This window comes from Chelonoidis abingdonii, chromosome 3 (assembly GCF_003597395.2).
Source record: "Chelonoidis abingdonii isolate Lonesome George chromosome 3, CheloAbing_2.0, whole genome shotgun sequence".
Classification (NCBI taxonomy): Eukaryota; Metazoa; Chordata; order Testudines; family Testudinidae; genus Chelonoidis; species Chelonoidis abingdonii.
In genome coordinates, this window is record NC_133771.1 from 14324816 (window position 1) to 14396904 (window position 72089).

General features: G+C 43.9%; 1 protein-coding gene across 1 annotated transcript; it reads left to right on the top strand.

Moving 5' to 3' along the window:
• Nucleotides 1-1751: 1751 nt before the first annotated feature.
• Nucleotides 1752-47083, top strand: CDC5L (cell division cycle 5 like). The gene is made up of 16 exons (XM_032802090.2): nt 1752-2007; nt 5861-5964; nt 6890-7051; nt 7752-7879; nt 8814-8913; nt 9633-9851; nt 11255-11399; nt 11888-12076; nt 13679-13827; nt 15556-15718; nt 17236-17400; nt 21369-21449; nt 21873-22118; nt 26408-26605; nt 43203-43415; nt 46576-47083. Exons 1-16 carry the CDS (start codon nt 1963-1965, stop codon nt 46678-46680), a joined length of 2412 nt encoding a protein of 803 aa, XP_032657981.1. The 5' UTR covers nt 1752-1962; the 3' UTR covers nt 46681-47083.
• The last annotated feature ends 25006 nt before the right edge of the window (nt 47084-72089 follow it).

Genomic DNA, 72089 nt, shown 5'->3' on the forward strand with positions numbered 1-72089 from the left:
CCTGGTTCAGCTGGCTGTTTTTCTCTACTGCTACTGGCTGAGTTGTGAAAAACAATTCTAGGTGTAGCCGCCTTAGCGATTCACCACTGTAATACATATAGCTGTGTGTTGTGATGAAAGGGCCAAGTTAATTTTTTAAGGAGCGAGGAGAAGGTTTTAGGAAAAAGTCCAGATGTTTAAAATGTAAAAATCTAAGTATACCTTAAAACTGTCTTCAGGTGAACCTGGATGTTACTATATCACATTAACGCTACAATACACCTGTACTGTCAATTTAAAGAGGCACAATCAACTTAAAAATAGGGCTACCAAGTGATTAAAAAAATTAATTGCGATTAATTACACTGTTAATAATAGAATACACCTTTACCTCGATATAACTATGTCCTCAGGAGCCAAAAAATCTTACCGCATTATATCGAACTTGCTTTGATCCACCAGAGTGCGCAGCCCCACCCCCTGGGGCACTGCTTTACCGCATTATATCCAAATTCACATTATATCGGGTCGTGTTATATTGAGGTAGAAGAGTACCGCTTTTTTAAATTTTTTCAATGTTTTCTACATTTTCAAATATATTTCAATTAGACCACACAATACAAAGTGTGCAGTGCTAAGTTTATTTTTATTACAAATATTTGCACTGTAGAAAACCACAGAAATAGTATTTTTCAATTCACTTAATACAAGTACTGTAGTGCAATCTCTATCATGAAAGTTGAACTTATAAATGTAGAATTATGTACAAAAAATAACTGCATTCAAAAACAAAATAATGTAAAACTTTAGGGCCTACAAGTCCACTCAGTCCTACTTTTTGTTCAGCCAATTGCTCAGACAAACAAGTTTATTTACATTTGCAGGAATTAATGCTGCCCGCTTCTTGTTTATGATGTCACCTGAAAGTGATAACAGGCGTTCGCATAGCACTGCTGTAGCTGATGTTGCAAGATATTTACATGCTAGATGCACTGAAGATTCATATATCCCTTCATGCTTCGACCGACATTCCAGAGAACATGCATCCATGTTGATGACAGGTTCTGCTCGATAAAAATCCAAAGCGGTGCAGACCAACACATGTTCATTTTCATCATCTGAGTCAGATGCCACCAGCAGAAAGTTGATTTTCCTTTTTGGTGGTTTGGGTTCTGTGGTTTCCACATCAGAGTGTTGCTCTTTTAAGACTTCTGAAAAAGCATGCTCACACCTCATCCCTCCCAGATTGTGGAAGGCACTTCAGATTCTTACACCCATCCCAAAGCACTGCCTTACCTTCACAGACAGCTCCCCACCACGCCTTCCCAAAATACACCCAACTGCACAGACAACTCCCCACAGCCATCTCAAGAGAGACACAACTGCATGCACAGCTCCCCGCCACCCCATCTCAAGAGACGCTCCCCTGCACAGCCAGCTCCCTCCAAGCAGGCCCACTTTGGTTACAGACACACACGCACCCCGCCCTCCGGCGCTCCCCCCATCATACGGGGCTGTCTCACCTTCAGGGTCAGACCCAGACCCCGCTCCCTCCTCCCGCAGCCTCGCTCGCACTGGATCAGGTCCCGCAGCTGCATCCAGCCGGCGGGGTTCTGTGCCCGCAGCACCACCGGGCGCCAGATGGCGCTATGACAATGCTTCCCAGCCATGCCGGCTGTCCCTGAGCGGCCCTGCACATCGGCCCAGCTCGAATCTTCCCCTCGCCCCGCCTTCAGAGCTGCGCACGCGCAGCTTCTGTAATCTCCCAAACAGGAGACTGTTCTCTCTCAGTGCGCACGCGTGCACCTACGACTCACAGTCTAACGGTGCGTCGGCTCGGAATTTTGACACATTCCCCGCGCCCTTGTCCCAACGGCGCCTGCGCAGAATCTCAACCGCCCGTAGCACGGAAATACTAGTGGTGTCTCTCCTACGTCGCCATCGTCTCTTTTCTCCCGCAGCCCGCTCGCCTTCGCTGCCAAGATGCCGCGGATTATGATCAAAGGGGGCGTGTGGCGAAACACCGAGGTAGGGGCCGCTTCCACTCCTGGGGCCAGCCGCAGGGTCGCGCGCTGAGCCTCCGCTCCGCAGCGAGAAGGGGTAGCAAAGCGCATGCGCTGAAGGGGGGGGGGGCGTCTTGCGCACGCGCACAGGGTGGTCTTCACAGTTGGGGCTGAGATATTTTCTGTGCCTCGGGTTCTCCCCCACCGTTTTCCCCGCCCCCGCCGGCTTAATATGAGGGTCCAATGTGCAGCGGGGGAGGGCCCAGATCATCCTGGGCCCGGTGTGCTGAGTGCTGCCCCTTGCAGGCTGGGGTCCTTGTGTGTCGTGGGCAGGGAGCCCAGCATCCGCCCGGGCCCTGTGTGTGGGATCTGTCCGCTCTGCGTCGGGGTCCCCAGCCCTTGTTGTAGCGTGGGCAGGGAGCCCAGATCCGCCCGGCCCTGTGTGCGGATCTGTCCATCTGCAGTCTGGGGTCCCTTGTGTGTAGCATGGGCGGGAGCCCATATCTGCATGGCCTCCTGTGCTGGGAGCGTTCCCTCTGCAGGCCTGAATACCTAGTGTGTAGCGTGGGCAGGGAGCCCAGATCCGCCCGGGCCCTGTGTGCTGGGATCTGTCCCCTCTGCAGTCTGGGGTCCCTTGTGTGTAGCGTGGGCAGGGAGCCCAGATCCGCCCGGACCCTGTGTGCTGGGAGCTCGCTCTGCTGCAGGCTGGGGATCTCAGTGTGCAGCATAGCCGGGGGTCTCAGAACCCCGTGAACACCCGTGTGCTGGCAGTGGTCCCCAGTGTGCAGAAATGGGCAGGGGCCCCTTCTGCACTGAGCGCTGGTTCCTCTGCAGGCTTGGGTCCCCGGTGTGCAATATGAGCAGGGGACTAATATCCACGTGAACCCTGTGTTCTGGGAGCTGTTCTATGTGCTGGGTTCAGAGAGTGTTGCATGGGCAGGGGGTCAGTGCTGCATTGGTCACTGTGTGCTGGAAAGTGTTCTTTCTGCAGGATGCTTTATCTCTCTCTATGAGGAAGGGTGAGATTAAGTATAGACTGCTCTCCTATGGTAAGAAGCATTTCTGACAAAGCAATTATGTGGTCCTTCAGTTAGCTAAAGTTTGGTCATATCCTGACATAACAACCACAAGCATTTCCCTCCATCTGGCAAGGCCTGTGTTCTCCTACCTTCTCAGACTTTCAGAGAGATTCTCTCCCCGTCGTCCTTATCCTCTCAAAGGATGATGATCTCAAGAATGCATCTTCTCTGAGGGCTCTACAGAGGCTAGAATCCTACCAAGATGACACCAAAGCAAGTGTTTGTATTTGGTACTGTACTGTAGTGATTGGTTCACAATAAACATATGAGTAACTAAATGATGGTCATGCAAAAAAATACCAGTGATTATTTGTACATCTTATCAATGGTATTACTGTGGTGCTAACTTGTAGCAAATGAAATCTTGCAACAAGAGATGGAAGTATGATATATAGAGAGAAGATTTTTTCATTTCAATTTATATATATATATATATATATATATATTCCCCTGTAGTATCCCAAACCAAAACTCAGCAGCCTACGGTTAAAGCCAGATACACTCTGAAGGCTTGTGTACATGAGGAAAAATGACTTTGTGCAGTTGAACTGGCACTGAACATAGTTTAACTGCAAATTTCTATTGTTGGCAATGGATACTCTTCTTGTATAGACTAGGCCAGGGGTAGGCAACCTTTGGCACGCGAGCTGATTTTCAGTGGCACTCACACTGCCCAGGTCCTGGCCATTGGTCGGGGGGCGGGGGGGGGCTCTGCATTTTAATTTAATTTTAAATATAGCTTCTTAAACATTTTAAAAACCTTATTTACTTGACATACAATAATAGTTTAGTTATTATATTATAGACTCATAGAAAGAGACCTTCTAAAAATATTAAAATGTATTACTGGCATGTGAAACCTTAAATCAGCGTGAATGAATGAAGACTCGGCACACCACTTCTGAAAGGTTGCAGACCCCTGGACTAGGCTATAATGAGCATTTGTGGAGCACATAGTAGATCACTTATTTGATTATTTTGTATGCTTTTTTCTATACAAAACAAGTCTTCTGTTTTCAGCTCAGTTAGGGTGAAAAGAACACCCCCATGAGCAACATAAGTTACATAGACTTAAAGCGATGTCTACGCTGCGCTATGTCGGAGGGAGACGCTCTCCTGCTGATATAGCTTCCAGCTCTCACGGAGGTGGAGTAATTATGCTGATGGGAGAGCGCTCTCCTGTCACCATCACACATCTTCACCAGATGCGCTACAGGGGCGCAGCTGTGCCAGTGTAGTGCGGTAGTGTAGACTTTCCCTTAGGAAAAGGTGCCATCTGATCCCAGGAAAACTTCGAAGGGTAACTGAGCTTTTCAGCTTTTGTTCACATCTCTGGCCACAGTTCCAGTGCGTGCACTTTATGGTTTCCATGCTAGAATAGTCTGCAACAGGTCCATAACTTTCTTCCATAATCTCCTAAATTTTGGGGTTCTGACTTCCTATAAAAGAAGTGAAAATTTTGGCTTCTGTAGAAGAGGCCAAGTTTGGGCTTGGGGACATGAAGCTCTTTCTCTTTCATGGGACTGATGCTTCTATAACTTTGTCTTCTGAGACAAAACTGTTCTATCTCAACCCAGGTTTGAATTCCAGTGTCTTGAAGTTATCTTCACTATGTCACTTGCCATCAAGAGGTCATGGTTCACACCTTCTCTTGTGACATAGTGTCAGTCGTGACGTAGTGTCAGTCGTGACGTAGTGGCAGCCCTAATGGATACTTTATTGTGAGATAAACCTGTGAAAATTGGAGCTGATGTTTGCTGAATTCATGTAGTGAAGATTTCATGACACTTGAAGATCGTATCCTCTTTTCTTTGTTTGAAGTCTTCTCAGGGTCTGCAGCTGTTTCAGTTGAAACATCTGCAAATGAGAGATTTCATAAATAGATTTCATATGCCATTGGTTGTTCAGGTTTGGTACAATAACTTTTCCCACTCCCAAGTAATGTATTGCCATTAAACTGTAAAATTAAGTGTGTCTACGGTTACCTTGTCACAAAACAAGTGTTCCTAACAACACTTTGTTCATACTACACGTATATCATCATGTCCGCTATCTCCAAACAAAGCTGACAATAGGAAATGGCTGTTAATCTGCCGTGTATTGTATTAAATGAACTATACAAGAACAGAAACGTACTTAGGTTTAGGATGCAAATATCAAAAAATAAACAGTTCTAACTATGACTGGATCTGCAACCAAGTGCTTGTCTTGATATTGACTTCTTCTTTTTAGGATCTTCAAAGCTTGCTGGGTTTTAGGCAGTTGGCTCAATTTCCATTGCAGACTTGAAACTTCCAATTAAAGGGACATTACCAACTTGAAATCTACTCAATTTAAAAAAAGTTGAAAGTGGTTTTAGGTGCCACACGTGCCCCAGTTTCCATGCTTTTACTATGTCCTATTGTTATAAATATTTTCTCACCATCCTTGTTGTGTGAAGGATCCACACAACCCTGGAAACTTACTGTACAGGAGAAACAATGAAACTGGCCATTCACCAAGGGCTGTCAAATACCCAAATTAAATGGGAATAATTTTCTTTTGCTAACCTCTTTCAGCTATAGTAATTTTAAATATTAGCGGTAAGATTAATGGCATTGGTAAAACAGCCCTACATTTTCACTCATCTTCGATGAGAGCAATGTTTTGGGAAGAAGAGGGTTCCTTTGCCCTTCCCACCAGGCCACTATCCTTGTCAAACCCTCTCCTCCATCTCACCTCACAGAGCTCAAAGCAAGCATTCATCTCTGATGAAGTTTTCTAATGACCCATCGTAATAAGAATTCTTTTTGTTTTAAGGATGAAATTCTTAAAGCAGCTGTGATGAAATATGGCAAAAACCAGTGGTCTCGTATTGCTTCCTTGTTGCACAGAAAATCAGCAAAACAATGCAAAGCCAGATGGTAAGTAGAGGACATAGTAATGGGAAAATGAGAGCCATAGTTCATGTGAATTTAAAAGTTACTATAGAGTTTGTCAGTGGGTCAGGTCCAGGGGAGGGAGGTAGAGCTTTGTGATTCTTACTTGATTTCATCTTCTGCAGCTATCATAAACTCATATTCCTTGAAAGCATCATGAGCAAAAATAGAAATCCGCTCACTTTACAGATGACATCAGTGGCATCACATAAACTGAAGTTATAGGATCATTATGAAAATTTAGTTCAAAATAACCACTTTAGTCTCATTTACATATTTTAACGAGATGTTTGTCAGAAAGAAAATTCACTTTAAGCTCTTTGTATTAATATAAAGAGGCTTTCAGACCATTCAGTTTAGCCTCCCTTTTTTTATTTTCCAGTACTATATTTGAAAAAAAAACCCAGCCCTTAAAATTAACACACATGTACTAACAAATCCATATGAGAATTAGGACCCAGTCCTGCAGACACGGAAGTGCACATGCTAATCTTAATGGAAGCATAATCTAACAGAACTACTTGCACACTTAGTTAAGTGTGTGCTTAAGTATTTACAGTATCAGGGCCTTAATTGTTCTCCACCATTTCTTTTAACCATTTGAAAATGGTATGTAAAACCACATGACTAGTAAAGACTAGTTTTGTGAATCCTGTCTTTTGGCAAAAAATGTGAGGATGAGGAGAGATGGGAAGATCTGTATGACAAATGAGAACAAAACATAAAGCTTTATATGTATAAAAGTGCTACGTATAATACACATTTTATATAGCCATAGATCATATATATCCAGGATGAGATTCTGAAATCCCATTGTAATGGTGTGTGGAAGCAATATGATTTGCTCACAATTGAATTGGCATAAACTATTCCAGAAATGTCCTCTTTTAATTTTACCACTGTGTAACAGGTACGAGTGGTTGGACCCAAGTATCAAAAAGACAGAATGGTCACGGGAAGAAGAGGAGAAACTATTACACTTGGCCAAGCTAATGCCAACCCAGTGGAGGACCATTGCTCCAATCATTGGAAGAACAGCTGCGCAGTGCTTGGAACACTATGAATTTCTTTTGTAAGTGACTCTGTTTTGCTAAAGATAAATAGCATGAAAATGTTTGTAGTTTGTTACATAGACATCAGGAGGTTGCTGGCTGTGTTGGAGGTATTCTCTTCTTCCTCCTGGGTGCTGCAGCTGGAGGGGTTTCCAATGGCTTGGGCCTTCTTTAGGCTGCTAGGTTGGGCTACCTAGCTTGATGGGAAAGGCTTCTGGTCCCTGGTGGCCTGGAGGGAGGCAGAGAGAGAAATGACTGGCCCATTTCCTATGCTGGCAAGGGTTTCTAGCAGGCCCAGTTCTTCCCTCTCCTTCAAGCTTCTGTTAGGGCTGTTGGTGGTTAGAAGCAACAAGTGAGATGTTTGTCTTGCAGCAGTTCTCTATTTTCAGTATCTTCCATGTACAGCTGTTTACCACAAAAGGTGAGTTCTCTTCTGTCATCCTCATTAGTGCTGACTTGTCCGCTTTGCATGTTTCATTGTCTCTCTTTCAGTTGTTTTTATTAATTTGTGATGCTTTTGTTTTAGTGGCTTAAATATTAGTGTTCAATTATTCATAATTCTTTTCTGCAGTTAGTAAGTGTCTGTAATGTTTACTGTGAACTACTGGCTTATATTTCTTAGGCAGTTTTGGGGGTTGAGATTTCAGGAGATAGTTACACATTTTCCCCAATTTCATAAAGTGGGTCATGTCACCTGAATGTGCTGGTACATCTTTACAGGGATAAAGCTGCTCAGAGAGACAATGAGGAAGAAACTGCAGATGATCCTCGAAAACTGAAACCAGGTGAAATTGATCCAAATCCAGAAACGAAACCGGCCCGTCCCGATCCTATTGATATGGATGAAGGTAAATTAAAAATGTGTTACATGTATCAGCATTTTTTAACAATTCAGTCTCTTGCAGTTTCTTTGACCTTTGTTTGCTTCATCCTATCTCTTCTGTTTTCTCTGTGTTTTCAGGCTCCTATCTCTGTTCCTCCTACAGTTTTGATCTTGTATTCTGCCTCAGGTCCTCTGTTTCACTCTTGTCTTTCAGGTTTCCTTTGTCTATTCTTCAGTTTCATATGGTCCCCTTCCTACTCTGGATCTGCTCCCCTCCTTCTCTTCTGTCTCTTTATCACCTCTGTTTTCTTGGATGGCTGTTTTTTTTCATTTCACTGCCTGGCTTTTTGCAATTTACTGCCCTTCCACTGGCAGTTCTCCTCTCTGTGTCTTCCCACCAGCTAATATCTCCTAGATGAATCATTACTGAAATGTAACAGGACAAATTCTTCTGTACGTTACACCAATGATGTTTGAGACAGGAGGGGTAGGAGTCCATGAAAGTGCCCAGGCTGAAGATTGAATAACGACTGTTCTCAAGTGTCATGTTCCTGTCATAATAATAATAGGTCACTCATCATTATTGTGTAGGCCTAAATATAAACGAAATTGTTTTCTTTGATTATGCTAGGTCTCCCTTTCACTAGGAATATTCTGATTTCAGTTTAAACAGCCTTGTGCATCAGGGAAATATTGCCAACATTATGAATGTTTTTGTGATCTGTTTGGTTCATCTGGTTGGTGGCTTGATATTTTGTGTTCATCTGGTTGTTTGTGTTCATTGTAAAGAGAGAATGTAGAGGGCATGGGGAATCCATGCGTAGAGGGCATGGGGAATCCATACTGACACACCAGTCCTGGCATCTTTTTAAAGGTTTTCTTCTGATCTTAATATTAACTCCCAGCTCCCCAATATAATGTGAAAAATTGGTAACCTTCCATCTCTATACTTTTTGCAGATGAACTTGAAATGCTATCTGAAGCTAGAGCGCGTCTGGCTAATACTCAGGGAAAGAAGGCCAAGAGAAAAGCAAGAGAGAAGCAGCTTGAAGAAGCTAGGTAGACACAACCATCCCTTCCACTTGTCTGCTCTGTTGTCTCTTGAGTTTTTAGTTTCTCCCTCTGTCCCTTTCACGTGGAATCCCGTCCCCGAACTGATCTGTGAAGCTTCAGCTCTCTCTCTTTCAGTTTCTCTTCAAGACCCACTTCTTCTGAGATGTCAAAAAGAAATGATCAAGTTGATGATGTTTGAAAGAAAGATGGGATTAGTTGCTACTTTGCTTTATCTAGTCAGAATGATTAAAAAAACAAATGTGCAAATGTGTCTATAACAACATTATATGGTGTACCCCCTCCTGTCCTTCATATGCTGCTCATCTTCTTGGGCCCCACTCCTGTAAAGACTTGTTTGTGCTTACACTGATGCAATAGAATTACTCACATTGACTTCACTGGGACTACATGCAATGTACAAAGTAAAGCACATACTTAAGTCTTTGCAGGATCAGGGCTTTAGACTGTAAACTTTTCAGGGCAACAGGGGCTGTGTCATCGTATCTTTGGATGTGTTTGCATAGCACCTAGCACAATGGGTCTGCAGCCTGACTGGGGCATCTGGGTGCTCCTGGAATATGAACATTTAATAATGTCAGTGCTATTATGGTCCATCACATTTTGTAAATAATATCTCATCCCTAAGTACTATCTGATGTTAGCAGATGACTATTGTACAGGAGGCATTAGCTTTGAATTAAGTAGCATTTACTGTGTTTCTTCAGACGTCTTGCTGCTCTCCAGAAGAGGAGGGAACTTAGAGCTGCAGGGATAGAGATCCAGAAGAAAAGGAAAAAGAAGAGAGGTGTGGATTACAATGCAGAAATCCCATTTGAAAAGAAGCCTGCTCCTGGCTTTTACGATACATTGGAGGAAAACTACCAGGCACTGGATGCGGACTTCCGGAAACTACGTCAACAAGACCTGGATGGAGAATTAAGATCGTAAGTTTGTTTTAAGTTTTTTATGAGTGAACTTTTAGTGCTCATGTAACATAGGCCTGGTCTGGGAAAGTGTGTTCCTCACGGGATATATGCCAGTGCACCTTGATTCTGATTTGCAGGCCCTTTCTCTTATGATTGCTTGTCTTGGTAAATTTTGTCAGTTTAATAATGTGGAAAAATGTCGACTGGACACAAGAATGAGGCTCCCAAACTCTTTTTTTTTTTTTTTTATTCCTTGGAACCTAAGAATTTAAAGGCTTTAAAGAATTTAAACCATTGCATCACCTCGCTCTGTCATATTTTTACATCAGTAAGATAATTGCATTTTAGTTTTCATCAGAGAAATGACTGACTTTTCTTCCTACAAAACATGGCTTTATTAAATTGCTTGTAAGAGCAGCTTTGACATGTCATAGCAATACTTTGTTAGTTTGTTTTATTGCCATTGTGCCACATGTAATTATATTATTATTATTATTATTATTATTATTATTATTAGAATCTGCTCAAGTACTTTTTCTTTATTTGGCAAAATTGTCTCTGCAAATGTGCGCTTGAGAAGTGACATGCATGTTGTCAAATGGAGCAGCAGAGCTAGCCAGCATGCTGTTATTTGTACTTCCACAATTCACTTCCAGTTACTTCTGCCAGCTGTTCTCTGTTGAGTGGGCAGATCCAACAATCCATCCAACTTGATTTACTAGCTCTAATCTACTTAATTTTTCTTTCAATAATTCCTAGTTGAGACAATCCATTGTATACAGTAGAAATAGTAGACAGCTGTGAATTACGGAGCTGAGGTTCCAGCAAGAGGGTTGTGTGATTTTGAACGATGACAAGGAAGCTCGAGTGGCTTCACCAGAAATGCTTGTTGGAATTTATAGCTCCTAATTCAAATAAAAAAGTGTGTGTAATGTACAGATGGAAACCTGGCTGCAGGCCCTACTAACTCTTCCCCCAACCTCCCATGCAAGATTTCATGTGCTGCTTCTCTTACTGTCCTCCAAGGGCAGAGACTTGTTTTCCCTAGCTTCCTCCTACCACTTGTGGAAGGAAGGGCAGATCCTGCTTGCTTAAACTTGGGGCTTCTTGGTATTTTTCAGTGCTCCTCCCTCTCCCTGCAGTCACTGGTGTGCTATCTAACACCAATGGATGTCCACTAACTGTTTCCTAAATGCTGTTATTTACAGATGTGACATTCCTTTGCATGGTTTTCAATCCATATATTATCAATTGACTTCTGATCCACACGGCTGCTACCTCTTCCTGAAATATGATTAGTTACAGCATATCCCACCTTCACCAGCTAGAGCAAAGGATTTTCTGTCTCTCTCTGAAATGCCAGTTTTGCTTTCCTGACCAGTTCTGAGTATTTTAAATGACCTTCTTGTCCACTGTGACAGGGAGAAGGAAGGAAGAGAGCGCAAAAAAGACAAACAGCATATGAAACGGAAGAAAGAATCTGACTTGCCTTCAGCTATTCTTCAGACCAGTGGGGTGTCAGAGTTTACTAAAAAAAGAAGCAAACTAGTGCTTCCAGCTCCTCAGGTAAATTGTCGCTCAGATGCAAACTGTTACCAGCTGTCGGATATTTGGTGGCCTGTGTGAAATGAGTGTAATGGTCACAGTTCTGTACCCAGTGCACCACAGTTGTCACAGAGACCGAGGTTCAAACAGGCATAGACGGAACTGTTGTCTCATCCGTAGAGGTGCTTTTCCGTGGTTAGAACTGACATATGTTGGCAGGGCAGGGAAGCTTGCTCTGCCGTTGCATGTACCGTACCTTTTGACCTCTCAATGTCGCACCTTTTTATGATCATACATGTCAGACAGGTTCTTTGTTTTTTTTTCATGCATTTGAATAAGCAGCTAGCCAGTGCGTTAAGTAGGAGTAGAGTATCTGCTTGAGCTGGGTGAGAGGAGAGTATTCTTAGAGTACTACCTTTTTCCTTTGGTATGTAATTCTTGATACCTGCCAGTAAGAACTTTATTCTTCCAAATGTAACTCACTGTTTGATATTGGTTTCCTTTGAAAGATTTCAGATACAGAGCTCGAGGAAGTAGTGAAAGTAGGCCAGGCGAGCGAGATTGCACGTCAAACAGCTGAAGAGTCTGGAATTACGAACTCTGCTTCCAGCACCCTTTTGTCTGAATACAATGTCACCAACAACAGCATCGCCCTTAGAACGCCCAAAACTCCAGCGGCACAGGACAGGATCCTGCAGGTAAAATATAATTGTACAGAGCAAGCTCTGTGCTATACTAGAGCGAGGGTACTCAGACTTTGTCCTAGCAAGCCTCCCTAAGCGAAGGAAAAGAAGTTATGCCACTCCATAGTTTAGTAAGCACAAAGAGGTGAAAATCCTATAGTTTATAAGAACACAAGTAGTGAAGTAGAAGGGCTTTGATCAATATAGTTATAACAAGAGTCTGAGTATCAAAAGTAGTAATTTGATTTCCTAGAGCACCTTTCTTGTTATCTCACAGTTCTGCTCAAAAAGAGTATAAATAATAGCAGATAAAATAAAACTTGCAAACATTTGAAGGAATTGTAACACCCATTGACACTGCAACACCCCCCACCACAACCTGAGAGGCCCTGGAATGAAGAGAGCAGGGCTCATAAGTGCTAGGATCGCAGGCAAGGAGAATGGGTACCTCTTTTAGTGCGGGCGAGGCAGCGTGGACTGCGGGTATGGGGGCAGAGCTTGGCACTCCCAGGTTCACCAGTACCATGAGCACTGTAGAGATATGCTGCTGCAGGAAGTCGGGGGTGCTGAGCCAGTAGCTGGGACTGAGGCCGGGGGCCAAGGTGGTGCTGCTGTCAGCTGGGACCAGCAGGTTACTCTCCAGCTGCACCAGTGCTATTTGGGAAGCAGTATGTCAACCGAGGCAGGAACCTTGTGGGCCCCTGCTTCTCGCAGGAACTGACCCGACCAGCCATCCATTCCTGCAGCATCTTCCCACCAAGTGGTTAGGTACTTTAGGGTTGGGGGGAAGTGCCATCTGCCTCAAACTTCAAATCTAAGCCACTTTTGGAGCAGGATACTAGAACAGAAGGCTCATCATTGTGTTGTACAGTTACAGTTCTTGTGTGAATCTGTTTAATCCACTGTGTTCACCTTTAGGGTTGTCAAAAGGATAAAATCTTTGTTTGAAGAAAATGTTCTTGACTTATTTCAGGCGTATACCAAGATTTTCAAAAGTGACTAAGGCCTGGTCTACCATACAAAGTTAAGTCGAACTAACTACAACACAGATTTCACCCCTGTGCGACATAATTAGGCTGAACTAATCGCTGGTGTAGACACTTCTAAGTCAATGGGAGAATTCTTCCTTCAACATAGCTACTGCCTCTTGGAGAAGTGTATTTATTACGTCTAGATATGGCCTTATGATCTTGATGGCTTTTGGATGAATGTAAGACACCTTAAAGGGCCCTGATTTTCAGAGGGTGGGAGAACAGCACTTTCTGAAAATCAGTGCCTTTAAAGTGTCTTTAATTGCATGTCGAAATCACTGATCACTTTTGAAAATCTTAGCTGCGGTATCTACCCAGATTGAAGAAAACTGAAATATTAAGCAACTCCCTCATTGTAGCAACTAAGGAAGATTAAAATACTCAGCTGTGTTGTAAGACATGTAAGTAGCCAGTGTATTCTTCTTAAAATTAGGAAATTTTTAGCAATTTCAACAAAATACTTTGACATTTAAATGACTATTCAGCATTCATACCTATTTTTTCACTCTAGGTCTATTAAACTTGCACAGCAGAGTTTGATTTTGGAAATCCTGGTAATGTGCTCTGTATGTTGTCTGTTACACAGGAAGCCCAGAACTTGATGGCTCTGACGAACGTAGACACCCCCCTGAAAGGTGGTCTTAATACCCCCCTCCATGAGAGTGACTTCTCTGGAGTGACACCTCAGAGACAAGTTGTTCAGACTCCAAATACAGTGCTTTCCACACCCTTCAGGTAAAGCAAACTATTCAGAGATGATGGGATGGGTGGAAGTTCTTAAAATATTTTGAATTACAGGATTTGATTATTGGTCCTACAAGAAATGCTAGCTTGATTTATTTTATTTTTTTTTAAGCCCTCATTATACTACTTTCTTTTTCTTCTTATCATCTTTGTCAAGTTGAGAGCCTCACATCTTTTAGTACAGTGTCTAGCACAATGGGGTACTGGTCCATGACTAGGATTCCTGGCTGCTATAGCAATACAAACATGGTATATTTAAAATGGACAGTGGCATTCTCTGTAACATTTGATCCTAAAATTTCCAAAGTATCGCATCTGAGTTTCAGCTGTCGAGAGACACTTGATTAAAACTTCTGTGAACCTTTGAAAAGCTGAGGTGAATATTTTATAGGCCGCGTTGATGTGTATATAGAATATATATAATTCTTGTACAGCCAATCCAAACATTATGGAATTGTTCGTTTGACTCTTACAGTAGGTCCTGAGTAAATATATCCCACAAATGCCATATTCCATAGAACTGGAAAATTCCATAGACTCGGTATATTTTGTGGCTGAAGTTTTTCAACTCAAGTTTTAATTTTACATCTGTTTATTGTACTTGAGGAAGCAGAGGCAAATGAAGTAAATAGGTATTCTTGTGGCAACTTTTCAAAAATAACCTCAGTCTGTTCCCTAAAAATGTTTATTCAGATGCTGCAATTGTATCCACTCAAGCAGGTCTTTATTTTATGCAGAGTTCTTCTGAGATCAGTGCAGCTTAACACAAGTGCAAAGGTCAGCCTGTGCTGATCCAATTGCTGACGTGTGTGTGTGCGCGTAATCCGATTTTGCATTCAAGTTTTTCATTCACTAAAGATTAGATTTGCACATGCAAATAGGGTTGTTTTCTAGACACCTAACTTTCATGCATTGTGAGTGTTCACTTCCAAAATCTTGAATGGAAAAATGTGTGCTTGTTATGTTAGAAACAGTATTATACAATGTCTCTTTTATTTAAAGGAAGCAGTATAACAAAGCAGAACCTTCATGTTAACAGTTTTAAGATGGATTAGATGTTTTTATTATTTATTCTCTCAAGTTTAAACATCTAAGAGCCCTTTTAACTGAAATGTTTCCTGTACTTAAGTATTACTCTGTGGCAATCTGAAATTTGTAACATTTTGCTGTGACTAACCTATGCAGAATACATGGGGACTTTAGTTGTAACAATACTTCAGAAAAATCTAAGTTAAAAAATATGTTACTTTAATAAATTCAAGCCTGTAGTAATTTTTTTGGCACCCGTGGAAAACTGTGTTTTTCATCTGTGCAACCAGAACAAAGCTTTCTCAGGGCTAAATAAAATCAATGGGCTTTGCCATTCTGACATGTGAAGTGTTTTAAGAAGTCTCCATCCTTTCAAGCTAAAGAGAACTGGAGTATTTTTCTAAATACATTTATGCAAGGCTATAGCATTTTTAACTTCGCATCTTAAATACTGTGCTTTGAATCAGTAATAGATTCTCTTTGTGTGTGCGCTTGTGTTCTCCATTATTGTTTCTTCTATGAAAGAAACCACTTCTATTAAGCTATCATCACAGATTGCGATGTCTTACAAAAAGTTCCGAAAATTGGATCAATTTAAGTGTATCTTACTATATAAAAAAGCATTTGAACACTTTCAGAGCTGATGCCCTTTGATTAAATGGTCAAATGTGCCTTTTCCTAACACTGTAGGACTCCATCTCATGGAGCAGAAGGTTTGACCCCTCGTGGTGGAATAACTCCTAAACCAGTGGTTGGAGCAACTCCAGGTAGGACTCCCCTGCGAGATAAATTGAACATCAACCCAGAAGAGGGAATGGCAGATTATAGTGATCCGTCTTATGCAAAACAACTGGTAAGTAGTACATGTGAGGAAGAGAAGAATGTTCTAGTAACTTCCTGGGGTTTGAAATTCATTTTGATCTCCTGTACAGAACTTGTATTACCAGTTGCATATAAATATTCATTCACGACCTACTAAAATTACATTTTTGCATTTTCATCACATCAAGAATACACTTTAAAAGCAAAAATCTCACCACAATGAAAAAGAAAAACAGCTTTGAGTATGCCCAGTCAAAGAGCTCCAGCACTCTTCACCACATAAAGACATTTGGCTATAACTAGGCCTCAGTCCCACTTGTGTCTTTGAAGTGGAACAGGAAATACTTAGTCCCAAGAAAAGATTCATTTATCCTGTAATCCCATTCCACCCTCAAATCCCTCATATGTTGGCCGCCAATTCTAGATACAGGACTTACTCATCAGTGTACCCTGTTGACAAAATTGAAGTAGAGTGGTATTCAGGTTTGCCCATTAGGAGCTCTAGCCCTTGAAATGCCCATTAATGTAGCAGTCTGGTCCAGATTCTTTCATCACCTTTGTCAACACACGTTTCCATTCCTGGATATTCTGCCAGATGAATCTCGCCAAATAGATGTGGTATAAGAGGGCACAGAACTGTATAGAAATTGCCTTGGGAGCTCCTTTTATGTGGCAAATTCTGCAGCCTGTACTGTGGTTTTGGATATCTCCCACCAGAGGCATCAGTGTTTCTCTTTGGGCTAGCAAAGGATTTCCAGTCCAAAGTGCTTGGCATGTTCTTTTGAAGGAAATAGCTCTTTTAATCCAGAATCTGAAGTTTTCTCTTAACTTAAAGAAGCTTTCTCTAAGTCTGTTTGGAGGTCCTTGCAAGTGTCTCAGTGCCATCTCATCGTTTTCAAGGGTAAGCTTGGCTCTTGACTTTGGAAGTTCAACAAGAGACTTCAGCTTTCTGACGGTTTCCAGAGATGCTTGTGCTATTGCCATTACGCTACTGGCATAATTGCCAGATCTGTGAGCCACTGCATTGAAATTTTAGAGTAGCGATATCTGAAGAGAAATGTTCCAGTTAGACAACTCTCCACAAATAGCCCTATATCATTCTATATGAATAACTTCATAAAGTGCATGTCATCTTGAACTTCTAGTGTCATGTTGAAACTGACAGTGAGAAAAGAGGAGCCACTCCTGTGCTATACTCCTACATTAAAATAGCTGTTTCTCTGGATGCCTTTCCTTGCACCTTTTACAAGCTGTTTTCAGGGAAGCTGCACATCTTCCTCCCACAGGCCTCAGGAGACTGTATTCATAGAGCATGAATTCTGGAGGCATTGTCTTTTGTATAATGTGGATTAATAACGTTCATCTTTCACTCGTTAAACTTCTTTAAGTTTTTACTTACATTTTCTGTTAACTGCATAGCTAAAATCACCAGGTGGCATCTGTACTTTTTCCTCTGTATTTACTGGTAACTTAGGACAACGGAAATCTACTATGTAATATAAACCTCTGTGCATTCAGAATGATTAAAACTTGATTAACTTTCAACAGGAAAGAGAGTCTCGTGAGCATCTGCGTCTAGGGCTTATGGGCCTTCCTGCCCCCAAGAATGACTTTGAGATTGTTTTACCGGAAAATGCGGAGAAGGAACTTGAGGAACATGAAACCGATGATACCTATATAGAAGATGCTGCTGATGTGGATGCTCGCAAACAGGTGGGAGTACATTGTGAAATTAGTAAAAGTTCTCTACTCTGTATGTTATTTCCTGTAGCTCAAGATACATACTTAATGAATGCAATAGGTTGTATGAGGAAAATTAGTAAAACTTATATATTACCTGTCTTAGGGTAATATTAGAATATTTAAAGGAACACACTCAAGTTAAAAATCACACTTCTGTTGAAATATTTTTTTTAATTTACTAGTATCATAAATCACACCTAATCTTAACACAAGGAAAGAGATGGTAAATATAAATTTTTCTGAAATATTATTTTTTTCCCTTAGTCACAGTTTTTGGTCCCGATTCTGTAACGGCTTAAACGTGCTTAACTTTATGCACATGAATTAAATTAAAAACTGTCTGTTCAGGTTTTCTTTCCGAATCTAATATGGCAACCACAAAATATTACATGTGAAATATAGTAAGGATGTGCGCCATTTATCAGGCACCTTGTTTTTATTTGTTGCTTTTTCTAAGTTCTTTGGGGCATTAATTTTGGGAACATAATTAGAAATTTTCTTCCAGTGCATACCTTTAAAACAATATTTTAATAATTCTCTTTACCCTTCGCTATATGTTGGCAAGTGAACTAAAGATGGAAACGAAACCTGAATCTTTATTCATGTATGACAAACATTTTCCATGTTTTGTTAATACTAGGCTGTCCCATTGAAAGCAAGCGTATATGGAATAGAATATTAATTGTAAGGTCCTATAGCCTATTAATATTACATGCGCTGTATTCCTCGGTAATGTAGAAATGATCACAAGGAAATGAGGATCGCTATTCAAAATATAGTTGGGTGCAAAATTCCAACTTGCCTACTACTTTACAACTGCAAAGAGCTACACAAATAACAGTCACAACTCTCTGTGGGAAGCAGGTGTTCACATACAGCAGTGGTGAATGTGGTGTAAATGCCGGGATAAATAGTACTATGTTGATTTTGTAGGTGAGGAAAACAAGGTGCAGAGTCAGGCACCGTGTTTTCCTCAGCTGGAGGCACTGTGCTTTTAAGAAACAATACTTCTATTGGCACTGAAGAGAAGGGGCTCGGAGGAGGCAGCTCTTATGCTTTTGGAAAGGTGTAGCTAACACTCCTCACCTGCATGCATGCACACCTCTCCTTTGGCTAGTGTTTGGAGGAGAAGGGGACATTATTATTTAATAATAATGAATAAATGGCCATTGGTCCCTAAGGCAGCAGGCAAGGCCTGCTATCCTCCTCAACCTTTCCAGTATCCTGCAACCTCCTGTGCAAGTACATTGGGCAAAGTCACTTTGTTGTCTTTTTCTTCTCTTGCACACCCATGCGGGGCCAGCTGGTGTCCCATTTTAAGAGGCAATGTAGTGGCAGAGCTAGGATTAAAATTTAGGAGATCCTGGCTACACTCCTGAGCTTTCAGACAGTGCTGCCTCTCCATTTTTTTTGTACCCTGAGTGTTGGAAAGTGTGAGAATCCTCCTATTATTTCCTTAAACTTCCATTATTGTAATTGTGGTGGAGGCTTAGTAGTCCCCTGATTTCATAGAAGGGAGAAGTGGGGGCCTGCCAGCCGAATGAAAGGAAGTAGTAAGGAACCTAGGCTGGATGAGCCAGCTCCACATGGGATTGTGGAGCAGATGTCTCATGAGGTTGAAGCCAAAGGACAGGAGGAATTTCTTAAGAACAAAGACTATGGTAAAAGATGACCCCATGGGAGAATATTACGATTGGGTGAAGGTTCATTAGGGGTATCTTCTCTAAGGGTATGTCTACACTACGAAATTAGGTCAATTTCATAAAGTCGATTTTATACAGTCTATTGCATATGTCCACACTAAGTGCATTAAGTCGGTGGAGTGCGTCCCCACTACCGCGGCTGGCATCGAGTTACAGAGCGGTGCACTGTGGGTAGCTATCCCACAGTTCCCACAGTCTCTGCTGCCCATTGGAATTCTAGGTTAAGCTCCCAGTGCCTGATGGGGCAAAAACTTTGTCACAGGTGGTTTTGGGTACATGTCGTCAGGCCCCCTCCCTCCCTCCTTCCATGAAAGCAACAGCAGACAATTGTTTCGTGCCTTTTTTCTGGGGTCCTGTCCACCAGGCCCATTCAGCCTGCTGCCTGCCTGCATGTTTGGAACCCCAGGCAGGCAGCAGCCTGAGTGAGGCTGACGGACGGAGACCCAGACCAGTAGCTGGCTGAGCCACTCAGCCCATTGCTGGTCTGGGGCTCCATCTGCCAGCTCCTGCCAGCCAGGGTGCCGCTAAGCTCCACTCAGCTGGCAGACCTCAGCGAGGTCGATCAGGGGTGCCTGGACAGACATGGCTATCCTCCTCTTAGAGCACCAAATGGGAGTGATTCCAGGTCATTCTCTTCTTTAAGTTTCATCTCATGGAGATTCTGGCCTGCTTGGAATATCATGCGAGCTGGAGACTTCTGTCTCAGGCTGCTCTCCCAGCTGGCATTACCATGCGATCGCACCTATCCCAGCCTGCCCCTTACTCCCATGGCTCATGAAGCCTGGACAGTAGTAAGGAGCAGTTCAACTTGTGGAATGACAAATCCAGAAGGAAGGATTGCACCCTGTGGGCCACATTAAGATTATTTCAGAGACCTAGATAGCATTTAGTCCCTATAAAAGTCTTCATGAAAATTTTCCCCCACCCTTAACAAAAACGTTAATTTATCAGAGCAGCTGAAAGGGTAAGGAACCCGGGACTATAACTTAGAGAGAGCTTCCATATTATTTAACTCATAATTGATATAATTCAAAGTAAAATTTCAGCCTGGTCTATTCTAAGACAAAAAATGCAGGAGGGGAGTCAGAAAAAGAAACAGTGACCTGTTTCCGCCCAGTTTCAAACTGGGGACGTTTCGCGTGTTAGGTTAGTGTGATTACCACTACAGGGCCTTTTTTTGCCACAGACTTTGTCAAATCCACAGGAATGTTTTCTCTAGTTACAGAAGCTACCTATGCAATGTCTATATCTATGGCCTTCATGGTCACAAAGCGGTCATGCCCCTGCCCAAGGCTGACACAGCGCAGAGTGCATGTGACATAGTGACCTGGCTTGGGCAGGATCACTAGCGAGGCATGATACTTTTGCCGTTAAGCAAACATAGCAGTTCTTTCCTGGCCTCTGCCACTGAATTTCTCCATGCATTACGCTGTGCCCTATCAGTGCGGGAGGACTGCATGAGCTCGGAAAACATGTCATCACGAGTCCATTTTTTTCCACCTTCTAATCTGCGATAACCTCGGGGACGGAGATGAGAGCAGGAGCATAGAAACATTCTGGAAGGGACTGCATGGTCACCTGTGCTGCTGAGTTCACCGCGCTGGCCAAACAGGATATTAAATTCAAAAGTTCCCGGGCTTTTTCCTGTGTACCTGGCTAGTGCATCTGAGTTGAAAGTGCTGTCCAGAGCAGTCACAATGGAGCTCTCTGGGATAGCTCCTGGAGGCCAATACCGTCAGATTGCATCCACACTATCCCAAATTCGACCCAGTGATGTTGATGTCAGCGCTAATCCTGTCCTCGGGGAGGAGTACAGAAATCAATTTTAAGAGCCCTTTAAGTCAACAAAAATGGCTTTGTCGTGTGCACGGGTGCAGGGTTAAATCGATCTAACGCTGCTAAATTTGACCTAAACTCGTAGTGTAGACCAGGGCTAAGCGCACGATCCAAAGTCCAGGAAAGCCAATGAAAGTCTTTCCATTGAATTCTGAGCTTTGGCCGAGGCCCTAAGTTCTGTCTAGTACAGTGGATGGGAGGTAAGCTGTCAGTTGGTCATCATACGCTCTCCCCCATTCTCTTATGGTCTCCTGTGTAGCCTTTCTTCTTACCAAAAAAACCCCAAATAATAATAATATCACCTCTACTGCAGTAGTCTAGTGGCATTCATCTTTCTTGTATTACTGGGAATCAGACTGTATTGCGGTGGTTGGACTAACATTTGAAATATCTATTTAGGCTATTCGAGATGCAGAGCGTGTAAAGGAGCTAAAACGGATGCACAAAGCTGTTCAGAAGGATCTGCCAAGGCCCACAGAGGTAAGTAACAGAAGCTTCTTCATGATAGTGTAAGAGCAAAATGCTGTTTAAAGGAAAAAGAGGAATAAAGGAGACATTGAGAATAGTTGTTTGGTTCTCTTTTAAACAATAGCCACTGTAAAGCATAATACAACTAAACTGGATCATGAAAGAATATAATCATTCCTTCAGTATGCTAATTTCATCATCTTGTGGCCAATTTTTGCCTTCATATGGATATAATCAGTGGGTGTTGCATACATATAACTGAAAACAAAATTTGTTTTTTAGATTATTGTGCTGGTACAAAGTTCTTTAATCATCTGTTACATACAGCTCAGTTTTAAATACCAGTATTCTAGTGTGTGCATTGCAGAAGTATATTTTGGCTGACATGACATTAATAATGCATAATGTTTTGAAACATATGTTCTTTCTGGCTAGGTAAATGAAACGATTCTGAGACCTTTGAATGTAGAGCCTCCTCTAACAGACTTGCAGAAAAGTGAAGAGCTGATAAAGAAAGAGATGATCACCATGCTTCATTTTGATCTTCTGCATCACCCGTATGGAGAGCAGCCTGGGAGTAAAAAGGGGAAAGGCCCAGGATTTGGAACGAACAGTGCGGAGCATATTACATACCTCGAACAAAATTCTTATGAGAAGCACTCCAAAGAGGAACTCAAGAAGGTAAGACTGATGTGTCACAGGATTACTGACATATGGGCTCCAGGTACTATGATCCTGTCATCTTGCAAGGAAAACAAGCTCAAGCCTGGATGAAATTTAGTGGGAGATCTCCAAGCAACATATAGGTGCTGCAGGAAGTGTTACTGAAGATGCAGCAGGTGGCACTCTCCCCTGGGGGTTATAACTTAGCAGTGCTCCAACATGGTGTTGGGAGGCACTATGTGGTTGGAGGTGCTGTCGTTTGAGTGAAACGTAGAACTGTGGTCCTGATCACCTGTCTGTTAGTAAGAGTAGGAGCTCTATAGCCTCTCCGGTTGCCAAATTACATCTTGATAACAGTCCGTTCCATGAAATTAAATGACCGCAAAGTTTGTATTGGATCTGATGATATTAAGTTCCCATCTTCTACTGGCTGTATAGCATTCCTGTGCACTGTTAGATAACTGTGTGTTTCTTTTTGTCACTGCTGAGGTGGAAGCAAATCCATGCATTATAAAAATAATAATGATACATGTCTCTTTGTATAACACTTCACATATACAGTGCTTTGAATAGGCATGAACTAAAGCTCACAAAATTCCTGAAAGTATTACCCATTTTGCACATGGGAAAACCCGAGACTGAATGATGAAGTGAATTTCCCAAGCCGTGCAGTGAGTCAGTGGCAGTGCCAGGATTGGAATCTGGGGGCTTCTGACTCATGCTGACCTCACTGTCTTCTAGTATCCGTTGCCTATGTCCCGGGGTGTTTAGTTTGTTTTGTAACATTTGGAAGGCACTTTGAGATCTTTTTGAGATGCTATCGAAAGGTGAACTATAATATGGAAAATAACAAGTATTTTCAATCCCCTTTCCCATCTAATCACTCAGCTTCTAAATAGACTCTAGCTATGTCCAGCTATAAGCCTACAGCATTTGATTTAGGCTATTGCCAAGGCTGCTGCTCTACATCAGTATGATCCTCAGTTATAGCAACTGAACTTAAACCATAGCTGGCTGGACATGGCTATGAAGGCAGAATTGGCTGCAGCTGGAACAAAGCAGCAGGCATCAGAGCTCCATTCTCACTGGCATGTATGTCCAAAGTTATATATCAAGATCTCTGGTTCTGGGAGTTCATTTATTAAGTAGCTACAGATGTTTCACTTCACAGCCAAGTGACTGACTGGCAGGTCAGAAATAAAGCAATGGATTTGGCTCCTTGAGGGGTTCTCCACTGTCAATGTGTCAGTAACCTTTAACTAAGGTTATGTCTGCTCTAGCACTTTTGTTGGTAAAACTTGTCACTCAGGGCTGTGGAAAAAACACACCCCTGACCGACATAAGTTACACTGACAGAAGCACTGGTGTGGCCAGCACTGTGTTGGTGGGAGACACTCTCCAACAGACATAGCTACTGCCACTCGTTGGGGGTGGTTTAATTATGCCGACGGGAGAGCTTTCTCCCGTCAGTATAGAGCAGCTACATGGGAGACCTTACAGCGGTGCCCCTTGTAGGTTCTCTAGTGTAGACATAGCCTAAATGTTTATGGCAATCAAAATGGATGAAAAGGACAACCCCTGTACTACTGTGTGTAAGCCTTTCTCATTGGTAGATTCTGTACAAATCTGTCTAGATTCTTAGACTGTGCCCATCACTGTGGTATTTTAGCACCTACATCCCTGTTTACTTGGAAACATCTTAAAAGATGTATAAATGTGAAACATCTTTCCCTGCCCATATCTGACCCATCATTCAAGAGCTATACTTTGTCCAACTCCAACAAAGCTGAACAGAATGTGCCTCCAATTTGTTATTAAATTAAAAATTACACTTGAAGATTTCTTAGTAGTAGAAATTAAGTAGATGGAAAATCTAGTTAGATCACATAGTTTGCCACTCTGACAATATCAGTTTATTTCCTAGACTACATTATTTTAGCACTTTGTCCGGTCTCTTTTAAAGTATAACAAGAGCTGGGTCTGCTATCACTTCCCTTAGAGAATATTCCACAGTTCAGTAGAGCTCCTGGTCTGGAAATTTTCCATATATTTACTAGACGTTTTCTTAACTTTAGACAGAAATTGTTTCCCATTCTGTCTGGCTTAATCTCTCTGCATATGGGAGTAGTATCCTCTGTATATCCAAACTGCACTTTCACATTGCGGTATGGTGGACAATAAGAATGGTCCCTTATGAGGTGGTGATCCTCAAGATCCTGCAAGCTTTTCTGATTGTTTTTTTTTACTTCCTCCTCCAGAAGGTACTGCATTTCCTCAGTGATTGTACTTCTCTGCAGGGCTGGCTTCAGGCACCAGCTCAGCAAGCGTGTGCTTGGGGCGGCCAAGTGGAAGGTGCAGCATGTTGGGCTCTTCGGCAGCAATTTGGCAGCAAGTCCCTTGGTCCGTCTCGGAGGGAAGGACCTGCCACCAAATTGCCACCCGAAAAAGAAAGCGGTGCGGTGGAGCTGCTGCTGATCGTGATCGTAGCCTTTTTTATTTTTATTTTTTTTGCCACTTGGGGTGGCAAAAACACTGGAGCCAGCCCTGCTTCTCTGGAAAGGGCTACTAAAGATATGCAACATGATACCTGAGCGGATAAAGCTGTGAAAGCCATGTAGCTTTCACAACCACATAGTCTAATTCTTAAAGGGGTGATAATTGATACTAGTAAAAACATTACCATTTGTGGGATTTTGCTATATTAATAACACTAGGGCTACTCCTTTTCTTTCTTTCTGAGCTACAGGCTTGTGTGGTTAATTAGCTATTCCTTAGATTCACCAGATAAGATGATTTCAGAGATACCCAAGTAGCCTTCTTGATGGTGTTGCTATAAACTATAGCTGAAGTTCAGTAATTTATCTAGTGAATCACTACGTTTGAAAACTCAGAGTTTGCCTTTTATATCGATGTGTAATATTGTAAGAAAGAAGGTGTAGTTATAATTCTGTCAATAGTATATGTCACATGGCAGTTTTTGTTTCCCGTATGTGTTTGTTCTGTATAGTACATCAGACCTGATGCCATTGGCAGCAGTTGGTTTCATCGCTCCGTTACACCAGCTTTCTGTCAGTGTAACTACATTTGAAGTCAAAGGAGTTACACTGGTATAACAGAACAACTAATTGAGCTCCAGATCTTTGATACTCTTGGCGCCTTAGAGTTCTGTCTTTTATGCAGTGGGTTCCTGTCCCACAGTAAATATCATCAGATTATGTTGAGTTGTGTGTTAAAAACTTTTCCTGAAGCTGGAGTGCTGGAGCTCTGGATTTCTTACATTCTTGTAATGTTGTATTTTAATATTTAGTGTGAAATAGGCCAAGATTTTCAAAAATGATTGGTGAGTTTGATGCTTCAGTTTTGGCACGTCCAACTTGATATGCCTTTGTAAGATGTCTCAAGGTGCACACCCCAAAATTAAAGCACTCCTGTTTACTAGTCACTCTTGAAAATCTTGGCAGTAATCTTTATTTCTCAAACTTCATTTTGTCACAAGAACAGTTGCACCACTCTGTGGGTGTGAGAGGAGCTCTTGAAATCTACTTGTCAGTTTGATCTTAATGTCTAAACGTCTCTTGTTGGTGTCATTTCAACAGACTGAGACTTGTGCCGTACGTCTCTTTTGGAGGCATATGTGCTCCAGATGGATTGTGTCTTGCTTTTTGGTTGTGGTGGAGCATCATGAGTCCTTTCCTCTTCTCTGTTCCTTCCTCATTGTTAAGATGCTTCATAAGCTGATTTGGAAACAGTAGAACATTCAAGTCCTTCTACAAGGTCAAGCTGTATTTTCTTCAGCTGTAATCAGAGTAGTCTTTCTTGCATTGTAGCCCATATTGCATGGAGCACAGATCATCCATTCCTGATAGAATAGATTTTCGAAGCTGTGCTAAGGAGAGCAAGCAAAAGAGAAAAGAAATTGATGGTATTTTCCATTCCTCAGGCATGTGCTGATGCAGTTGTTCTTTCTCCCTCTCTTAAGATATTTACTTGTATCTCTTTTTCCCTGTTGCATCAGTGCTAGACACCTCAACCTGTCTCTGCTTGTGTTAGGTACAGCAGATTGTTGGGATTGGTCAAACTGTGTGAAATGAGGAATAGCTGCAATGTAAGTAGCCCCATTGCCTAGGTTTCATTTATAATTTAACGCATTTGTGTTGAATTTCATATTTAGCTTAACCTGAAATGGGCTTTTTGTATGGAGAGAGAAATTACCCCTGAAAATTGCACTCTACAGGGTTGAAAACTACAATGGGAGTTTTCTGACAGTCTGTACTTTTGTGATTGAAATTTCTCATCATTTCCAACAGGCCCAAGATCTACTGGCACAAGAGATGGAAGTGGTAAAGCAAGGAATGGGGCATGGAGAGCTTTCAAGTGAGGCTTATAACCAGGTGTGGGAAGAATGTTATAGCCAGGTGTTATACCTACCAGGACAGAACCGCTACACACGAGCTAACTTGGCCAGCAAAAAAGACAGAATAGAATCGCTTGAAAAAAGGCTTGAGGTGAGTATCATTTTTCTGCTTTTTCACTTGATGTTTTTTTTTAATGCCAGCTTTCATTGTTTCAGCTGATTTACAGATAACTAGATCATTGACTCATCTATCACAGATCAGATTGCAGAGAAAAGAAAGTCAAGGAGCTCTTCTGGAGCATCAAAAGACCCTCTGCTGTCTTCTTTTCTTCTCTAATAGTAGGGTATGGATTTAAAAAATATCATACTTCAGGTTCCCTTCCACAAGTTTTTTAGCATTAACTATTATAACCCTGTATCAGAGGGGTAGCTGTGTTAGTCTAGATCTGCAAAAGCAGCGAAGAGTCCTCTGGCTCCTTATAGACTAACAGATGTATTGGAGCATGAGCTTTCGTGGGTGAATACCCACTTCATCGGATGCATTATAACCCTGGTAATTCTTGTTATCCATATAAACATCCAGTCCCTCTTTGAGGCCAAGTGCTTCACAAGATTCAGTGACAGCCTGGGGCAATGAGTTCCTGTGACCCAGGAAAAGAGGGAAGAGAGTGGATCCCAATGACTCCAGTCCGTTTAAAAAAGGAAACTTCAGACTTTTTTATGCCTGGTGGGTCCTCTGGACCTGGAATGTAGGTTAGGTTTTGTGTGTAAGTGTGAAATAAAAATGAAACATCTCTTCAAGTTCAGAATAGAAGACGGGAAAGAGAGAGAAAAACAGTTTAATGAAAATAATTTGATTGGATTTCAATATTTCATTGGGGTGTCTGCAGTCTGAATATCGCAGCATTGTGCTAGGGTCTGGGAAGCAGAAAGTGAAACTACTCTTTCTGGAGTTGTCAGTGTTATGCAAAGTGGCTTCCCCCGTTGTCATCTCACTCACCTCAGGTACATACAAAATGCTGCAATCAAAGGCCCCAATCCAGCAAAACATTTCAGCTAAGACTCAGAGGTAAACACATTGGGCCAAAATGTTCTACATTGTCCTCCTGTTAGTTTAGATTACTCCCCTGCTTGAATCCCTCCATTGGCTTACTCTTACATTCAGCATCAAATGCAAGCTTCTTGTCCTCTGTTTCAAGGCTGTGCATAATTCCTTTCCCTCCCTCACCTATATCTCTTCTCTGCTCTCAACTATTCCTATATCTGTCTCATTAGCCACTTGATTTTTTTTCTTTTGTCTTCATGCTCTCTTTCCTGCTACTTTGTTCTCCTGCAGGTTCCTTCTTCCCCTGTTATGCAAGGCTATAACCTTCCTTTCATTTCATCCCTCTTAATTGCTTTTTTCTATTTAGAGCTGTTAGACAATGACTGTTTCTTCATCTTTGTTGCTGTACAAACTGATGCATGCAAATAATAAGTGCAGAAAGTACACAGCATTGATAATGTAAAATAAGATTTGCTTCAGATTATTTCATTTGAACGACTGTGTAGTACCAATAACACTCAAGGAAACCTGATTTAATTCAAAATACAATACAATTACAATGTTAAGCCTAAAGGTGGCCATATTTAAATAATGCAGGCACCATATTTTCCCATGATTAAAGGAAGATTTCTTTTTTATGTAAATTCTTTATCTGCTCATCTATTGTTGCTGGTAGTGAATGCCCTCAAACTACTGGTACCAAGAAAGTAGCGTGCCAGGTAAGTCAGAAGGCTGTACTTTGCAAGGTTGACTCAGTGAATTTAAGTAAGTTTGCCTTGTGTCTGTGTGTAAGTGCAAACCAAGAAGCTAATCCCAAAGACAGTTTTGCTTCAATAAAAGGTAGATGTTTGGGCCACAAATTGTTCAGCTCCAGAAACTCTATAACTACTTAGGCATGGTCTCCCCTCAAAACATTAGGTTGACCCAGCTACATCGCTCAGGGGTGTGAAAAATCCGCGCTTCTGAGCAATGTAGTTAAGCCAACCTAACCCCAGTACAGGACAGCACTAGGTCAACCAAAGAATTTTTATTTCAACCTAGCTACCACCTCTCGGGGAGGTGGATTATCTATGCAGAGTGGGAGAATCCCTTCCGTTGGCATAGGTAGTGTCCACACTGAAACACTACAGCAGTACAGCTGAGTTGTGCTGCAGTAGTATTTCAAGTGTAGACAATCCCTTACTTCCCTTCTAGGGAACTTTGTCCCATTAATACATGAATGTTGGTTATGTTCAATGTCTTCCAGCAGAGTGCACTATTGCTCTGCATAATGCTTTATGCTGTGTTGCAATGACAGTAAACTCTGCTGTAAAGAATTATTTTTTATATAAAAGGTATATCTTAGTTTAGGAGCACCCAGCCTTTGTGGCGACAAGGGCTGGGTTGGCATCTTGCCTGGAGCCTGAGGACTGTATCTAATTTATGTATAAATACACATAATCTTTAGCATTAAAATTAAGTATTACACACACAAAACTACAACTTTAAGGTAAAGTCAAGCACTGAAAAGTTAGGAAGTGCTAGAATTAAGGATGCCTGTTCTAACTTAGTTCGGACGCCGGTGCCTATGCATGCATTACAATACCATCTTTAATTACATGGTTACTTATTTCTTTTCTGCATGCTCATCAGTGAACAGGATGGATGATGTTCACTTAATGAGCAGCCATTCAATATTTTTTCTCCTTGTTCTTCAATGTGAGGCCCTGTGCTTTATTTACTACACGCTGTTCAGACCCTGCTCTGAACACAGACTTACTGTTTTCATCATGGACTTTTCTGAGGTGCAATAGTATCTGAGTGCTATGCAAATATTTATTAACTTATGTTCACAACGCCCCTATGAGATGAGCGGCTATTATTATCCCCATTTTACGAATGGGGGACTGAAGTATAGAGATGAAGGTCAAAAGTATCTGCTAATTTTGGGGCCCAGTTTGAAATGACTAGGACCTGATTTTGATTTTTGAGTACTTAGCGTTATATAGCACTTCACATATCCGGAGCACAGCTCTCTTTGCTTCAGTTGCAGCGGTGAGTGTTCAGCACTTTGCAAATCAGTTCTAATGTTACAAAGCCCAGTTATTGCTAGCTCTGTCTTCACTGCACAGAAATTACCAGTTAGATTTATGATGTGGATAAATAGTCATCTTCTTGTAATCCATCTGGTTCCACTACCTGCCAGATTGAGTGATGAGTATTTTGATGTGACATTTACCTCTGTGAAATTGATTGTGCAATTACCAACAGCAGATTGTGCCATTAGTAATTGAACTCTGCAGGAGGAGCAGGTTAATTATGGAAAGCAGCTTGCTTATGCCTGGATAAGGTATCTTGCTGTTCAGCAATAATGAGAAATAAGAAAAACTCCCTGATGATGATGGTAGTTGGAATGCTGGAATGTTTGGTTCAATAATACTTTGCACTTCCATGATGTGAAATTTTAGTCTGGGGATATTAGAGCAGTTGACAAACATTAACGAATAAAGCCTCTCGACATCCCTTTGAGGTAAAGTAGTACTATTCTCATGTTATAAATGGGGAAACTGAGGCACACAGACATTACTAGACCAAGGTGTCACTTGAAGTCAGCAGCAGCACTTGAGAGTCCTGCTCTTTTTCACTACAAGGTTACCCACCCTCTTTCCCTTCTTTCTAGAATATTGGTATATTTTTTGGACGTGCAGCTGTAAGGCTAGTGGCACCAGGAATTGGAATTTTCTGATGTGACACTTATGTGACACTGATATTCGGCAAGCAGTACAGCCAGAATAATACCACACCTTGTCCCCCTCCTTTTTCAAGCAGAATATTTTTTGACTTAATGCACTGATTGTGACTTTCTGGTGAAAAGTATACTATTTCAGGTGCAATGAGAGATGGCAGGAGCATCTTCTTAAGGTAATTTCTTTCCTTCTTAGTTCAGATTTCTGCCAGCATTACTTTGTCTTTGAAGAAAGAAGGTTCATAATGCTGGCTTGCAGCACATAAATATTTTATATCCATTGTGGTAGTTATGTCATCATTTCAGTTAATTGCTAAATTATAAATGTTATTCAAAGTCTACAGGGTAGGAAACTCTTGTTACATTGTATCCACAAAGCACAGTAAGTTATACTTTCCACACAGTCAGATTTGCAAATGTATCTTTTTGCTGAGTAAGCACAATCCACTGAGGCTACATTAGCTAGTGCTCTTTGTTGGTTGCTGCTTTGAACTTGGTAGGAATGAGCAAGATGGTAACTTTCAGACCAGGCGGCCATTTTTGCTCCTCTACGCAGCCAAGTTTGACCGAATTCAGTTTCACTGGAAAACCCTAGTTTTATTCTGTGGGTTACATGCTATGCTCTGTGCTAGTGGGTGCTTCAATTACGCCTATTTTATTGGACATAACAAAATACTATCTCTGGTTTAAAACAACAAGGAGTCCGGTGTCACCTTGAAGACTAACAGATTTATTTGGGCATAAGCTTTCATGGGTTAAAAAAAGCTCACTTTTACCCACAAAAGCTTATGCTCAGATAAATGTTAGTCTTTAAGGTGCCACCGGACTTCTTTTTGTTTTTGTGGATACAGACTTACACGGCTACCCCAATACTATCTCTGGTTTGTCTTCTCTAAAACTTAAAGCTTCAAGTGGGTTTTCAGATCTGGTATTGTTCTGTTGGTTAGGGTAGAAAGGTGAAAAGGACAGTTTTTAAATAGGAATGACCCTTCATTGTCCAAGAACAAATGGGGAAAAATTACATCTTTCAGTCTCATCTGGTTTATCAGGTGGCTGAAATAGGGTGATACCCATGGGAGGAAAGGCTGAGAAATACTGGCAGTGTGGTAACAGCTTTAAACGCTTGTACTCAAATTTCTGTCTTCGGTATCACGGCAACAGGTATAGAGTTGCCTAGGTGATGCAGAGTATCTGCAGATTTGTAGAGAATAAAATCTACTGAGGTATAATTTGAGGCAGAAATTCACACCTCTTTTCAGGCCACAGGTTCATTAAAGGCGTGAACCTCCAGATATCTTGTCTACACACCTAGCTAACTATCAGGCAAACTAAGGAAGAACTGGCACATTTTCCATGTTATCTGATGATGGTGATACATTGATAATAATATTTAACATGATAGCTGCTGAAGGCATATACCAATCATGGGTATCCCAAATGGTTAGACTAACCCCAGAGGTACCATCTCTACCTGTAATATAAACACATTTTCAGGAAAAGGGAACCATAGCTGAATGGGCATACATCTTGTACTAATAAATCTGAGATGGTTGCCATATAGACTGGATAGGAACCTGGCCCCTCTTTCTCTTGCCCTTCCAGGAACGGAACAAAGCAACCACCAGCAATGTAGGTGGAGGGGAGGCAATAAAGGGGTCCGATGAAGTGATAATATTCCTTAGCAGCAGATACACCCACAATAAGAAGATACTTTCTCTTGAGAGGGAGGAGACTTATGGTTAGAGGCAGGAGTCCTGAGTTTTGGGCCCAGTGCTGCCAAAGATTCACTGCATGACTTTGAGCAAGTCACTTAACTTCTCCATGCCTCTGTTTTTCAGTCTTTAAAATGGATATAACACCTACCTTGCAGGGGTATTGTGCAAAGTACTCACAGAGCTCTGGCTGGAAGTTGCTACAGAACTGCTAAGTTTTATTACTCCTGTTTATAATACATTCAGTGTAACATCCTTTCCATTCAGAATGTGAACATCTGAAACCTGGAGCACTGAGTAGTTATGAAACTCTTCTTCCTTTCATGCTGCAAGCAAGGACGTTGGTAAATTGGAGAGGGTTGAAAGAAGAACCACAAGAATGATTAAAAGATTGGAAAATGTTCCTTCTCAAGGAGCACAAACTAGTTAGCTTAACAGAGAGAAGGTTGAGGAGTGACTTGATCAGTCTGTAAGTACCTACATGGGAAATTCTTTAATGAGCTCTTTAATCTAGCAGACAAAGGTATAGCACGAGCTGATGGCTAGATGTTGAAGACTGGAAATAAGGTGTACACTTAGTTATCCTTAGTGAGGATAACTAACCATTGAAACAATGTTCCAAAGGTTGTGGTGGATTGTCCATCACTAGCAATTTTAAAATCAAGATTGGATATTTTTCTAAAAGATCTGTTCTAGTTCACACATGAATTATTTCAGGGAAGTTCTATGGTCTGTGTTATGCAGGAGCTCAGATTAGATGATCATAGTGGTCCCTTCTGGCCTTAGAATCTGTCTGAGCTTTCCTGGGGGGTTTAGAATAAAATCAGTTGCCCTCCACGTTCAGATGAAGTCACAGATTTGAGACTTGGTTTTGTTTTTGCCATTCCCATAGATTCTGCCTTGCAGTCACAAGGTCCCCTCAGTTAGGATGTCTGTTACAGAACTGAACAACACTGGACCATGGAGTCTTCCTATGAGGGAGAAAGTACATTTTGTTTTATTCAGAAGTGAGTGGTTCTCTAGGACTTTAAACTTTGGAACACTGGTGCTAGACAAATGAGTTGGTTGGAAACTAGCTATGAATATTGCCCCTTAAGGTAGAATGACTTACAATAGCACCTGCAAAGTGCTTTTACACATTCCATGCACTACATGAACTTTATTTAATCCTCAGCACCTTTGTGAGGAAGATACAACCTTATATATTATGAGGGGCAAATGAGTTCATAGACAGGTGGTCTCGCGGGGATCACACAGTGGATTACCGGAGAGAAAGGAATGTAGATGTCCTGAATTTCCATCTCCTAAATAGTCCACTAGGCCATAGCCATGCTGTGTCTCATTCTTTTAAGGGTTAATATTCTAAGAGGTTATAATGGGTGAATGGTTTGAGAACTTCTCTATATTAAAATTTTATTAAAGCTAATGTTAAAAAAATGTATATAATACATAGTTTGGGAAAGGAGTGTCTGTACATCTGGGTACAATGCTTGGATTTTCCACAAATACAAAGTTAGTTTTTAAGTCATATGTTACATAGAGTACATAATCAGCAATAATCCAAATTTAGGTGAATAGATTTAACAATACAGTTTAGATATTAGAATCCGAATACTCGGGTACATCACTTATGAAAAGTTATACAGAGATTTGGTTGTGGAAAGCAAAATATATCAATGAGTGAAGATTGTCCCTCAATAATTGAGAATTAGATTGGTTGTCTATTTAGAAAATACAGTCCATGAGGAAAGTATTTGTTACTTTCCTGACAGCGCTTCTCATCGGCACTCCAGCTCATCCCTCCTGGTATTGCCGATGTCCAGTGATGTGTTATGTAGATGTCCCTTGACCACCTGATTGCATCCGACACCGTGAGTTGCCGCATCAGCCATGTGTAGCGTTGACCAATTCCGCATTCTCTCAGCACTCGCTTGTTACTGGGGTCCCATGCGACTATGGCTCCAATGATCAGTGCGTGTGTCTAGACCTGGTAACCCTTAGCTCACAAGGTTTCAGACAAAGGGGCATATTTCTCTACCTTTCAAGCTTGGGCATCGTAGAAGGCTGGGGTCCTGTTCTCGAACAGCACTGTGATGTCCACCATAACAATCTTTTCCTGGTCCTCGTTGGTGGTGATGATGTCCGGTCGCAGTTGGCTGTCGGTTCCGGGAATGGCGGAGTTTACGACAATCTTTGCCAACGGTGACAGGATGACTCTGGATTGCACCAGACTTTTTACCTGGTTGGTGGACTCGTTTGTGTCAGTGCTCAGCAGTGACATTGCTCATGAATCCTTTAAGACATGCCAATAATCCAAATAGAACTGGAAGTTAGCAGTCAAAAAAAAAATAATAAAAAATAAAAAAGGTGAGGTAAAATGGCTGGCAGTTACATGTTGCTTAATCAGCTACCATTAGTGAGGTGGGGACTCTTCACTAAAACCATTGCAGTTGGTATTGTTTTGGTAAACAAAGCTTACACATCTGAAAATGTGATTCATATTAGGAATCTGCGTGATTAGGAATTAAGATCATCCTTTTTAGCACTGACATAGCTCTCTATCATCAAAGGATTTCACAAACACTAACCATTAAATATTAATTTATTTTCCGGTCTGTCAAGAATCAGAATGCTCAATGGTTTGAGGCCACCTATTTGCCTATGAAGCTATTGCAAAATAATGGCTGTAGTGTAAAACACTGTCAAAGCTTACCTGATTGGCTCTAGGATAGTCCATTATGTAGGTTACACAGCCGGGAGGCACGAATTGCTGCTGATGCAGTGATTTGCAGTTCTGCTGTGGTGCTCCAGCTAATCTGGTGATAACCTTATGGGCCTGGGTACTAGCATTTCCTGAAAGCTCCTAGGCTCTCAGTTACTTCATGTGATTAATATTGTATTGTGTACTAAGTAGCTAGACGGAGTACTTTGTTCTTCTGATTTACCGGGCAGCTTTTTTCTCTGCTTGAATTTCCACATGATTTTAGCATCCTTTATGTCAAAGACATAGAAACCAATATTTTACAATTGGAAAGAAAGGTAACCCAGCTTTCCAATACCATTTTATTTAAAAAGGCAATTCTGTGGCATCCATCACCAGTAGTACCTGATTGTGCATTCCATAAATAAATGCGGCTATACTATTAATCAAAGCTGTCATTTTGAGAGAATGATTGCTATGATCATATTGTGAGTCTATGGGAGTTATCACAGTGACAAGGAGAATGATGTGATTTGTTCGTTTTTTACGGGCAATATTTCTTGAGCCACTAGGAGTAGAAACACACGTCACATAACAGGTGTGGCCAAACCACAGCTCGTCAGCTGCATGCAGCTCTTTTACAGTTAAAGAGCAGCTCATGGACCCCCTAATGCCCGCCCCATATTCCCGAGCCACCAGATTGTGGGGTGGGGGAACTTGGGCCTTCTGCGCTGCAGAGAGGGGAGGTCTCTAGACTTTAGCCCTGTGCCCTGACAGGTGCCGCTCCGCAGGGCAGGTTGTGCATATCTTGCAGCTCTCGAATTTCTGAAGGGTCAGTAAATTTGGCCACCCCGCCATATAAGCTCAAATGCTGTTGGGACAAGTAACTTTGAAACACTAGTTATGCATCCATGTTCAGAAAGAATGTTTCGATTCCTGTTGTTTGTTTGGCAGACCAGTGTGCTGTAGCATGTGTACTGTGTTCTGGCAGAGTGGTGGAATTTCTCTTCCCGGTCAGCGTTGTGCTGTTCTCTAGAAAACCATTGACTGTGAATTTGAATGCCAAAGCATGGAGCCCCCAGACACCTTTTGTTTGGCGTGAAAGGCTCATAAACAGATGTTGCCTACAACATGGATTCTCAAACCTTTTTCTTTCTGAGACCACCCTCAACATGGTAGAAAAACTCCAGGGCCCAGCCAGTAGGGGTTGAACTTAGGGCTCCAGACCAGGGGTAGGAACCCTTGGGCATAGGCGTAGTTTGACTTCTATTTTTTGGAGATGGTGGACAATGGCCAGCAAGGCTCTGGCCAGCTCTGCACAGCAGGGTCCAGGCAGGGAGTGCCATCTTGACCCCCGACTCATCTCATCAGGCCACCCACCTGTCTGGGGCTGTGTGCCAATGGTTACTCCCTGAGGGCTCACCTGTCTGGAGCCACCCCGGCAGCTCTTACTGGCTGCGTGAGCAGTCAAAGGGGGCTGGGAGCTGAGGAGCAGCCACAACCCCAGGCACCAGCAGCAGATGGGGTGGAGAGCTTGGGGTTTCAGCCCTGCACCGCTCCTGGCTTCAGCGGAGGAAGGAGGGGAGTTCGGGGTTTCATCCCCATGCTGGTCCCAGCTGAGGGGGTTGGGGCAAAGAGGGAGAGCTCAGGGTTTCAGCCCTGTGCTGTTCCTGGCTGCAGTGCGGGAGGCGGGAGAGCTCAGGGCTTCAGCCCTGCGCCACTCCCAGTGTCAGCCTAGTGAGGGGGCTCAGGGCACCAGGTTTCAGTGGCGAGTCTCCACGGACCCCCTGAAAGGGCTTGCAGACCCCCAGGAATCCACAGACCCCTGTTTGAAAACCACTGGCCTGTAGTATGGTATCGAGCTGGGGGGAGAATGAGAGAATTTAAATACTGAAGAGGGAAAAGACTTCAAGAAAGTTTAAAAAAGAGAGAGGGAGAGAATCCAAGGCAGCACCTCTTTATTAAAATCACACTTCTTTAGGTTTATCTTTATTGGGATCAATCATGAGGATGGGCCGGGTTATTCAGTGTACTGCAATTATAGCAAGTAATTTCCACATAGGAATGTTAAAAGGAGATGTGATCTAAATGAATCTAGTGTTTATAAAGATTGCTAATGAAGTTAGTCAGATCTGGCTCCTATGAATTTTTTCTGTTTATAAAATAAATCCAGTATTTAGCTAATTGGATCATCATTTTCTGAGAAAGTTATGAGCTTGTGTGTTGGTGAAAGCCAGGGTACCATATTGTTAAGGGTATAACATGATATAAATCTTGTATTGGCTTTCTTAAAAAAAAATCTTAACCAAAATGTATTATGAAACTTGAAGGAAGCTCATAACAATCCTCACTTCTAGCAACATATTTCATTCATAGACTGCTGTTGAGTTATTAGTTGTGATCTTGGCCAAACTGTTCAGGAGACAGTCTGCCACAAGTGTTAATAAACAGTAGTGGCATTTACTGTATAATAAAGTGCAAAATAGTGGTTCACCCTTAGGCATCCTGATTGTTGGATTAAATAGGAACATAAAATGTTAGCTGGCCTTTTCTCATTTGAGTTATGTCTGTTTTCAGTTTTGGGATATAATTATATACAGTAATGCCTCACTTCAGGGGATTTTTATTGAGTAATTTTTTGATGAAAAATCAAGATGCTGGAGTAAATCAGGTTTAAATCTCTCTTTGCATAATTTTTAAGAGATGTCAAACTCAGTGGCCTTATTGAATACAGTACACAGGTAGTACTCTTATCCTTGCATCCAAGCTACATTAAGAAATGCTCCTCTTTAGTATAATAGTGAAGTGCCAAGTTTATAGCGTATTGAACCATATGGAGTGGTAGTGTTGATTAGCTGAGCTTGTGCTAAAGTTGACGTAATTAGTTAACTTTTGAAGATGGTAGCCTTTACTGTCTGACCAGAAAGACTATTTAAAACCACTATTGTTTTATTGCACTAGACCCGTTCCCAGCCAATGGGAGCTGTGGAAAGTGGTTGCCAGCCTGTGCTGCTTCCCGCAGCCCCCATTGGCCAGGATCTGCGGACACTGGGAGCTGGAGGCGGCCATGCCTGCGGACGGTCAATGTAAACAAACTGTCTCGCAGCCCGCCAGCGGATTACCCTGACGGGCCACAGGTTGCCCACCGCTGCCCTAGAGTCTTCAGCTGAGATTAGGGCCCAATTATGCTAGCAAGGTAGTGAGAGAGAGGCCCTACCCCAAGCGCTTGCAATCTGAATAGGCAAAACAGACAAAAAGATGCTTGAAGAAAGATGATGAGGAATTGAGGCCTGGAGCTATTGGTGAGTTGCTGAAGGTCACACACACAGTGTGTGGAGGAGGTAAGAAATTAATCCAGAATTCCTGAGTCACAGTCCTGTACCTTAACCACAAGACTGTCCTTCCCCTCATCCTTGCACAGTGTACATCCAGTCAAGAAATCCTTGGACTCTGTTTTGTTTTGTTAAAGTGAGAATTGGCACAGAAACGTAAGATTGCATAACCCCCACTCTTTCCCAATCACTTCTTGAAGTTTTCATATATCGGACTGAAACTTTCTATACTTGACCTTTGCTCAAAACTGGCAGAAGAAAATGGCAGTCATTTGTGAATACAAGGAGCATGGAAGAAAAAACACTTTCTTTTAAAAAATAAATTCTTGTGACCTTTTGTTTGGTCTACAGCCAAAACAGCTGACTGCTGACACTGGCATGGAAAGAGCTCCCAGCGTCAGAGGACCCTGGGATGCTGGGGATCTTAGTCCACATGGGTCCGTTTGAAATATCGGTGTAATTTAACTTGTGTTCCAGTGTCACATGGTATGGGGGTATAAGCTGCTTCACACTGGTAGAGTTTTGTGGTGACACCCTGATTCTCTAGAGTTTGCAAGCAAGTTGTCTCCATCACTGACAATTTTAAAATCAAGATTGAATGTTTTTCTAAATGATCTGCTCTAGGAGTTATTTTGGGGAAGTTCTGTGGCCTGTGATATACAGGAGGTTAGACTAGATGATCACAATGGTTCCTTCTGGCCTTGGAATCAGTTAATCTTGGAATCTATGATTGCAGCCCTGTCTGGAGCACATAGCAATTTTCCCTCCTCCTACTTTACAGGAAATCTCCATTCCCTTAACTTCCCTAACACATACTAATTCTAGATACCTTCCCATTCTCTACCTTCATCCCACAGAACTGACCTCTGGTCTCTCCTTCCCCAGACCATAGGCCAGGAGTTTGGGGTAGAGGGAAAGGTTGCATATTGATATTTAGTGATTGCAGCTGAAGGGCTCGGTGGCTCCAGGTTTGCTCCCAAAGGATCCACTGTACATCCGTAGAGAGAAATATAGTACACAGGGCCTGGAAAGGGAAGGTTCCTGTGTCTTTTTGAGATATACAAAGGTTTTATCCTGATCCAATGATATTGAATCACTTTGCCCATGTCTGTGCACATTGTTCTTTTCCAGGATAGTGGATGCATCAGGCAGCATGACCAAAATTGGCCCAGAAGCAGTAGGAAATAAGTAACTCATGAGAGAAATCCTTCAAGTGTTTTTAATTTTCCTGTTATTTTCACGAGGAAAACAGTTGTCAGACTTTACTGAAATCCATTTCTCAGTTTTAAGGAAAGAATGCATTTAAACACACCTCTCCTTAACAGCTTTGTGTTTTAGTCAGGTATCTGAGCCTTAACGTTTTATGGAGCTTGAACTAAAATTATATGCAGTTCTTGGCATTAGTGCAGCAGTCAGCAATTTTTAATACTTAGAATTTGTTACAAAATATTGAGACACACACACATCCCATCCTCCCCCATCCCACCCCCACCCCCGACTCTTCCATGGGGTCCTTAATTCTTCTAGTTTGAGTGGAAGAGGGAAAGGTGAAGAATGCTCCAGTTTCTTGGTTAAGGAAGGAATAGATGATTTTTCTGTTTTTAAATATTTAGGAGGCACCAGATATTACGGGGAGGGGGGGGGAGGTGTCTGTCATTACCTGGATAAGCAGGAAGCAGTGCAGAAAAGCATGAGGTGAATGGCAGCTTGAGAATCTGTACATAGGTGAGAATGAATATCGTATCCAGAAAGAAGTGGACACTTTGAGCTCAGTTCTGACCTTCTGAAGATCTGAAAGTATTGGATTATGGGTGACTGAGATCCAACTTGTATTTTCAGTAAGAATCTCACTTGGATCCCTTTTTACTTTGTACCTTGGGTCCTTTGTGAACTTCAGCCTTTATCAAGTGTTAGGGCTTGGCTACACTTGCGAGTTACAGTGCATTAAAGGAGCCTTGGGCGCACTAGCTCACTCCCCGTCCACATTGGCAAGGCACGTAAAGCGCTCTGACTCCACGGCTAGAGCGCTCCTAGTACTCCACCTCGGCAAGTAGAATAACGTTTGATGTGCCCCCGCTGGAGCGCCCCAGCGTCAGTGTGAACGAGGTGTTGCATTACTGCGCTCTGATCAGCCTCGAGAAGTGTCCCATAATCCCCTTAAGTCAAGTGGCCACTCTTGTCATTGTTTTGGATATGCTCTTTGAAAGCTCTATTTGACAGCTGTCTGCTTATCTGCTCCAAGATAAAGCAACCATTACTGTGGAATGCTGTGTGTGACAGCGAGAGAGGGGTGTGGGGGGAGGGGGAGGTCTGCTGTCTGAATTTACAAGACAGCATGTGACATGCTCTCAGCCCCCCAAAAACCTAATCTCTCTCCCCCCACATACACACAACACACTCCCTGTCACACTCTACCCCTGCCCCCATTAGAAAAGAACTTGTATGCTGGGATAGCTACCACAATGCACTGCTCTCTATGGCCATTGCAAGAGCTTCTAATGTGGCCATGCCAGTGCATTGTCAGCTGTCAGTGCAGACAGACTGCAGCGCTTTCCCTACTGCACTCTACGAAGGCTGGTTTAACCCAAACTCTCTACATCTGCAAGTATAGCCATGCCCATAGAAATAGGAGTACTTGTTTGTGTGGGGCCAGTCTATGTCATTGCTGGGACTGTGGTCTCCAGCATTTTAATGGGAAGTTATATAAAGCACATTTACGCACTTGGTTCTGCTATACAATCCTCCTCTCTTGTAGTGAAGTCATTTCCAGCCTCTTCCCGTAAGCAGCTTCATTATAAATGGAGGTTGGCTTTTGTGCACTGCAATACAATGAAACAATGTGGTACTCTCTACTCCTGTGCTATAAGTAGAGTTTTATTATATCAGAGTTCTTTACCTACCTATGAATATATCCATGCTGTGGCATCCAAGCATAAATTATTCCAAAGACTTGTTTTTTTAGTAATAGTAATCAGAAAAATGGTCCATTTATTATGTTGCTGTGTTTGTTGACAAAGCAACAATACATTTAATCATCTGCCCATTTGAAGTTTTCATAGTTTTTTAGTCATAAAGTAACCTCAGGTAGATTAGGGACTCATTTATTTATGTGATTTTTTTTTCTCTAGATGTTTACAAATGTTGAGAAAGGGGCACCTCTTCATATACTCTTGATCAGAGGTTTTCAAACTGTGGGGCATGCCCCCTTGGAGGAGGCCAAGTAGCAATGCCATGCAGCTCGGGCCGGCGATGCCACGTGGCTCGCCCTCTACCCCCGTACTCACCTCAGTAGGTCACCCAGCCTGTGGGTCGGTGTCAGCATCTGCGTGGCTGCGCTGATTTCTGCTCCCAGCAGCCTCCCCACCCCGCACTGACTCCACCCTCAGAGACCATCGCACATACCTTCCCCCACCCTGAAAGTCCGAGAGAGGAGGGGCAGGTATTGTCTGTTTTTGTCTGGCTTGCGGGAGAGGCGGTTGCAACTAAAAATTGTGACTCAAAGTCTGGGCTCAGCTGAACAAGTTTTAAAACCGCTGCTCTAGATACCCTGACAATACATTGAAGAGAGCCACAGTCCAGTTCAGTCTAACCCCTACAGCAAGCCAGGCAGCTCAGAAATGCAAATCTTTTCCTTGTCCCATTAATAGTTTCCCACCCTTACAATTCCCTTGTTTTTCTGTATTTTGCCTAATAAAATACTGCTATGTAAAAGGCTTTAATTCGCACGTTTAGTTCTAGAGTAAAATTCGTTAAGGAGTTGGCATTAATATCTGCTTTGTCCTAACATGGATCACGTGACTATAATGGTTGTGATTGATTGGCGTGGACGTAGGTGTCTATTTGAGTATATTTGATACACTACAGAACACTTAGAAAAATGGTCCTTGTCCAATGTGTTTACAGTCTTCATTCACAATAAAACGCATCATGCACTGGGAGACCAGAGGGTAGACTTAGCACAAAGCAATGCTGAATTCTGTATTTTTGTTAATAATGACTTTGTGTTTGATAGATTTGATATTTACCAACGCAGCACTTGATTTCTAAAATTAAATAGACCCCATTGACTATTGCTACGTGAGTTGAGAACTTGTAATTTAGCATTTACAGATTGTATTGCCAGTTTAAAAGAAGCATTTATTCCCATCTCCTGCACTGTTTAATACACCATTAGTACTGGGAAGCCACATTTTGAGAAGATGGACTTTCACCCATTTTTAAATTTAGAATAGTTTGCACAACGCTTTCTGCGAAGAGAAGTATTCCATGAAAATAGCCTAAAACAACAAGTAAATCCGTATGTCCGTAAATAGAGATGTGAAATGCTACATCTCTCCCAGACTCTGTTCAATGATATTTCATAGTGCTACTGGATTGCTGATTCAACACAGAGCATTTCTTTGATACTATCAGTTGGACCTGGATTAGGAGTATAAGCATTAACAATCCTTCAAAACTTTGATGGTCCAATTAATATTGCCCAGATAAGCAAGGTGTCTTTCTCTCTCTCTCTCTCTCGGCACTATCTGTGGCTGGCAGACATATATCTCACAGTACATGACAGGTTATGATGCCTTTCATTTCCAATGGTAAAAATTGTCTTTACGGTGCTTGCTCCTCTGCATATATAATGTCCTACATGGCAGGTGTTTGGATTTCATCTTTTTCATTAGCATTTGTCATTTGAAAACCCTAATTCTGGACTGTGGCTACCATCCGAATAGTTTAGAGGCCTGGACAGGACTCTCTTGTGCCAAGGTGTTACCATGAATCAATGTAAAGTGCTCACTGCAAGACCCCAGGAATAAGAATGAAATTCTGGTGACATGGACCCACAACTGAAGCGGGGGGTGCAGTTGTGCATGCTGTTAGAATACGAAATTTCATATTCTAGCTTTAAAGTCTTGTTTGGGCAGGGAATTAGGCAAGATATCTTTCCACTAAACCAGAGGTGGCCAACCTGAGTCTGAGAAGGAGCCAGAATTTACCAATGTACATTGCCAAAGAGCCACAGTAATACATCAGCAGCCATATCATTCCCACCCACCGGCGGGATGGGGCCAGGAGCAGAGGTGGGTCGAGCACCCACCGGTGCCAGAAGTTGGTGCATATGGTCTCATCTGTCTTGGGTTGATGAACTATAGAAGGTGCTTATCCTACAGTGCGCTTCAGAAATAGAAAGATTTAGCATTGTTCTGCATCAGTAATACACACATTGGTTTCTTCTCTACAGATAAACAGAGGTCACATGACAACAGAAGCTAAGAGGGCTGCCAAGATGGAAAAGAAGATGAAGATTTTGCTTGGTGGTTACCAGTCTCGGGCAATGGGACTCATGAAACAGTTAAATGATTTATGGGACCAGATTGAACAGGCTTACCTGGAGTTACGTACTTTTGAAGAGTTAAAGAAACATGAAGACGCTGCTATTCCCAGGAGACTGGAGGTAGGATTCCTAAACACCACTTCAGTGGATCGTGAAGCAGCACAGAAACAGAGAAGTGTTTTTGTTTAACTGTTAAATTTGCATGGGCTGCTGCTGCTCCTTGGCTACATGAATTTTTTAATAATGCGTTTGTTAAAATTAATGTCAAGTTCTTTCGTCTGCGTAATTATCCAGGTTCTTACACTGTTTCCCATCGCTGTAGTATCTAAGATCCTGGGCCATCTTAAAGCTGAGACTGATCTTTTTATTGCTGCTTCTTCTCCCACCCTTGTTTATTTTATTTTGTTTGGGGTTTTTAATCTCAGACTGTTTGATTTAGCAGACGTTATATGTTACCTAGTTATTTTTAGTTTGCTATTATAATATATTGGGATAGATCCACCGCTGAAGTCAATGGAGCTATGACAGTTTACACCAGCTGTAGATAAGCCTGTTATCTCTTCATTTGTTAGTCTTAACAAAGAGTAATAAGGTTATCGTCATGTTTAAATAAAAATAAAAAGGAAAAGTAGTAGAGGAACCATAGTAGAATGGGCATATTACTGTGTAGTATAACATCATGGGAAATTAAATGCCTGCTTTCTTCATCTATTTCTACACAATGGAAAAGGTCCAGTTTGGATAAGATTGTTTTCACATGAAAAGGATTTCTTATGCATATAACTGGAAACATGGGAAATAGGGATAAGAAAATATGGGATTCAGGTAGGATCTGAGCTGGTCAAGGTGACTGCAGAACAGCCGCTGTATTCTCTTCTCCCTCTTGTATTTAAAAAAAGAAATTACAGCTAAGTTTAATTCCAAATGCGTATGCTAGGAGAAGATGCACAAAATGGGAAGAAGCTACTTTATTGTCAGATACCAAGCTGTGTGTGCAATGTTGGCAATTAGAAAGATCTTGTTTTTATTTTACAACATAGCAAACTATCTGGAAGGCATTCAGAGGAAGGAAAGGTGGAACATCATCCATACATCACTCTTCTGTGCGGTCACTTTTCTGTAGCATGCTTTAAAAAGCTGGTGCTGATTGCTCACTAATTGCCCCAGTTTTGTGAAGTATCATCAGCAGTCTTACTTAAGGCAGTTTACGAGAACTGGATGTATTTCCATATCTATGTAGGGAATTTCATGTAAGAAACTGCAAACTCCCTGCACTTTTTCCCTTATTGTTTTATCCAAAATCTTGGCTTACACTGCCTTGCAGTCCTAAATGCATCACCGTTTTATTGAACAGTGTATGTCCTGTGGTTCAAAAGTATCACTTATTTTTCTGCTGCACTTAAATAGCCAGATTTTGATTTCCAAGAGAGACATTGTTACATATGTTAATAGGTCAGGTGACTAGTGCTCTATGTGCCCTCCTTGAATGAATCTGCTCTGAACCCAGAGCTGGTCATAGTCAATCAGTTGTGAACACTCTAGTCATGGGGTTCTCACAACAAAATTTTTGATGGCTTCAGAGTCCAGCCACCAACTTTTGCTGGTGGCTTCTCTTGACAAACCCGTCTCTCTGTCCCTCCTTCCCATGGCCCTTCATCAAGAGCTCTCCCCAGGGAAGGTGGGTCAGGAACTCAACGGCCATCTGTGGAGTCCCAGGCTCCACATGCTCTGGCGAGAGAATACTGCAGCCGCCTTCACTGACAAGATCCGCCTCCGGTGCCAAGCACATTGGCCCCTGTGTCTCCAGAGGTGCTGCCCAAAGCCTCCAAAGAGGCTGCACGAGGCAGGGCGCTGATGATCCCTGCTGGCGGTGCCAGCGTAAACACCAAGGCAGCACATCTCACTGTCCTTGATAACAGCTGGATGCTGCAGGTAGGGGCTGGTGCTCTGCCCCCCACTCCCAGTCTATGCCCCTGCTTTAGAGGCTGTCATGGCTGCAAAAAACTCCGCTAGTGGCCACATTTTAGAAACGCTGCTCCGGTCAGTGGCATGTGCTGGAGTTTGGAGCAGCTCCACTCTCATTGTGGACTGCAGTGGACACAACCAAATGGGAGATGGCAGCCATGAGAAGTTACAGCCAGGATCTTAATCAGGTAACCTGATGTAGTATGCCAATAGGTTGGGAGCCACTGGTATTAAATTATCCTTTGAGTTGGAAACTATAATTAATAGTGCACACAGGAAAATTGTGAAGAGTTTTGTTAATAAGAATAAGAATGGCTGTTCTTTAAAATTAAGTCATTAGGTTAATACAAGAACTAGTCAGTCAGGAATCTGCTATTTTGTCAAAGCCAAAATGTTTTTGTGGAGATGTATCGGTTTTGATGACGTTTTAGAGAGAGACAGATACTCTCTATCGATTTAGTGGTTCTGGCACAGGTCCGGGATGTGGGAGACCCTGCTGTGCCCGATTCAGAGCTGTTTTTCACCCCAGGGCTGGTCTACACTGAAAATTTACATCAGCATTGCTACGTCTCTCCGGCGTGTGAAAAAATCCACGCCCTGGAAGGATGTAGCTATGCTGATCTAACCCCTGGTATAGACAGTGCTAGCTCAACTGAAGAATTCTTCTGTTCACCTATCTACTGCCTCTTGGGGAGGAGTGCGACGGCATTGTAGCATTTTAAGTGTACACATAGTCTGATCACTCTCAACTTGCTCTAGTGCGAGTGAAAGCAAACCTTGTAACCTTGAAAGTTGCCACAAACGAAAATTATCATCATCCTCCAGTCGGCTCTAGTTGTAACTGGCAAAGGCAATAAAAGGAAATCCTTTTTCACACAATGTAATTGAAGTGCAGAACTCCTTTGGCACAGGATGTCCTTGAGGCCAAAAAGTTGGCAAGAGTTAAAAAGCTAAAAATAACGAATACAAACAAATTTTGGAAGAGACATTAAATCTCAGACATGGGATTTTAAACTAATTGAACCAGGGATTAGGTGACCTAATGTGGGGAGCACATCTTCCCATACCTGCGTAAGGCTTCTTACACTTCCTCTGCAGCAGCTGGGGCTGGCTGCTCTGGGGCAGTACACTGAACTGGATGGACTACAGCTCTGATCCAGGATAGCAGTTCCTGTGTTTATAATAATCAAATAGCATATCTATCTCAGACAACACACTTTGGTCTCAAGGAAAAATACAGCCCATGCTAACTCAGTATGTGATAGTGTAAATTGTGTGAGAATTTACCAGTTGTTACTTTTTGTTTTCCTATTAGTGTCTAAAAGACGACGTGCAGCGGCAGCAAGAGCGAGAGAAGGAGCTCCAGCAGAGATTTGCAGACTTTATGCTGGATAAGGAGACTTTTCAATCAAAATATTGAAGCACAAAATTACTTGGTTGTTCGATGTAACATTTTTCAAATGCACGGATACTTCTCCTGCATCTTGCCATCCATATCTCAGAAATCAAGCGTAGGTAAATTTGCAACTCTTTGCATCTTGTGTTTTTTGTAAATGGACTGTCATTGTACCAAATGTTCTGGTGTGAACGGCTTGGTTCAATATTTGAGATTTGGATTTAAACATCCAGGGCTTTGATATTAAAAGAAGAAATCACACTGAGATTTTTTTTAGTCATGTTGTTGTTTGCTAAGGTTGTTGCTGATTCATTCTCCTAGTGTCTTACCATTCTTAAAATCTACCAGACATATACCTGCAGTATATGTGCTTGTGAATAATGTCTCTTGAATAAATCTGGAACGTAAAGAAATATAGAAAAAGAAATGTTTGTCTCTCACTTGGAATGGAATCTTGAAGAAAAGAAAAGAAAAAGAAATATCTATTTCATGCTAATGGAAAGCCTTTCTTTTACTCTACTGTCAAATATCTAAATGCTATGTTATCAGTAGGGGCATATGTGTAGTATAACTAGGGGACATATGCATAGGATTGGAAGGGACCTCCTGGGTTATCCAGCCCAATCCCCTGCTATTGCAGGCAAGCCAGCTAAAACTAAAGATTCTCCATTACTTTATGCGTATGTCACTCAGTGTTCTTTTTTAACATCTGGATACCCAATGATCATATCGATACATAAAAAGATTGAAGAAATAAGGTTAGCTTTACCTGTCCCACTAAGGAATAGGGTGATTTTTTTTCCCAAAAGCACTCGGCATTGGCCTACCTGCTCCCGTCAACATCAATGGAAATTTTACGTCTGAATTCAGGGGGAGTGGAATTAGGCCAGCTCTGAGCACTGAAATTTTCACTGTAATAGTATCTCTCCTCTTGGTTTAGCTGACAATTAATTTATTGGATGAGACCCTAACTCACATTTTGGCCCCATAAACTTGGAGAAAAGGCCAGAGCAGCATTAAGGGGTTCTAAAGGCACTTGATCCAGCTAAGGAAGAACCTGAGGAAGGCGCCACAAGCTGCCTTGTAAGGAACCCCTCATAAGCTCTGCTATAGATGGCATGTTGAGTGCAGGAGAGTGTAGCTGGGCTGTGGTCACAGCACACAGTAAGATCCTGGATAGTGCTACTGACTGTAGGTAGCCAGGCTCAAGGCTAAATAATACTGAGAGTTACTTCTCCCCCCAGAGCAGCCCAGAGCTAGGAGGATGCAATGGTGGCCTGAAACCACTTTAGCTCCTCCTCCTGCACTGCGAGTTTTGTATTGCTCCTCTTAGAGGCTTAGCACAGAATCGCACCCTCTGTTTTTGGACTACAGTAACTCCTGTTAGCCAAACGGGCTCGTTTCCCCCTGGAGCTATTCAGTTACCCCAAGGAGGCACGGAAGGCAGAAGGACGGATTCCAGATTCTTTATTTATCAGTCAGCTGAGCGGGTGCTCCCCTCGACTCATGCCAGAGGGAGAAGCACACCTTACAGGCACAGAGCAGGCCTTTTTATACATGGTAACAAACAACTTAGCGTGCGTACATTCTGCTAGCTTATGCATTTTTTTGAATTCCTTTTCAGGGGTCTAGGGTAATCAGGATGCATCTGTTTGACTTCCCTTCCCCTGGGTATCTTGTGTACGTGTATGCGGAAAGCAGCTACATGCATGTGGGGAGCAGTTGGGATGATAAGCAAATGGTCGAGATAAGCAAATAGTTGACCTTTTGTCTAACATTCCTCGCTTAACGTTGTAGTTATGTTCCTGAAAAATGCGACTTTAAGCAAAACGATGTTAATCGAATCCAATTTCCCCATAAGAATTAATGTAAATAGGGGAGGTTAGGTTCCAGGGAAATTTTTTTCACCAGACAGAAAAACTATATTATATAGATATACAAACAGTTTATTACTGTTCACAGCTATTATGATTGTGAAGCTTGGTTGAGGTGGTGAAGTTAGAGGGTAGAAGAGGGAGGGATATTTCCCAGAGAATGCCTTGCTGCTAAATGATGAACTAGCACTCGGCTGAGCCCTCAAGGGTTAACACGTTGTTAATGTAGCCTCTCATGCAAGGCAGTACAAACAGGAGGGAGAGGAGACAGCATAGCAGACAGAGACAGACACACACCTTGTGTGCTGGGGAGAGAGAGAGATGCATGCTGCTCCCCTTTAAGTCAGCTGACCCAGTCTTAAGTGCATTGTCTTTTTAAGGGGATCAGAGTGTTGAGACAGCAGCTGCTGCCCCAGGCTCTCTCTGTCTCTCTTCGTCTGTCTGTGTCCCCTCCCTGCTTTATATGGAAAAGGGGTAAGCAAGGAGCAGGGGGGTGGGGACTTCCTGACATTAGCCTCCTCCCTTCCCCCCTGCACAGCAAGCAGGAGTCTCTGGGAGCTGCTTCAAGGCAGAGGGCAGGAGCAGCACATGGCGGTGGGGGGAGGGACAGCTGAACTGCCTCGATAGCCTGCTGTGCGGCTGCAGCACAGGAAATTTAGGGGAGCGGGGAGCTCATGGGGGGCTGCCGGTCCACCCTGCTTACAAGCCCCCACCAGCTAGCTGCAATGGGCTGCTCTTCCTGCAAGCAGTGGACAAAGCAGGCAGCTGCCAAACAACGTTAGAAGGGAGCATTGCACAACTTTAAACGAGCATGTTCCCATATTGATCAGCAATGTACCAACGAAACAACGTGAACTGGGACAGCTTTAAGTGAGGAGTTACTATCGTAACCTTCTGACCTTAACACACTCCCTCTAAATCATAGGGGTAGGACTTGTGTTCCTAACACACCAAGGAATTTTTCAGAATCCCGCCCCAAATCTTTTTCCTTTTCTTCTTCTGGCTAACCTCAGACAATAAAGATTTGGGTTTTACTATTATGTATATGCCCATGGGTTTTTTTGCATTACTTTTCATGTTGCGGTTTTGACATTTTTTAACTACATCCCTGGTTCCTTTTCCCTCTCTTTTTTTTTTCTGGTTCAGGTAATCTCATCAAAAAAAGCTATCTGATTAGACTGGACCTATTTTTCATAAACCCAGGTTGATTGTCATTAATTATGTTACCCTCCTTGAATTCTTCATTAATCGAATTCCTGTATAAGCTGCTCCGTTATCTTACCTGAGATCGGTATCAGAATGAGAGGCCTATAATTACACAGGTCCTCCTGTTTACCCTTTTTAAATAGTGGCACAACATTACCTTTCTTCCACCTTCTGGAACTTCCCTGGTGTTCCAAGACTTACTGAACATCAACATTAACAGTCCAGGGAGCTCCTCAGCCAGCTCTTGTAAAAGTCTTGGATGCAAGTTAACTACACCACTGATTTAAAAACAGTTGTTTGCTCTTTTATTCATGTACTCCACAAACAGCTGCCTCTTTTAATTTAACTGATAGCACTGAAAAACCCCATCGGGCTGCTGTGTGATCATGCAGGGTCTCTGTGCTAATGCGTGTATAGTAGAACCTCAGAATTGCAAACACCTCGGGAATGGAGGTTGTTCATAACTCTGAAACGTTTGTAACTCTGAACAAAACGTTATGGCTCTTTCAAAAGTTTACAACTGAACATTGACTTAATACAGCTTTGAAACTTTACTATGTAGAAGAAAAATGCTGCTTTTAACCATCCTAATTTAAATGAAACAAGCACAGAAACGGTTTCCTTTCCTTGCCAAATCTTTCTTTAAACTTTCCCTCCACTCTTTTAGTAGCTTACGTTTAAGATAATGCTGTACTGTATGTGCTTTTTTGTTTTGTTTGGTCTCCGCTGCTGCTTGATTGCCTCCTTCTGTTTCCAAATGAAGTGTGTGGTTGACTGGTCAGTTTGTAATTCTGAAGTTATACTGTAGCTTGGTTTACTTGATTACAGCATACCCAGGCCTTATGGGAAGAACGTTGGAGGGCAGCATGAAGATCTTAGGTGTGCAAATTTCTGTTTAAAGCATCAGCAAAGGCCATCGTTTTCATTGCTGTATTGAGCAATTTAGAAAGGTATTGATAGTCCGTGTCTGACTCCACTGACCATTAATGGGAGGATTAGCAGCCCTTCAGAATCTCTTTCTTCAATACAGATTCATTAGAGGGGGATCTCATCATAAGTATTAACACAGCTGAAATTATTGTCTTCACTTTTGCGTGTTTGTGTTTTGTTTTTAACTACATCAGAGACAGCGTCTTTAAAGGATAAAAAAAATAAGGATCAATCTTGCCTTTTGGTTATTTTAACTTTGGTGTATATATGTAAAAGGAAAATCTTGTAATGTGTATCGGGTGTGTTATACAGCAGTTCTTGTGGTTGTGTAGTAGCTGGAGATTTTAACAAAACCCCTTTTAGGTTTACCACAACCACAGTTGGGATTCTTCCCTTTCTTGTTGAGGAAAGCAACAGAGTCTCTGAGGTTTCCTGCATTTCTTCTTGACAGTTCTGTGCCAAGTAGGTACTCAGACCTTCTGCCTCTGACCGTATGCGCTGTGATGGCAAGTTGAAGGACAGAGTCGTCATGAAAAGTCACATTTCTCTCTGAAATGTGCGTACCTGCTGTAGTTACTGATATCTGAGGTTACTGCATTTGAAAGAAGTTTACAGAAATCTTACTCTGTGTTCTCAGTTGTTTGTGTCCTGCCTTTGGCAGCACTTTCGATATAGTCAGTTTCACTGTTTCCCCTGTCTTTGGTCAGTTTCTGCCTTATAGAAAAGATTCTTATTAAACAGCAATAAGGAAGCACAAAAACACTTTCCTAACTCCAGCTCTGGTCTCTTTACACTGCTCCAGCCCTTCTATCCAGTGCAGAGGGACCCCGAAAGCCACATATCTAGCCAGGGGAGGATTCCACTAGCACAGGCACTGCAAAAGATGCTTCCTGAGAACACCCTCACAAGGCCTGTTGTAGGGTGTGTGCTGGAGGTGAGAGGGGAGTGTCTAGGGCAGGGCTCCTGCATGTAATGGGTGGAGATTCTGGGCAGTGCTGTGGCCCACGGGGCAGCCAGTGGAGGCTGCTGATATTTCGACCTTGTCTACAACGGGAGTTATTTTGGAATAGTTATTCCTCATTAACTATTCTTGATTAACTCCATTGTGTGAATGCTCTTATTCTGGAGCAGAATGCCTTGCTCTGAATTAGCATAAATCTGGAATAAGAACGTCTGCACATGGGAATTAATCAGAAATGATTTATTTGCTTTAAATTCACACCCTGCCTTCTTCCTGATTGATTTCTGTGTGCAGACAAGCCCTCAGTGTAGACAGGCCCCCAGGAGCCTTCCCAGCCCCCAGAGCAGCCCAGGATCAGGAGTGTTCAAAGGTATCTTAAAGTCACTATAAGTCTGTGTCCTCCTGGGCTGAGTTATGGGCTGTGCATTCAAGGAAATCTGACCCGTAGTTTTATGTTTTGTCCTTAAAAGGAACCTCAAACTGGAATTTTAAAAAAAAAAAAAGAGTTTTTTTAAAAAGTGGAAGTTGTTAGCAGTCCTTGAAGAAGGTAGATAATGCACAAGAGTCACTGACAACCAGGGCCCTTATGCTGAAGTGCTTGAGTTCTGCAGTGTGAAGTGTAAGCAGAGAATTGGACCTAGATCCACAAAGAGACTTGGGTGTCGCACCACTGCATGTTATGGCACCTAATGTTTGAGGTGCCTAAAAATCAGAGAAACACGACTGTGATCCAGTAAGCCTGAGGTGGGTGTCTAGGCACTGGGTGGGGAGAGCTAGGTGCCTTAGACTGTGATCCACAAAGCCACCATGCTAGGCAGTGAGCTACTTAAGCTAGCCATTAGAAGGGATGTGTGCTAAGACCCTCTTCTTTCTCGGAATCCCAGAACCACAGGGTTAGATGGGACCGCAAGGGTCATGTAGTCTAACCTGCTGCCAAGATGCAGGATTTGTTGTGTCTGAACCATCAAAGACTGATGGCCATCCAGCCTCTTTTTGAAATCCTCCAGCGAAGCTGATTCCTTGACTTCTCTAGGCAGTTTATTTCATTGTCCTACTGTTCTTACAGTTAGGAAGCATTTCCTGAGATTCAAATGTGCTATGCTGTAGTTTGAATCCGTTGCCCCCTGTCCTGCCCTTTGTGACAAGAGAGAACAACTTTCTCCACCATTTTTTATGGCAGCCTTTCAAGTATTTGAAGACTGCTATAAGGTTCCCCGCTTAATCTCTTTTCCAAATTAAACATACCCAGTTCCTTCAGCCTTTGCTCATATAGCTTGTATTCCATCTCTTTGATCATCTGTGTTGCTCGCCGCTGGATTTATTCCAGTTTCTCTACATCCTTTCTATACATTGGTGACCAGAATTGGACACAGTGCTCCAGCTGAGACCTAACCAGTGCCGAGTGAAGCGGTACTATCACCTCCTGTGACTTGCATGCTATGCCTCTGTTAACGCAACCTAAAATTGCATTGTCTTTTTTTTTATTTTGCACAACAGCGTCGCATTGTTGACTCATGTTGAGGTTCACAGATCTCTCCCACAATTCCCAGATCTCTTTCAGCAGTGCTGCTGCCAAGCCAGTTATCCCTCATTCTGTATTTGTGCATTTGGTTTTTCTTCCCTAAGTATAGCACCTTACATTTGTCTTTATTGAATTTCATTTTGTTGTCTATAGCCCAGTTCTCCAATTTATCACGATCCCTCTAAATTTTAGCTCTATCCTTCAAAGAGTTTGCAACCCTCTGTAGCTTTGTATCATCTGCAATTTGATCAGCATGCTTTCTATTCCTACATCCAGGTAATTAATAAAGATGTTAAATAACACCGGCCCCAGAGCAGATCCCTGCAAAACCCCTCTTGAGACCTCCCTCCAATCTGACGTTCCATTAATAGTTATTCTTTGTTGTTGTTTAGCCATTTATATATCTACTTAATTGTAGTTCTGCCAAGCCCGCATTTCTCCAGCTTACTTATCAGAATATCATGTGGGACTGTGTCAAAAGCCTTGCTGAAGTCCAGGTGTCATAAATGGATAGGTAAGGTAAGGTTTAAGTTTCTTTTACCTGGAAAGGGTAACCAAACACCTGACCAGAGGACCAATCAGAGAACTGGATCGTTAAAAGTCAGGGGCAGGAATTTGTATACCAGGGGTCTTTTTTGTTTTCTCGGCTGTGAGTAAACAAGGTTTCCTCCTAACTCCATCTTATCTTAAAATTTCTTCTAAACATCTGTAAGTACCAAGGGAACGCAAAGTAATTCGGCTATGATGATCTTGGTGGTGCATTCACATGTATGTTGATTTGTTGGACTGGTTTAATTGGGCTATCTTTTAAATCAGACTGTTTCTTCATATCTTCTTATAAGCAAGAGCCTGTATTGAGTTTCTTAATGCAAGATTATTGTTTTATATTTTCTCTTTTATTTCATTATATACTTTTCTTTTAAACGTTGTGGAAGTTTCTCCTAGGGAGGCAAAGGAAGGGAACAGCCAGGTGGTGGCTAGTTTCCTATTGCTTTCAGGGAAAGAGCAGGCACGGGGAAGGCAAAGCCCAGCGTTGGCATTTTGCATCTCAATTGTCCTGAGGTAGAGAACGCTTATCCTTGGAAGCAGAGAACCGGTTTCCTGATACTCGCAGGCTCGACCAAGAGGCAAGCTGAGAAGGAGGGGGGGCAGGGTTTTTCTCCCCTGCTTTAGATCCAAGGGATTTGGAATCTGGGTGTCCCACCAAGGAGGGTTGGGGCACAGAGAGAGGAAAGAGGGGGTCAGGCTCTCTAATTAAATCCTCCTGACCTGGTGGCAGCCCAATACCCAAGCTGGTAGTGAGCTTGGGGAGTTTCAGGTAAGCCCCCAGACTTTTGGACGCTAAGGTCGGTTGGGACAGGACCAGATTGTGGACGCTAAAGTCCAGGTCTGGGACTGGGGCTAGATTACAAACCAGGTATATGAATGTTCACGAATTCCCTATCCACCAAACCAGTTACCCTGGTCAAAGAAGGAAATCAAGCTGGTTTGGCATGATTTGATCTTAGTAAATCCATGCTGACTGCTAGTGATCATAGAATCAAATAAACTGGAAGGGACCTCGAGAGGTCATCTAGTCCAGTCCTGCACACGTGGCAGGATAAGTATTATCTAGACTATCCTGACAGGTGTTTGTCAACCTGCTCTTAAAAATCTCAGTGATGGAATTCCACAACCTCCCTAGGCCAATTTTTTCCAGTGTTTAACCACCCTGAAAGGAAGTTTTCCTAATGTCCAGCCTAAACTGCCCTTGCAATTTAAGCCCATTGCTGCTTGTGCTATCTCTCGAGGCGGTTAAGAAGAACAATTTTTTATCTTCTCCTTTTAACAACCTTTTATGTACTTGAAAACTGTTATGTCCCCTCTGTCTTTTCTTCTCCAGACTAAACAAACCCAGTGTTTTCAATCTTTCCTCATAGGTCATGTTTTCTAGACCTGTAATCATTTTTGCTGCTCTTCTCTGGACTTTCTCGAATTTGTCCACATCTTTCCTGAAATATGGCACCTAGAACTGGACACAATACTTCAGTTGAGGCCTAATCAGCGCAGAGTAGAGTGTAATCACTTCTCGTGTCTTACTTACAGCACTCCTGCTAATACAGCCCAGAATGTTTGCTTTTTTTTCAACAGTGTTACACTGTTAACTCATATTTAGCTTGTGATCTACTATGAGCCCTAGATCCCTTTCCACAGTACTCCTTCCTAGGCAATCATTTCCCATTTTGTATGTGTGTAACTGATTGTTCCTTCCCAAGTGGAGTGCTTTGCATTTGTCCTTATTGAATTTCATCCTATTTACTTCAGACCATTTCTCCAATTTGTCCAGATCACCCCTTGAACTCCTGGTTCATATCCCCGCTCCTTCTGAGGGGCAGAAGGGATTGGACAAGGGATCTGCCCCCTCTCTGGTGAATGCTCTAACCACTAGGCTAATTAAACAATTTAATTGGACCAGTGAAATTAAATTGGAACAATTTCAGTAGGAGAGAGTGAGGGAACTCCACATCAGAATATTCAATGGTGTAATGATTTTCTTTTCACCCACAAGAATCAGACTTGGTATTTATGTACAGGATCAGTCCTCAGCTGAGGCCTCTAAAGCCCATTGAAATTTACTGAAAGACTGCCGTCCACTTCACTGGGCTTTGGATCAGTCACCTGGCAAAGTAATTGGGGAACTGTGCTGACTTACACCAGCTGAGGATCAGGATCCTGCAGATGACACCATTAAACGTACTTCAGAAACAAGATGATGCGGGAGATTTTCCAAGGCACGAAGGGCAGTTAGGCTGCCACTGAAAATCAAAAGAGATCAAACCCTAACTCCCGTTGGTGCCTGGGAAAATCTGTCTTCTCCACAATGAACGTTGCATTTAGCCACACGGTTTCCATCATTTTGACATGTTACAAGTTACTAGCCAGTCTAGCAGCTGTAAGTCAAGCCTTGAACATGCAGGCCAAAATTTGTGTTCCTAATGCTTTGTACCACAATCAATATTTCATCACCAGTTTGGCTGGATGGTGGCTGTAGGAGGAGTTCAGCACCTTTTGAAAATGTAGCCACTTTTCAAAGGTACCTTAAAATATGGCTTAAACATGGATTTTTGTGCTTTATATTTAGAAACCCAAATCTGAACATCTTTGACTACAAATCCTACAGCAATAACTTACTCTAGTGTGCAAATTTTGGCTTGATTTTACTCTCCAGGACAGCATGGTTGCTGGGGAGGATGGCATTATTACAGCCTGGACTTACTCTCCCTCACACTCATCTCCAAAATCCAACAATTGGAATTATCCCCCATGCTGAGAGTTCAAAGCAGCACCTGTATAGCAAGAAGGATTTAAAAGTGCAGTATCAAATAGCATTTTCCCCATTGTCTTAATTTTGTGAAATGCTGGCTGAAAAATAGCCAGGTATTAATTCTAAAAGCAAAAGCAGTTCCTAGTCCCTGTAAATGATTCCAGATTCCCCCCTTCCATCATTCTAATGTTGTGATTTGCAAAGCTATTTATTAGCAACTTTGAGACTGATCCTGCTGTCAGTGAACTCAGTGGCACAGCTCAAATGGACTGTAAGGAGAGCATAAGATCCTGGTTTAAGAAAGCACTGAAGAATGTGCTTAATTTTAAGCATGAATAAATTAGTCCTTCTTCAGCAAAGTCCTGATTCAGTAACGCACTGAAGCCCTGCTTAAGTCCCTGGAAGTTGATGGGACAACTCCATGTGTTTAAAGTTAAGCGTGTGTTTAAGTGCTTTGCTGCACGTAGTCCTTAGTGACTTGAAAATATTCAGCAAAATATGAGTAGCAGTGCATAGCCTCATGGCCTAATTTTGAGGCTGTGCACAGTCACGTCACACTAATGCCAAGGTAGCCTTTCCTCTAGGCCCATATTCTTATAATTAATTTTGTGGATGAGGCACTGGTAAATATTATGAGTCATCCATGACAGTGAAATGCATAACAGGTGTGAGAAGTGAATCACTTGACTCTCAGGCTTCGTATTTGAATTCAAGGTTGCCTTTTGTCTTTCTTTCTTTCCTTTGTTTGGCTCAGGATTTGTTAGTGGCTGTCATTGGGCCAGGGTTGGGCTTCTCAAGAAATCTCCCTTTCAAGTTAAAGTCAAAGGTTTTCCACATCTCGGATGAGACCGGACTTGCCTCATTAGATCATTTTAACATTTACAGGTTGTAACAGTGGTTCTGATGTATTCAAATTACTTAAAGATTTCTCAGAGGAAACTCAAGTACCTCTTTTAAGATCATTTATGTACACTGATAGCATTTATGAATTGTGATGCCTGGAAATAGAGACTATATTTCTTATTTAGTCAGTTCATGTGTCAGATCCCTTGCCAAGTATATGCTACAGGTGAATGTTGCTTGGGATCTGACAAAATATGCTCTTTAAAAAAAACCAAACATGTGGGGTCCATTTTGTGTAATCATCATGCCTGTAACATTTTAAACCATTGTAACCATGGAAGCTTTGCCATTGATTTCAATGGAGCCAAGAGTTCACCCTGTTTTAGTCTTTCTGTAAAGAGAGGGGAATGATAGCTAGTCATTTATATTTAATAGTTTCATAAGCCAGGCCAACAGCTCACCAAATTAAAAGGAATTCTTTTAACTTGATCTCCTGCAAGATCTTGTGCCAGAACTAACTCCATTTAAGGGAAATAAATCTGCTCGCACATAAGATGCAAAAGCACCCACTGAATTGTTTGTTTCACTAAATATTTAGCTAACTCTTCCTCTCATGCACGGGGTCTTAATAAAATTCACCATTATAATTTTGAACCACCATGCTAGCACTATACATGTAACCTGATTAGCATAGTGTAATTGTCACAGGATGTTGGCAAGACTTCCACCATAGCTATAACTTTAGAGAGACTAGATGAATATATGACCATCAATCACATTTATAGCTATGTCAGTGAAGAGTGATTTAATACCAAAGGGCATACAAAGACTGCAGGCAAAGCCGGGAAGGTCCAGCTTCCCTAAATCAAACACAGCCAAACCAACATATAATACAAAGACCAGGTGCGTACAGCCTTAGGGTACAGCTACATAGCAAAACAAAAATCCATGGTAGCAAGTCTCAGAGCCTAGGTCAACTGAGTTGGGCTAAAAATAGCATTTTATCTTGGGGTGGAGCCTGGGCTCCAAGATGCTTCCCCCATCACTGCGTTTCAGAGCCCAGACTTCAACCCAAACCCAAATGTCTACACTGCTATTTTTAGTTACATAGCATGAGCCCAAATCAGTTGCCTTGGGCTCTAAGACTTGTTGCTGTGGGTTTGGGGTTTTTTGCTATGTAGACATACCCTAAGGCTGTCCACACCTGGTCTTTGTATTATAAGTTGGTTTGGCTGTGTTTGATTTAGGGAAGCATCTAAAGTCTAAACACCAAAGATTTTCCTTACCCTTTGCCTGGCATTTTAATAGTATTCTTAGCTGAAAAGAGAAAATTCCAGAGGTTTATTTTTTTAAGTTGAGGAGGAAACTGAGACAAGTTGGGAGCCGTTTGCATGGTGGCGAAGGAGAGGCATTAATATTACACGTCCCACAGCTCTACAAAATTGGTCCTGCTGTGCTTCAGAATTCCTACCAGAACGAACCATCGGCTTGCAGCAGGCACCTAATGTTCCATGTGTCCTTTCATTGCTGCAATCGCCAAGGGAGAGGAGAGTTGTGGGGAGAGCCTGGCAGAGGGACTTGAGAGAGGAAAGAACAGTGACAATTAATAAATATGCAGAGAATGATCCTGCAGCTTAAGAAAGGTCTCCCTTCCCCCTGCTTTGCAGTTAGGCCCAAACAAACACATGAGGCTGCATTGTCATCTGGTGTAAATCAGCATAGCTCCATTGACTCCAGAGGAGCTGGTCTGATTTACATAAGATTGTGCTCTGGCCCAGAGAGGGTAAGATTAGGTGAAGAGTGGATAGCGAACCACTGAGAGTCACAGCAGCCGTTTATTGTCTGTGAAGCACTTAGCTTGCTGTTGAGCACTTGGTATAATTGCTTAGTTAGAGCATGTTTGCTCCAGGAATGGCACAACTATACCCGGATAGTGTCCAACTCATTGAGGAAACTAAAGCCAACACCAGCCTGTTTTGCTTGGGCTGCGCACACAAGCTTAGGAGAATGAGCTCACCTGAGCTGGAAAGCAGTTTTAAAAACACCGGACTGCTAACATATGCACGATGTTACCATATTGGTGCAGTAACATATATTGTCAACACGTCTAGCCCAACACGCCTAGCACATCTGCTACATAAGCTGATATAGTTTAAGTGGGGGAAGCCCTGGAGGATGATCATTCCATCTCCGTGGGATGCCTTCAGGTGGGTTGCTGAGGGGTAGTTTACTGCCTGTGTCTGTGTCATGTTGGCTCTTCCAACAGCAGCTTTCAGTCCCTCCTTCGCTGATATACGTGCATAAAGTTTAGCTAGTGCTTCCCCTCCCAATACTAGCTTGCTCCTTCCAGGCTGACTGAATGCTCAGCTCTCTGTGCCTTATCTCAGTTCCAGTGCAGATGGGGCCTGCTTCACACTGCTCTTCTCTGTTACAGGCAGGATGGTCCAGTGCTTCAGCTGGCAGCCTGGGGCTCACGTGGCCCAGATTCAAATGCCCCCTCGGCCCGAGGTGCTCTGTGTGAACTTAAGTGAGTTGCTCAGAGCCAAATTCCCAAAAATACTTAGGAGCCTCAGTCCAGTGTGTAGCTGCCACTGATGTTCTCAAAACCACCACGCAGCTGCCACCTCACCCATTTGATGCCTAAGTTCCTGCCAGTGGGCGTGTGCAAACCTGCCTAAGTCCTGCTGCACCTCCTGGTGCTTGGACCCCTAGCCCAAGCCATGGCCCTGAAGTGGGATTCTCTGTGTGCCCCTGTGGGCATGCTCAGAGCAGACCTACAGGCAGGGCCCCGCAGAAGTGAGGGTGAGTGTTTCCCAGAAGCCCACTGGTTAGGGCACTGGATGGGAAACTCTGCTTTGAATCCCCCCTCTGCCTGATTCAGAGCAGGGAATTGGATCCACGTCTCCTTCCTCTCATTTGAATGCTGTAACTACCAGGCTAGTGGGCGTTTGGAGGCAGGTCTCCCCGTTGGAACCGTGCCACTTTATATAAATAATGAATCTGTATTGGTGTAAGGACCTGAGCCTGCCTTTCCCACATCCCAGGCTCTAGAGTCAAGCTCCCACTTTCACTGGACCAATGAGCATTTATTTATACGAAGTGGACCAGCTTCAGGGGGAGAGATTGAGGGTGACCCATCACAGCACACTCCATACACTGACTGGTAGGGGGACAGCTGGAGGAGCTGAGTTCAAGGTTCTGCAAAGCAGGCAGAGCAAGGATTTGAATGTGGGTCTCCTACGTAACAGGTGAGTGCCCTAACCAGTGGGCTATTGGCTGTCATGAGGCATGGGTCTCTCTGTCTCTGGGCTAAGGGCTAAGCACCTGTAGGCACCCAACTCCAGCAGAGCTCTTCCACTTTATTCACCAAAGTAAAGAGTCATTAGAGCCAGCGGACTAGACCCTGGGGCTCCCAACTCCCAGGTGAGTGCCCTCACCACCAGGCTGTAGTGTCATTCTCTGGCCCTGTCACTCATTAATTATTTGTCCAGTGGGCAACAGCTTCAGTAGATGAGATTGAGGGAGTCCCACCTCTGAATATCTCCTAGCTCAGTGGTCAGCGCACTCCCTTCAGAGGTGGAAGACCCTTGTTCTAAATCCTTTCTTGCCATCAGGCAAAGTGGGGACTGAACTTGGGTCTCCCACATCCCAAGTGGGGGCTCTAACCCCTTGGCTGAAAGTTGTAAGGGGGGTTGCTGCTCCACCTCTGCCCACCCATGCCTTGTTTCGTGTGGAACAAGACAGGAGCTTCATTCTCCCAGGAAACGTAGGTGCCTAAGCCACCCGATGCCAGGAGAGGGGGTCCTGACTCTGCACCCCGCACCAAGAGAGATGGCACTTAGGACACACTCCTTTCATTGGCAGCTATCATGGGCTAGTGTAGGCCGCTCCCCATCTAGCGTGCTGGCTTTTCGAGGATCCCAATAGTAGTGCGTCTCTCTCCCCTCATTCATTGTACTGGGAGCCTACATGCCTCACCGAGGCGTTACAGATAATAATAAGATCTCAGTGATGTTCCAGTTATTTTCTTGGTGCTTAAATGTTAGGTGTGACAACTCTGATTGCCACCCCTAGATCCCTTTGGGAACCTAGCCCCCAGCTCAAAATGGGCAATAACAACACTTCCCTATTTCACAGGAGTTTGGAAGAATCAATGCACAAACGTGGCAGGCCCTCAGACACCACCGTGACAGGGCATGAATAAGTACTGTAGATAGAGATGGTGTGTCCAGTCGTACTGCAGCTATTGAGTGTAACATAACCACCTGTTAACGGTACCTAGTTTTAAGATAGCGCTTGCCCACCATAGGTCTCAAAATGCCTTACAAAGGATCAGTGTATCATCATTCCCATTTTACAGATGGGGAAATTGAGGCACCAGACAATGAGGTGACTTGCCCAAGGTTACTCCACACACACATACCCCAGCAGGCCAGTGGCAGAGCCAGGAATGGAATCCAGGGTTCCTGAGTCATACTTCACAGTTCTGTGCAGCAGGGCCAGGAATGCTGAAAGGCTCACCACTGGGATGTCTTCATTAAGCAGATTTTACTATGTTACTGTGAGAACCAAGCAGAGGGCAGCCATGAAATCTGCAGTGGGTACAAAGTGTGCTGCCTTATGTTAAACTGTGCTAAGCTTATTAGCAGTTTAAAGGTCGGGGTGTGGATAGGGCCAGCCAATCTGGCTTCCTATCAGGTCACATCAGGTCTAATTAGAAGCAAAATCAAACCAACTTTACTGAGTTGGGTTTCCTCCCCGTCTCTCCAGTGCAAGGGCTTTTTGGTTAATAACAGGGATCTGTTTTGATTTTACAGTTACCCAGTCACCACAGGATACAGATTGTGCAATGAACAACTGTCTGTCTGCCTTCCCTTGATCAAACAATAGATTACCCTACTGAGTGATCACAGGCCTGAAGTCAAGCCCAGGGGGGCAAACAAGACGTGGTTGTGGCAGTAACTGAAGAAACAGTGGAATCAGCCAAAAGTGTGGTGGTTCATTGTGCACACTTGGTCAAGACAAACACAGACGTACACTGAAATATGAAATAAACGAGAAAAGCAGATGGAGGGTGAGACTTGTCAATAACAGAACAAGAGATGCAGGAAGGTTGAGCAAGATGGCTGGAGGTATCAATCTACTCATACGGTCCCCTACATTTTAGTATTCTAAGAGCCAGATTTTCCAATATATTTCAGTGCCAAAAGATGCAGGGAGGCAAAAAAAACCCACTAGGCACCTCTCTGCATCTTTAGGTTCTAAATACATTTGGAAATCTGGGTCAACGTGCCTCACAATAGATTTTTACCTTTGCAGCACCCTTTGAGGTAGGAAATCTTTACACCTATTTTATAGATGGGAAACTGAGGCATAGGGTTGATGAGGTAATTTGCCCAAAGAAGAGGGAGGGAGCTGGTATCTCAAGTCCCAAGCTAATACCTGGTCCACAAGACCATCTATCAGGCTTTTCCTCCATGGTTGGCCAGCCAGGGTGAAGTGACAGAAGGGGCAATGTCAGACAAGGGGTGGATAGAGGCACAACATTCATGAAGTCAGATGGAGCAAATCCAAAGAAGAGCTTCAAAAAAATGAGGACAGTTTTGAACTGAAGCCCACAGAGCCTAATGCTATTTGACAGCCGATCAAACCTAGTCAGTAACAGGTCAGAACACTAGCTGAGTGGGAAAGAGACACACAAGTCCTGTTCCATGAGTTGGTGTAGAAAATGGAGGGCTGTTTCTGCCAGATTTGCTACGAGCGATGAAAATGGATTGCATAGGCTGGGTGGCCTTTCTCCTATGTAGGTCAGCCACCCATGCGGCCAAGAGCTGTTATACCCTATGTAGTGATGGTGTGAAAGACAGAGCCTGATCAATTGCATTTGTCACTAACTCTCTTAACCTGTTGGCAGGGCCCTATGTACCCTGGCTGTTGCAGTTTGAGCATCACTGCAGGTTGCCTTGGGAAACAATGGCTTAGTATGGAAACCAGCCATTACTCCTCCTCTCGTTTCCTCCCATCCCTTGACTTTTCTATGGCTTTGGGGTCAAAATCCCCAACAACTGCTCAGACAGCTTGGAGGCTGTCACTACGCACAGCTGGAAGCACTTTGCTCTTGTATTCTGAGTGCAGCTTGGCACCATGCGCCTGAGTGTCTTAGGAAGATGTTCAAGGAAAGTACAGCTAAGCACGTGCTGTAATGAAACACACGCACAAGTAACTGCGAAAAAATAATCTGACACTGAGATGCAATCCAGCAAAAGGAAGGAAACTGTAACTTAAGGCTGCCACTAATCATCTTCAACCCTGATGTCACACGCAACCAGCTTTATAGAGGCATCTTCTGTCTGCAACTGTCTTCTATCTGTAACTGAAGTACTCAATACTTTTTTTGCCTCGGTCTTCACAGACAAGGTCAGCTCTCAAAGTGCTGCACTGGGCAACACAATATGGGGAAGAGGTGAGCAGCCCTCAGCAGTGAAAGAACAGTTTAAGGACTATTTAGAAAAACTGGACGTGCACAAGTGCATGGGTTCAGATCTAATGCACCCGTGGGTACTGAGAGAGTTTGCTGATGTGATTGCAAAGTCATTGGCCATTATCTTTGAAAACTTGTGGTGATCAGGGAAGGTCCCAGAAAGTGGAAAAAGGCAAATATAGTGCCCATCTTTAAAAAGAGGAAGAAGGAGAATCCGGGGAACTACAGACCAGTCAGTCTCACTTCAGTCCCTGGAAAAATCATGGAGCAGGTCCTCAAGGAATCCATTTTGAAGCACTTGGAGGAGAGGAAGGTGATCAGGAACAGTTAACATAGATTCATCAAGAGCACGTCATGCCTGACCAATGTGATTGCCTTCTATGATGAGATAACTGGCTCTGTGGATATGGAGAAAGTGGTGGACGTGATATAGCTTGACTTTAGCAAAGCTTTTGATAAGGTCTCCCACAGTATTCTTGCCAGCAAGTTAAAAAAGTATGGATCGGATGAATGGACTATAAAGGTGGATAGAAAGCTGGCTAGATCGTAGGGCTCAATGAGTAGTGATCAACAGCTCAATGTCTAGTTGGCAGCTGGTATCAAGCAGAGTGCCCCAGGTCCTGGGGCCAGTTTTGTTCTACATCTTCATTAATGATCTGGATGATGGGATGGATTGTACCTTCAGCAAGTTCACAGCTGACACTAAGCTGGGGGAAGAGGTAGATACGCTGGAGAGTAGGGATAGGGTCTAGAGTGACTTAGACAAATTGGAGGATTGGGCCAAAAGAAATCTGATGAAGTTCAACAAGAACAAGTGCAGGATTCTGCACTTAGGACAGAAGAATCCCATGCACTGCTACAGGCTGGGGACCAACTGCCTAAGCAACAGTTCTTCGAGTGATTGCTCGTATCCATTCCAGTTAGGTGTGTGCGCACCGCGTGCACAGCCGTCGGAGAAACTTTTACCCTAGCAACACTCAGCGGGTCGGCTGGGCGCCCCCTGGAGTGGCGCCACCATGACGCTGCAGAAATACCCCAGCCGACCCGGCCACCCTTCAGTTCCTTCTTACCGCCCGTGTCGGTCGTTGGAACAGTGGAGTCAAAACTCCAGATTGTGCCTCACCAGTGCCCGAATTGAGGGAATATCACTTAACTTTGAATCTGCTTGCCAAGTGTTCCTAGTAATGCAGCCCAATATGCTGTTAGCCTCTTGGCAACAAGGGCCACACTGTTGATTCAAAGCCATTTTCATCCACTGTCATCCCCAGCCTTTTCTGCAGAAAACAAAGGTTACTTCCACCTTTCGTTAACTGTTGTTTCTTCGAGATGTGTTGCTCATAATCAATTTCAGTTAGGTTGTGGCGCCGCTTCGTGCACAGCCGTCGGAGAAACTTTTTACCCTAGCATAACACTCAGCGGGTTCGGGCTGGCGCCCCCTGGGTAGTGGCGCCATCAGTGCGCCGACATCAAATACCAGCCGACCGGCCACCCTTCGTTCCTTTCTTGCCGGCTACTCCGACAGTGGGGAAGGAGGGTGGGTGTGGAATGGATATTGGCAACACATCTCGAAGAACAAAACAGCTTACAAAGGTGGAATAACCTTTTTTTACTTTCTTCGAGTGATTGACCTACTATCTTCGTAGGTGATTTCCCAAGCCTTACCTTAGGCGGACGGGGCTCGGAAGTGGAGACGTGGCAGCCTGGTAGTACCGCCACTCCAAAGGCTATGCTCGTCTCGAGGACTGTTTGCTACCAACGCATAGTGTTGAGGCGAAAGTATTGGACGTATGACCAGGTCGCAGCACGGAAATCTTCTTGGATGGGCACGTGCGACAGGAAGGGCGCTGAGGAAGCTTGCGCCCTTGGTGTAATGCGCTGTAAGGCGTCGAGGGGGAACATGAGCTAGCGCTTAGCACGTGAGAATACAGGCCGTGACCCAAGAGGAAATCTCTGGGAGGAGGACTGGATAGACCTTTCATCCACTCCGCAACGGCCACAAAGAGGCTGTGGAAGACTTCCGGAAGGCTTGGTCCTTTCCCACATAGAAAGCTAGCGCTTCTGCGGCACATCCAAGGTGTTGTAGCTGCTGGTTCCCGCCGAGAAGCATGAGGCTTCAGGAAGAAAACCGGTTGAGAAAAATTGTCCTGGGCTAGTATGAAGGCATACACACCTTAGGGAGGAATGCCGGATGAGGTCGCAGTGTACCTTGTCTTTAATGGAAGACAGCGTCGGAGGGCCACAGTGAGGCTCTGATCTCCGAGACCCGGCGTGCTGAGGTGATCGCCACCAAGAACACCGTTTCTTCCACGAAGGTTAGAGAGGCGACAAAGTTGCCAAGCGGCTCAAGGGCCGGTAACATAAGTCTGTTTGGGACCAATTTCAGGTCCCAGTGAGGGGCCTGGGTGACGAGCGGGGGGATAAATACGCTCCAGGTCCCTTACTGAAGCGAGCGAGACTACTGGGTGAGAAAACACCAAGTAACCAGCCCTCTCCCGGATGGAAGCGGTGGGATTATCAGCCTGCCAGGTGCACCTTAAGGGAGGAACTCGCCAGGCCTCCTGCTCTTAAGGTGCCAGAGGGTTATTCAAGGATGTCTTCAGCCCCAGGGGTTCAACTTCTTATGCCCTTGTTAGAACGGTCGCAATCACCTTTGCATATTGCCTGTGCTTGTAAGCTGTGTTACTCCTGTCGTGCTTCGTATGACGTAGGCTTCCATCCCCAGGCGCCAGTTAGCGCCGTGTGTAAATTTCGTTGGCGCCTAACAGTGAGTGTCCTCGTGAGCTATGTAGTTTGTAATTTTTGTTCTTCTGAATCTCAGCACTGAGAGTCTTACTGATTCGCTCAATAGTGCACACTGACAGGAGATGTGGAGGTTATATTCCACAGACGGCAGACTCCTCGAGGTAGCCTTCTTTCGCAGGGCCACGATCGGCGTGGAGCCCACTCCGCCCTGTCGAAGCAGCTAGGAGGCAGCCAGATCTCTCGCATAGGACGGATTCTAGTCTGTTTTAGTGCAGGCGAGAGGCTCCATGCCTGACTCTCACGTCACGGATACCGCTGTTTGTGCTACCTCGCCTCTGGGGGGGGCAATGAAGAGAAGTAGAACTTCGAGTTGTGCTGTATTGGGGTTAGTTTCCCAGCAAGAGTGTCAGCCCTGGTGCACCACGAGAGCTACAATCTGGGGGACATTCTCGTGTTTGCTTTGGCGAGCATGGCTAGCTCGAAGCGTGTGCTCGAAGGGATGCAGTGGGGGAGTGACCGAGCCGATGTGGTGATTGATATACGTCTAGGGGTTGGGGCTGAAAGCTGCCACGCGAGGCAGCAGGGGAGGTGTGCAGCATCAAGCACCAAGCCGGCTGGTGCGCAGCGTGCTACGGGTGCTGTGAGGCTCTCGCAAGCAGGATGCCACTCGTGATGCCCATCCTAGTGGTGGATAGACGGGTGGGAGGGGATAGTCGCAAGCAGGCTCCAAGAGCTAGTTCGGACAGGTGTGGTTCTCAAGGCAGGTTGTAAGAACACATTGGGGCCGGGGCCTCGCCAGAAGGAGCCCAGCGAGTCCGCGCGGTGCCCAGTGTTAGGCCTTTGGAGACGTGAGGCGGAGACTCTCTCTTACCGGACTAATGTTCCTTAGTGAATCGTGTTGTAGGTGCTCGAATGAGTGGACGCTGCATAGAGAATGATTAGCTTCATCTGCTCTATAGCCCTCTGGTCATACATGATGCGTCTTAATAGGTGAGAGAAGAGAGTGGTAGATTGTGCTCGCTGGCACGGTCCGGAACAGCTCCGCGACCATAGTATCGCTTTGTCTCTCCGTCTGGACAAGGCAGTTCGGTGCTTGCTGGCTAGCCAGGAAGGACCCTTTTCGTGCGCAGGTGCAGGTGCTCGGTTAAGGCACCGCTGCAGGCAAAAACACAGCTCCATCACCAGCGTCTGCTGGCACACAACAGTGCTAGCCCTTGTTGGCATGACCGCCTGTGATCCTATCGCGACCGGAAAAGGATGGAGGCGATCGGGGGTGTGAGCTTTTGGTTCCATATGCATTGTGATGGTGGCTTATGACGAGCGTCATACCAAGTGCTCCCACACAGCTATTCTTGTAATAGCCTCCTCAGTACACGGAGTGACCGATGGAGGGGTCGCCTCTTACACAGCCTTGGTCAGTTGCATTGCTTAGTAGTATAGCAATGGCCGCTATGTCAGCTATAGTTCGTATATAGACGCTCTGAAGATTAGACACTCAGACGCGCTCCACCTGGTAGCGGAGGGTTCTGTTGGGATTTTGTAGTATGGTAGAGGATGCCTCAGTGTCGTCGTCCTGTTCATGCAGTTCGCCAGGCACAGTTCTAAGCAACAGTCTGAGCTATTGGCAGATCCTCGAGTGTTGCGTACGGTGCGCCTGACGTCCAGTGACCCCAGCCACGCCTAGGCCAGTTCTGCATGTCCTCTGCCAACGTCTGTCTCCGTAGAGCAATGGGAGTTCTCTCCTGCGCCTGTAGAGATGGCCAGACTGGCATCTTTTCGTCGTGGATGGAAGGAGTTAGCTCGTTCAGTTTGGTATGATCTTGCGGAATCTGATCACATCAGGTGCATCTCTTCCCGCATCGATTACGCGCGCACGCCCACGGTGTGCCCAGACGCCTATCCCGCTCGGCGCGCGAGCGTATTAATGGATCTCGTGACAAGGTGCATTCGTTGTGACCAGTCAGCCGTCTACTAGACCATATAGGATCCACTGCGCGGTGACGCAATGAGAATTCCCGCCGAGCTGCGAAAGTCGCTATCTTAGAAAGGAGGGACCACTCGTCCACTGCGGAGAAGTCTATTTCTGGCTCGTGGTCGGTACATTTTATGATGTTCTTAGATAAGAGTTTGAAGCCACAATCAGAGTCTATTATTTGCTTCGTGCTTAACATTGCGAGCTCTCGTGAGATGTGCACTGAACAGGAGTCGTCGGGTCGATGGACTTTAGGTTTAGTGACATGAGCAGGATGATTGGCTCAATGCGACTCTTGGTTGCAATGAAGAAGGTGGTGTGTGAGAGTGATATCGCAGAGAAGCGTACTGCTCTGCTGGTGTCAAGGGTGTGGCATGGAGTGTGTAAAAGTGAGGGGAAGGATTGACTGCAAGATGAGCAGGGGCATTTCTGCTTCTATTGAACTTCGCACAAAGTCTCCTCTAGATGATTTGGGAATGAGAGGTGGATCTTTCCCGTTAATTTGAGAGAGGAAGAGGCTGCGCAGAGACCTGCTGTTGAGAGGCCAGTTCCCGAGATCGCGGTGGGTGTAGTCCACTCTCAAGGTAACAGAATGAGGAAGGTGTCAAATCCACCGAAGAGATTGTACGGTGATCAGAAACAGTCCGTGCTTTATTGATCTGTAATGAGTTGCGAGCTTCGCTCGCACAGTGCCCGCTGTCTTTTCATGTTGCAAGAGCAGATTTCGTATCAGATACTGGGAGTTGAAGTCAGACTATTAAGGTGATAGTCGCTTGCCTGCGAAGACTTCGGCTCTGTTGTTTTTGTCGCGTGTGGCATTACAGAGCTGTACGACATAGTGGCCCTATGACCCCATCTTTGGTAATACCCTTTGGCGGGTCCGCAGACATGCAATAGAGGTTTTCGTGGGACAGTGACACTCGCAAGTCGGGAGTTAAATCTGGTCTTTTGTTGGATTGACATCTTGTGAAACTAATCTGGTTACTTCCTGTTGGTGGTGTGTGGATAAGCCTCGCTTATGTGGAAATACGCTATCGCGTGGATTCAAGCGTGCTTTTGATGATCGTATTACTGTACCGTCTCCTCCATCATTGGAAGCCAGGAGCGTGAGCATGCGCACTCTGGTTCTCTGTCCACCAGTTCTTCCAGAATCCACACAAACGCTAAACGCGAACCTTGGCCCTGATAAAATTATTTTCCAGTCGGTGTCCTCGTAGTCCTGAACTTGCTTGGACAGCTTTCAATGCGTAGATCCAGCTTCTGCCGGTCGCTCTGCCAATGATGAAAGATATTATAGCATGTCTCCTCCGGAAGGGCTCCTTCCTATTGGACTGTTGCCGGGATCGATGAGGGATAATGAATCATGGGGAAGTCAAAATCCTTCCGCCGCTCCTTCCGGGGGATGATAGGAGTGTTGCTCTTGGGCATGCGCGTGCAGGTTGAGGACTGAGATGCCCTCGTTTGGCCACGAAGAGTTTGCTCGTTGAGAGGAGGAGGGTGCTGAGAGTTGGACGTGGTAAAGGGGTGGGGAAGGCGGGATGATCTCAGGAAACTGATCGTGACGTTCCGGCCTGTATGCTACAATGCTTCAGCTGCTTCGCGTATGCATGCGACTGTGTTGTGAGTCCACAATAGTAGAGAGAATGGTGAACCACAGAAGGAAGGGACTCTATTAAGGGGAGGCGGTTTTCATCTGCGACCACTGGGCGAAAGAGATAAAGGATCCTTTGATAGAGTCTGATCCAGAGTGGCACAAAGTCTGGAGTATCAGAGGTTACAGCTCGCTCGTCTCGCTCTCAGAGGTTCTGGTGACTCTTCAAAAGACAAGCATGAGCACCATTTCGTGGCCCGGGTGTGGGCGCGCCTCTTAGATGAGACTCATATCGTGAGACAGCACGTGCCATTGGGCCAGGATGGGAAGCCCAAGTCGTTCGTGTGCTCTTCGCGTCGGCCCTGGCCTCGTCTCTTCTGTTGACCGTTTCGCTTCTGTGCGAGTGTTACTCGAGGGCAGGTGATTTAAGTGGACGCGGAGCGGGTTGAGGTGGGTGCCTTATATAGGCGCTATGACCGCCTAGCTAGAGGTAGAGAGTCACGGGCGTGATGTGAAAATCCCGAGAGGGGTGTTGACCGTTCATGATTCACCCATGGGTTGTGGATCTATTTATTAGGGGCTCTCGCCTCAGCCACCTGTTGTGAGGGTGATGCACGGTCTCTGTTAGTCCGGAGGGTCGCTCGCCGAGCCCTCCAAGAAAGGAAGTGCTGGTGGTAAAGTGTGTTTTCTTCGTAGCATGTGCCGCCATTCACAGTCTTTGTTCAATACTGAGCTGTGTGGAGTTGTGATGGTCTGGAAGATTCCAGGAGATGTCATGCGATCGCACTCATGTAGGTTGATTACCATGGCAGTTGTGCCTTCAAGTTCTGGCTTTCAGGAGCCGAGTTCTGGGCCCTGAAGAGTCTGCTTTTTTTGCTCGCAAAGGGAAGCTGGTTTGTAAGGGCCTTTAGAAGTCGCTTGCCAACTTTCTATTGGCACTGTGTCCTCACAGATAGAGGCTCGAGGGCGGGTCCTGTGAGAGTGCCCGTACGTCCCTAGGCGAGGGTTTTTTTTCTGTATATTGGCCATTCCTAATATCTGATGTTGTGTCGCGATTATGTATAACTTCTATGATTCTCGAATAAGCGAGGCAACTCCTCCCTGCAGGGTGTTGTTAAAGTTTGCCTGATAGCAGCTCAATCGCAGTAGATCCTGCCAGGTAGTGCGCGCTCGCGCAATCTTGCTGTGTAAACCGGACAGCGCTCGCCAAGAGTACCAATCCTACCACAGGACAATTCACTTAGCAAGTCCCATCCGCCTCAGCCTGCTTTGAGATTTTTCTGGAAGAGGCGCACTGTATGGCCGAAGTCCCAGCATCACCTGTCACTGCACAGATTGATACGACTCGAGGGAGGAGGAGAGTATCGGATGGGACGTACAAGTAGATTACAGTGACCCCGAATTCATCAGAGCACGGAGATGTCGTACCCAGAAGCCCTGCCGCTATACCACTGCTCGGTAACACGTACCTCCTCACACACCTTATAGCCTGATTGGCGGAGAATTCGAGGCTGGAGTCTACATTAAGGGTATCGAAGTAGCAGACCCTGAGAATGGCCCATGATGAAAGTGGGTGGCTCCACTGGCACAGGGACCACACGTTCGCTGGATTACAGCCCCCAGCTAAAACCCTCCAAGCGCATCAGTCGGGATTTCGTACAACCCATCCTGGGACCAATTGAATCCCCACACTTCACAGGTTGAGGTGCAGGCCCAATTCCTGCCCAGACCAAAACCCTTGCCAACCGGTCTCGAATATTTCACCTAGCAATGTCTACACTGTCAGGTGCAGCGCAGGATGGTGACCACCGGCGTCCACCCTCGCGCATTCTCTCTACCGGAGGTTTATGTTGAGACCTACCGACGAAGAAGGTCCTGGAGGCTTCTCAGACTCATATTCGGTGACTGGCCTCCGAGAAGAGGACCACACTGCCACTGGGCCTCATCCGGGGAAGAGGAGGAGGATTATCACTGGATACGAGTGGAGGTCCTGAAGGCAATTGACTC

What these genes read in the sequence shown, in the direction of transcription:
- CDC5L (XM_032802090.2), top strand. Translation starts at nt 1,963, where the DNA reads ATGCCGCGGATTATGATCAAAGGGGGCGTGTGGCGAAACACCGAG. An exon ending in AAACAATGCAAAGCCAGATG is followed by an intron (nt 5,965 to 6,889) that starts GTAAGTAGAGGA and finishes ACTGTGTAACAG; the next exon opens with GTACGAGTGGTTGGACCCAA. An exon ending in GAACACTATGAATTTCTTTT is followed by an intron (nt 7,052 to 7,751) that starts GTAAGTGACTCT and finishes ACATCTTTACAG; the next exon opens with GGATAAAGCTGCTCAGAGAG.